The sequence below is a fragment of the Musca vetustissima genome, unplaced genomic scaffold, assembly GCF_032173495.1.
Source record: "Musca vetustissima isolate MV318-11 ecotype Yass unplaced genomic scaffold, APGP_CSIRO_Mvet_v1 utg10317, whole genome shotgun sequence".
NCBI classification, from domain to species: Eukaryota; Metazoa; Arthropoda; class Insecta; order Diptera; family Muscidae; genus Musca; species Musca vetustissima.
Genome location: NW_026874708.1, coordinates 68,550 through 140,638, shown reverse-complemented (window position 1 = coordinate 140,638; position 72,089 = coordinate 68,550). Strand labels below are relative to the sequence as shown.

The 72,089-nt window shown below is 35.5% G+C and overlaps 5 protein-coding genes across 5 annotated transcripts; 2 read left to right on the top strand and 3 right to left on the bottom strand.

Annotated features, from left to right (window-relative positions):
• Nucleotides 1-18,586: 18,586 nt before the first annotated feature.
• On the top strand, nucleotides 18,587-26,716 carry LOC133336032 (inositol polyphosphate-4-phosphatase type I A). The gene is made up of 12 exons (XM_061544331.1): nucleotides 18,587-18,724; nucleotides 18,795-18,953; nucleotides 19,029-19,292; nucleotides 21,154-21,473; nucleotides 21,540-21,779; nucleotides 22,566-22,666; nucleotides 22,734-22,903; nucleotides 22,966-23,152; nucleotides 23,226-23,526; nucleotides 23,589-24,651; nucleotides 24,712-25,105; nucleotides 26,013-26,716. The coding sequence occupies exons 1-12, from the start codon at nucleotides 18,607-18,609 to the stop codon at nucleotides 26,707-26,709; spliced, it is 4,014 nt and encodes a 1,337-aa protein (XP_061400315.1). The 5' UTR covers nucleotides 18,587-18,606; the 3' UTR covers nucleotides 26,710-26,716.
• A 5,032-nt stretch (nucleotides 26,717-31,748) lies between these two features.
• On the bottom strand, nucleotides 31,749-34,719 carry LOC133336072 (pyrimidine-specific ribonucleoside hydrolase RihA-like). The gene is made up of 5 exons (XM_061544372.1): nucleotides 34,468-34,719; nucleotides 34,231-34,401; nucleotides 34,040-34,166; nucleotides 32,170-32,312; nucleotides 31,749-32,105 (listed from the first exon to the last, which is right to left on the bottom strand). Exons 1-5 carry the CDS (start codon nucleotides 34,717-34,719, stop codon nucleotides 31,749-31,751), a joined length of 1,050 nt encoding a protein of 349 aa, XP_061400356.1.
• A 6,154-nt stretch (nucleotides 34,720-40,873) lies between these two features.
• On the bottom strand, nucleotides 40,874-41,625 carry LOC133336062 (nucleoside hydrolase-like). Its single transcript, XM_061544361.1, has 3 exons — nucleotides 41,503-41,625; nucleotides 41,295-41,437; nucleotides 40,874-41,230 (listed from the first exon to the last, which is right to left on the bottom strand). The coding sequence occupies exons 1-3, from the start codon at nucleotides 41,564-41,566 to the stop codon at nucleotides 40,874-40,876; spliced, it is 564 nt and encodes a 187-aa protein (XP_061400345.1). The 5' UTR covers nucleotides 41,567-41,625.
• A 26-nt stretch (nucleotides 41,626-41,651) lies between these two features.
• Nucleotides 41,652-42,308, bottom strand: LOC133336051 (uncharacterized). The gene is made up of 3 exons (XM_061544349.1): nucleotides 42,072-42,308; nucleotides 41,851-42,018; nucleotides 41,652-41,711 (listed from the first exon to the last, which is right to left on the bottom strand). The coding sequence occupies exons 1-3, from the start codon at nucleotides 42,306-42,308 to the stop codon at nucleotides 41,652-41,654; spliced, it is 465 nt and encodes a 154-aa protein (XP_061400333.1).
• A 2,938-nt stretch (nucleotides 42,309-45,246) lies between these two features.
• LOC133336023 (nucleoside hydrolase-like) lies at nucleotides 45,247-56,061 on the top strand. The gene is made up of 6 exons (XM_061544319.1): nucleotides 45,247-45,251; nucleotides 49,250-49,450; nucleotides 49,703-49,882; nucleotides 51,563-51,689; nucleotides 51,757-52,380; nucleotides 55,613-56,061. The coding sequence occupies exons 2-6, from the start codon at nucleotides 49,256-49,258 to the stop codon at nucleotides 56,059-56,061; spliced, it is 1,575 nt and encodes a 524-aa protein (XP_061400303.1). The 5' UTR covers nucleotides 45,247-45,251; nucleotides 49,250-49,255.
• Nucleotides 56,062-72,089: the final 16,028 nt, after the last annotated feature.

Below are 72,089 nucleotides of genomic sequence, written 5' to 3'. Positions count from 1 at the left end.
ACGCTCTTGAAATCTTTTTTAAGCTCGGCTTATGGCTCGGCTTAACTGGACACTGAACGAGTGAAGCGACTTGTTGTGAATGAGAAAGATTGAAGGACTTCTCGACGCAGACAGGATTCCTAGATGTTTTTGAAGACAAAATCTTACAATGAGCTCTTCTGACTGCCTTCGATTTCTAGAGCATACGGCAAGCCTCTTAACTGGACAAAACGTATACTTTTTTTTCTAACATTTCCTCCACATTATAGAATCCTGAATTTGTCACTCCTGAACCCACATATAATCTTCCAGCAAGTGTATGGAAAAAAAATCATCTGGCAACATTGCAAGTTGATGATAACCGCTCACTATTGTGAGAGCTAATAAGCGGAGGACCGGTTTGCCGGTATTTGACAGTGACACAACGAATTTCTTTCAAGCATAAAACGAAGGAACGAACAACAACACCACACACACAAAAAAATCTGTGGATGCTTTTTTGACTTGGTCGAAGTGAAGATGTTGTAAGTACTTCGTAAAAGAACACAAACGCTATTGCACATTACGTACAGACGTTACGTTTTCAAATCACTGAGACTGAGAGACAAACACACCGCACAAAAAGTAAACACCATAATAAAAGAATGTCATTTTATTTCATCAATTCTGAAACTGAGCAAAAGAATGACAACAAAAAACAACAACAACAAGGAGAATGAGTGGAAGATAAATGAATATTTGATGTGGATGTTGTTGTTATTGTTATGATTTCTTTTTACGAGTTGAAAAATACAGGTAGATAATGATAAGACAAAAATTTATTATTCCATTCTTCAGATTTTTAAAAAAAATTCTGAAAGAATATTTCGAAAAAAAAGAGATTTGAACTATTATGAATAAATTTTATTGTTAGTTGAGGGGAAATGGAGTAGGGGAATGAGGGTGTATTGTCTTACCAGTTTTGATATTTGATGTCGTTTTGGATTCGAAATTTAAATCAATTAATAAACTGACACACTTGATCGATCCACTGACTGGCCGTTGGTAGAGGTTCTTGAACTCGCCGCACTTAAATTTTACACCAACAACAAAACAGAACACTATTTCTTATTCTTTGTTGTAATTTAATTCACTTATTTTTTGTTGTTTTCCTTCATTCATTTATGAAATGACACTTCAACTTGTTGTAATTCTAGATTTTGATTTAGTAAAGAGATTTTGTGTTTAGAAGAGGGTGAGAGAGAGAAATAATTCACAATAACAAAAAAAAAATCACTGCCCAATTAATTATCTTTAATGACTTTTATTGTTGTTGTTGTTGCACTAACAATTCTTCATTTATTCCCATTAATTAGCACATCTTTTTTCAAAGCATTACCATTAATTCACACACACAAATTAAAGCAACAACGATAGCAAAACTATGCACGGCGACGCTCTTTAGCTCCACAATAAATCATGTACCGATTTGAAACGACGACCACGAAAGATGATTAAATTGTTGTTGTTGCTGCTGCTGTTATTATTATTTTTTACTGGCCATTAAGATGTTAACACTTGTTTTTATTTTTTGTTAAAACAGCGCTACGTTTACTTTTTCAATCAACCAAACCGCCTCTCCACCTACTTGAAGCACTTTAAAAAAAACCACGCACAGACAAGGTAACATCAACACACATTCACACACTGCTAAAACAAAAACCTTCTTGCTTGTTTCTTGCCTCGTTTTTTGCAAAATCACAATACTTCTGAATTTCTTTCTTTGCTGTTGTCTGGAGGGGAACGAGACTAGTATTGTTTGTTGTTGTTGCTTCGCACGTTTGACATTCGTTTTTGTTTTCTACCTTTCTCCCGTGTATACGTCACTCACGTCATTATAGCTTGACCGACCATTATAAACTGTTTTGTAAAAAGGTTCTACTTAATGTTTGCTCACACTATTAGTAATGGAGGGAGAGAGAGAGAGTGGACGCGTATGAGAGATAGTCTTTGTACTAACCTGTCAACATCTTTCACCAGACAGCAGCAACAACAACAATATTCAATTACCTTCTCCAGTTAATAAACAAGTATGATAGAGCAGAGAGCCACCACAACTCCTCATTATGTCTGTGGGAGAGAGAATAGCCGTGAGAGCCGTCTGTACTATGTTTTGTTGTTGGCTAGAACAAGTGATCTCCATTAAATGGGAAGCTAAAGTGCATCACTTAATAAGTCATTACATTGGTTGTGTGTGCTCTCTCTGTTGTTTGCAGCTAATGTAATGCAATGCAAGTCAGAATATCATTTGAAAGACCCAGTAGGAAAATCATTAAAAATAAATGTGTAATTAAATATTTATAATTCTATGAACATATATAATATAGAAATCAGCTGAAGGAAATATTAAGATGACCTGAGGCGCAGTTTGTAAATACAACAAGAAAAAGCATCATTAAGTTCGGTTGGGCCGAACTTTTTGGTAGGAAAATGTGACACCCAATGAGAACTAAATTCGAGGAAATACATTTGAAAAACGCGCCCATAATGCAGTTTAAATGTAGTAGAGATCTGGCCCATGCAGACGAGGAGAAAATTAATACATTCGAATTGTATATATCGACGACCTCTGAAGATACTTCCCACATTACAACATTACAGCATAGCATATTTCCAAACTAATATGATAACCCCCGATATGGGGATTTATGACACATTTTTCAATCAAATTGACTGCAATTTGGTTTTTTTTTCAACACATCTACGCACTAAAAATTATTAATATTGGCCCAAGTCTGTATTTTGTGAATTTTGGATACGGGTTTCCACCGGAATTTACAGCAATTTGGTATTCCGTATTCTCATTGGCTGCCAAATCTCACTACCGAAAAATATCAATATTAATCTCCGTGGTATTAGAGCCCCATATATTTTGAGAATTTCAATCATATTTTTCTCATAATTTGTCGGTATATTCATGGTCCTATCATAACATGAGTTTTCTCCTAGGAGCCTACATTATTTTACATATTTTGATTGTCATCCTCAAGGTGGAGGATATAAAAAGTAGTGTGTCGAATTGAGTCGTGTCAAACTTTAACACCACACTCTTCGAGCTGCCACTCAAGCGTTTTTGTAGAAATTTGAATGTTTTGCATTATTTTTTTCTAATAATTATGCTCAGTACGCTTATTCATTTTGTTTTTTATTGTTCTTTTATTTTTTACTACATTTTAATTGGTTGACGCAAACTGTATTAAATGCAGCAAATAATTACGATAAATATCAAAAATAATTAAAATGAGTGTAATTATATGCTTCTACAGTTGAAAATGTTAAATAATTATCTCCGTGTAAAGTCATTCTTGACATACTGTGTTTTGGTTGTGTTTTTTTAATTTTGTAGCATATTTATAGGATTTTATTCAATCCAGAGTTGTTACAGCCACCACGCGAGTGAATTTTTCTCATTGTTCTGTAGTGACACCTATATTTAACAAATGGCACGAATCGCACCATTACATTGTTTAATATTCACATAGACGTATAGATGGCGGCTAATATGCCATAGCTTAGGCAAGAACAAACACATACCAAAGCTGACGACTTTTGAAACATTTAAAACAAATACCTACTATAAATAAGAGTTTTACTTAAATTTTGAAAATAAGAACTTGGATGTTCGCAATAATTGTAATTCCTCATATATAAACAGAAATATTTATTCAAAACATTGGTTTATTTTGGTTTTAAATACTGTAGATCATTTAAGCAGGTCTCCTCTTTCCTTCAAGACACATATGGCATAGCATTTTAGGGCTACATAGATCGATTTTCACAGCTATAGCCAGGGCTGCCAGATTTGACGATTTTTTGGTCAGAAATTGAAAAATGACGATTTGACGATTTTTGCCCAAAAAATGACGATTTTTGGTCATTTTAGTAATATTGCAATATTTGGGTTCTTTTTGTTATGGCAACATCAAAAATGTATAAAGCGAAAGAAAAAGTAGAAAGAATTTTAATATTTGGCATATGTGTGTGAGGTATACTTTGTACTGTTACAAATCCAACAACAGTTTACGTTTACCCAGATAGATGAAAAACTACCAATCAGCTGTGCCGTCCTCTGGGTAGACAGCAACAAAACAGATAAAAGTTAACGGTTGTTGTTTTTTGACACGGGCAAATTGAAGAAAATTGGTGAACGGAAACGTTGTTATATTAAATTTAAGTTTCCATTTATACAAAGTTATTACAATTTTAAAAAGATTCGATGTGAAAGCATTTTTAAAATTGTATCTATGATAAGTCGCACGTATATTAGTAATGATATCCTTAAAGAATTTCCACATTTTGTGAACGAAGATGAAAAGATGTTTGATTTTGATAACATTTGTGAAAATGATGAAACCGATTTATTTCGTTTTTGGAATGCAATATTTGATTTGAAACGTGGTGATGGTTCATATGTTTTTCCTATAATAACTAAATTTGTACGGAAGGTAATGGTATTACCCCATTCCTCAGGAAATGTTGAGCGTGTTTTCAGCCAAGTAAATCTTAATAAAACGAAAAGTCGAAATTCCCCCAATAAGGATTCAATGGAGAAATTTATACCAAAGATTATTTAAAAGTTAACAAAACAAATTGTTATGATACGTTAATTAAAACCGACATGTTGAAAATGATTAACACAAATATTTCTTTTCAAAATGAATGACTTTATTAAAGTCTAAATATTTATTTATAAAATAAATGAATTTCTTGATTAGCTTTAAAAAACTTGTTTAATAAATTGAATACCTCTTTTATGTTCATTTTAATAAAAAATATATTTAAATATATCTAAATGTGCGTATTTAAATTTTTGACGATTTTTGATAAAAAAAATCGTCATTTTGACGATTTTTCCAAAAAAAAAAAAATCTGGCAGCCCTGGCTATAGCCCCAAACGTCAATGCGACAATAATCGACCTCTATATCCCTCATATCCCCAAATGGAGAGAGAAAAACTGTCAGTCGTCAACGAATTTCATTGTTATACAGGTCGGGTATATCGGGTGTGTGCTGCGTTTTGCCAAAAAGAACAAAGTATTGCAAAAAAGACATTCAATAATTAGCAAACAAGAAATATTACAACAATAAGATAAACAAAAAGAAATTAAATAGAATGTGTAGTTGATATTCCCAAAAAGTATAAAAATATTGAATAAAAAAACGTCTCGAAAGTGAATTTTTGACAAGACAGAGGAAAAAAAGAAAAACAACAACGTAGACAAAAAATTTCATGAAAAGTGAGTGAGTTGGTGAAATGAATGAGTGATTACTTCTTTAATACAAAAGAGAAAAAATGAGCAAGTGTAATAAGAATAAACCAAAAACAACAACATCAGCAGCAACAACAACGATAACAGCAGTAATAACATAAAAAGACAAATCTGATAAGAAGAAAAAAATGTATAAAATTCTCTGTTGGCAGAGATGTCTAAGAAATAGGAGGCAATGTAATGTTGGTGTGTGTGTGTTAATATGTAATGGAATGTTGTAATAAAATTGGTTTGGTTTTTTTGGGAAAATTGAATTAATATGTGATTTGTTAAAGATGTCGAAGGGTGTGCTTTGATAAAATCTGTCGGGTGTATAGGAAAGTTTATTGTAAATCAAGCAATTATAGTCATTGCCTTAAAGATAACAATGTCATTAGCCATTTTGGTACCTGAAATAGTCGATCTGAAATATTTAGAAACAAATTTTCGGACCAACGTTGCCGGGGAACAACTCTATTAAAAACGAACGGCTTAACTCTAGTTTAGTATAAACGATCAGATTTTTCTAAATTTTTTTTTACCTAATTGCGGGGATATTTTTTTTCTTGGGGTACGTACACGGTTATTTGACCCGAAAGTTCGGGTACGTTTACCCGGTTATATCCGATATTACGGATCCGGTAAATATAATATGGGTATCATTTTAAAGGTTATAAAAATACTTTGTGAGTGGTGATAAGACTTAAGAATTTCTCCTGTGGACAGATACCAACACCGGCTACGCGACAGAATATCCTTGTTTTTGTAGAGTTCTATGGCACATATTTTTTACCCACAACAGATACAGCCACATGTCGCACCATTTTGGAAAGGGAAAATTGTGGTCTATAGTGGTCTCAGTATCGGTGAGGGACTATAATGGACCCAAGCTCGACTTTTATGGGGTTTTTCAATAAAATCGGGGTCCAAATCCCAGATTTTTGACTGTATCTCCAAAACATTCCACTCAATGGAAACGTATTTTTATAACCTTTAAAATGATACCCATTTTATGTTAACCGGGTCAGTAGAACCGGATATAACCGGATACCCGTACCCGAACTTCCGGGTCAAATAACCGGGTAACCGAGTATGTCCCCCAGGAAAAAAAGATATCCCCATAATTAGGGTAAAAAAACCTACCTCTAGAAAAAATTTCAGAAAAATCTTATCGTTTTTACTAAACTACGATTAAGCAGACGATTACTGCAGATAGTCCTGTGCTGATCACAACCACATACATTTTTTTTCAGGAGAACTTCATACCGGGGGTTTAACACTCACATATGGACAGGTGGAAAATTGGGCTACGTGTTGTTTGGTGTACAGAGTGCCATTTCTGTTCACCTTTGCGTCTCGTATGACCTTTTTCAGCAGGATTTTAAAAAGGACACACGACAAACTGTCACCTTGTCTGAATCCTCGTTCGGTATTGAAGGGCTCCGATAGGTCATTTTCGACTTTAACTGCTGACCTTGTGTCACTTAAAGTTATCCTGCATAGCCGTATTAATTTTGCAGGAATGCCGAACGAAGACATGGTTTTAAACACCTCTGAACGGATAGGGCTGTCGAATGTGGCTTTATAGTCGACGAATAGGTGGTATGTGTCGATGTGTTTTTCGAGGGTCTTTTCCAGGATTTTGCGCAGAATAAAAATCTGGTCAATGGTGGATTTGCCAGGGCTGAAGCCGCATTGGTATGGTTCAATAATGTCATTGACCATTGGCTTTAGCCGTTCGCACATCACGCTGTGATATCCAGCGTGCTGTGCGAACGGGGATGGGAAGGATACTTATTCCTATATAGTTGGCACATATTGTCTTGCATGCTCCTGACCAACATCTGACCACCAGTCTTGAATAGTTCGGCTGGTAACCCATCGGCTCCTGCTGCTTTATTGTTCTTGAGCCGATTAATTGCCTCTCTATACCGTCATATCCTATTGGTTCGGGGGCATATTCTTCACCGCCACTATTTGATACCAGAAGCTTTTCAAAATGCTCCTTCCAGATCCTCAACACGCTGCCTGTATCTGTCACCAGTTTTCCGTCCTGAAAACACGTTTCTCCTCTCTCCTTTTCTCCCGATAATTCTCCATCACATTACGTGTTGCTACTGTCTACAGGGTTGCCCTATACGCTGCGTTTTCACATCAAAAGCATTACGACACTCCTGGTCGTACCATGGGTTTCTTGGTGGTGGTTTTAGGTAACCAAGTGTTGCTTTTGCTGCAGTATGTAGGGAGTGGGCAATTCTTTGCCATTGTGCTTCTATACTATTAACGGGACAAGAAGTGCTTTTCGACGTCGAGTTTCCGTGTTGTGTTAGATCGCACCGACGAGTGCGAACCTTGGCTGCTACAATGTAGGTATCCGAATCGATATACGCTCCTCGAATAGATCGAACTTCGATGCCTTTCGTCTATGATCAATTTGATTTCTCGTTGCTTGATCAGGAGAATTCACTCTAGTAGATGAGCAATTCGCTCATCTACTGGAGTGAATCTGTAGATGAGGTCTTTTATTCTCCTGTTAACCATAAATCCGCAGCCAAAATCATGTTTCATGGCAACTGTAATACAGAGATGCTTAGAGTACGTGGGTACCTACCTTGCGGTCTTACCCCACGGTGCTGTAAACACCAGTTAATACAAAGCGTTATCCAACGCCCCCACATCGAAATGCAGCTATAATACAGTGCGTAGTCTGATTTAACTACGCCTGTCCCTTTCCATCGCATTTCCTGTAAGGCAATAATATCGACTTCTTGAGTACGTCCGCCAATTCGAAAACTGCGCCTGTCCTGTACAAGGTGCGCACATTCCAAGTGCAGATTCGCAGATCCTGACCCTTTATACGTTTGCGGGGGTCGTCAACATTAGGGGGGTTTGGTGTTCTTTTTCCAAGTGTGAACAACCAACCCGACGCCTCAACCCATTTTTATATAGTTCTTATGGGTGAACTTGCGGCACATATTAGCTCACTATTTCAACGGGTGATGAGAAATAGCTACCCCAGGTGACAACGCGGGGAGGTCAGTGTCCACAATTGAGATTAAAGTGGGACCAAGATAAGCCTGAACTTTGCCATGTTAAAGCCAATCAGATCCGTTGCTTGGTATCTATCATCCCCTACGCCATCAATAGGCGTGGACTCTAAAAATTATTTTTAAGTTTTAAGGTTCTATTAAAGTTAAAGTGGAACGACTTGAACACACTTTGAGCTACGATGCTCTAATTAAAATATTGAAATGTTGCTATATGCGGAGGTTGTTTTTGATGTTATGAGCGCACATATGAAGCAATAAAGTAATTAACACATTTTATTATTTACATACAAAAAAGTGCATTCGAATGACAGTCGAACATATAGCTCGGCACAACTCCCAATCAGAAAAAAAAGACATTAAATATTACATCTGAATGTAAATGGAATATGACATCCCCCACAGCCCATTTCATTTGGCAACAAGACCGACAGAACCATGAGACCTCTTCTGCTTCTTCATCTCCGTTCGATGTTGCAGTAAGTATTGCGCCATCAATTGGAGAATCTGTTGTATCTACTGCATCTCTATGCATTTGTGTCGGTCGTCATGTTTACGACGACGATGTTCTTTTTTCCAATTTTTGTTTTTTTTTCTGTTCTGCCTGCCGCCAACCACCCTATGACCTCCATCCATAGATAATGTGTACACAAACAAACAACTGAACGAACTAGCAATTCCATCTTGCATTTGGGTTATCTCCTTTTGTGGTTTCAATTTGGCCACTCTGCCTACCTCCCCCTCCCACTTTTTAGCGGCTTTCTTTTTTTGTTTTATTATATGCTGTGGTCCAATAAATTGGAATATTTTGGACGTCACCTGCTGGGAGAGAAGAAGACTTGCTACTTTGGTGCCTCTATTTTCTTGACAGATATGCCTATGTAAATTAAAACAAATTGTGAAACAAACAGATGTTTTGTTTGGAATTTGATGAAGATGGATTCGGAAATATTTATATAAGTGGAATTGAATGTATACAGTTGAGTCTCAAGGTATACATTTATAAATGAAATAGAGGTTTAGTTCAGTTTTTTTCTTCAATTTTTTATAACGGGGTAGCATATCTCCCAAAATTCTTATCGGTTTTATTATAGCTTATATAAAAGGGTTGCCTACATTTACATCTTTCCAGTGCTCCTTATACATCCCTCTTCTCTTAAGAGACCTTCAGTAATATTTACATTTTATGTTTGTTGAATCCTTTATAATTTTGTTGTCGGTCTCATATAATTTTTGTATAGCCACTAGTCTCTAATGGCGATATTTTCCGCCCCTTGTGGCCAATCTATTTACCTTTTTCATATCCTACCAGACATTGCTTTTACCATAACCAACAAATATTTATTTGCGTTTGTTGTTTCCACTCTTTTGGCAATTGTAGGCACGTACGTACCTCAGAGACGACATATATTCCTCTTGCCCATCCATTCATCCGTTTTACTAATTGCTTGATGAGTTTATGTGTCGGTGTCCCGTGTCTATGCCTAAGAGCAATACAAAACAGTGGAACGATATGGAACTTTTTAAAATTAAAGATTTTGGATTGGATTTTTTAAAAATAATTTTTAAGGGACCAACAAAAAGCGTAAAATTGTGTTGCAAGCGGACGTAGCGGACAACATGTTTGTATTCAATGGCAAGGCATGTGAGAAATTGTTCATTATGGAGAACAACAATTTGGTGTGGCACAATAGATATGGTCATCTTAAAATCAAGAGCCTCAATGATTTGTCCAGAAACGGTATGGTAAATGGCATGAGAATAAATGACAAAGTCATGACACCACCTGTATGGTATGTAAAGTTCATGTATTGCCATTCCCTATAACCATTCTCAGACGATTTCCAAGGATTTATTGGAATTTGTCCACACAAATGTGTGCAGTCCTTTTAGAACACCCTTAGTTGGAGGATCTAAATACTTTGTAACATTTATCGACGACAAGTCCAGAAGGTTATTTGTTTATTTTATACGGTCGAAATCGGATGTATTTGAAAAGTTTAAGGTGTTCAAAGCCCAAGTGGAGAAGCAGGCCGGCCGTAAGATAAAATCACTACGTTCGGACACTGCCAGTGAATATATTAATACGAGTTTTGATTTGTATCTTGAGAAGGAAGGCATCACACGCAGTATACTGTTCCTCATACACCACAACAAAACGGGGTAGTCGAGAGGGAAAATCGTACCCTTATGGAAATAGCCAGATCCATGATGGTGTATGCGAATTTGAAACCAGCTCTATGGGCAGAGGCTATTAACACCGCCGTATATATTAGAAATCGGTGTCCTACAAAGCAGCTGGAAAATAAAACGCCGTATAAAGAATGGTGTGGAAAAAAAGCCTAGCGTTCAACATTTCAGGATATTTGGAGCGTGTGCTGTGGCCTTAGATAAGTCTGGGAATAAATCCAAATTCGATGCTAAAGACAGGTGATATATAATGGTTGGATATTCATCGACAGCTAAGGCGTACCGTCTGTATGATGCGGATAAAAATAAAGTCATCGAATGCCGGGATGTACTTTTTGATGAGAATGAGTGAGTCGTCTGATGATGAACGATTTTCCACGAGTGATAAACTTTTCGATTATATTCTGCAAGACCAAATTGAATCCGATGCTAATGAAAGAGTCACAGACAATAATTTACAAACATCGGTTGGTGGATCTGAAATTCAAAGTGCAGAGCATTTCGAGGATGATATGTGTGATTTCAAAGGGTTTGAAACATGAAAATGAAAGTGAGTCCAGAGATGAGGAAATTGATGATGCACAGATATGCCGAAGAAAGTCGGTGCAGGTAGGCCTAAAATTATTCGCAAGGGAAAGCCTGGTCGTCCTCGAAAGCAACCTAATGAGGTGCTAAGTCATGCTGTTGACGAAAATATTCCAAATAAGGTGGAGTTAATTGTTAAAGGCAATGGAAGATGAATATCGTGCTCTTTGCAAGAATAAGACTTGGTCGCTGGTGTATCTTTCAAGAGGACAAAAAGCTATTCTATGTATGTGGGTCTATGTCATAAAGAGAAATGTAAAGGGTAACAATTGAGATGCATAATGCTCGCCTAGTAGCCAAAGGCTGTCACCAACGATACGGAATAGATTTCAACAAGATATATTCAGCTGTCGCTCGCTACTCAACAATTCGTATTTTCTTGGCACTGGCTGTTTCTAAATCAAATCGATGTCAGTACAGCATATTTGAACACTGAACTCCATGATGAAGTGTATATGCAGCAGCCACCGAATTTTGAGGAAATTAGTTCGCCGAACATAGACCATGTATGTGGTCTATGCCATAAAGAAAAATATAAAGGGTGAAATTGAAAGGTATAAGGCTCGTTTACTAGCCAAAGGCCGTCACCAACGATACGGAATAGATTTTAACAAGATATATTCACATGTCGCTCGCTACTCAACAATACGAATTTTATTGGCTCTGGCTGTAAAAGAAGGAATGTTTTTACATCAAATCGATATCAGTACAGCATATTTGAACAGTGAACTCCATGATAAAGTATATATGCAAGGTAAATTGTAATGATAATGACGAGCGTGTTGATCAAACCGAATATCAATCTCTCGTTAGAGCCCTGATATATTTAGCAACGTCTACGAGACCTGATATCTTGCATTCAGTGTCGAAACTGGCTCAGAAAAATGCTGACCCTCGTAAGGCAGATATTGTTGGTCTGAAACATATTCTAAGATACTTGGCTGGAACGATTAACAAGAAACAGATATATCAACCTAGTGGAAGTAACCTGGAAGGTTACGTGGATGCGGACTGGGGTTGAAACCCAGTAGACCGGAAATAATATACCAGATTTATTTTTTCAATTGGTGGATGTCCGATATCGTGGGAATTCAGAAAGCAGAAATCAGTGTAAAATTAGGGGTCTATCAAAAGGCGAAGATTAAAAAAATATATATATTTTTAGGGGTCTATCAATGGGCGAAGATTTAACAAATATTTTTAAATACACGCATATTGATAGATTAAAAATTGAGGTGTATTGATAGATTTTCAATCCAGACACTCAAAATATTCCCATTTTTTCCCACTGTGCGCATTGTGTTTTAATTGGTGCAACCACTTGTTTGGCATTTTTGTCCCCACATTTGTAGTTGCTGTTGCTTTCGTTGAACATTTTTTTTCGTTCAGATGATGTTGTTAACTTTTGGCATTTTCAAATCTTGTGGATCTCGGTGTGAGGTAGAAACACCGCATCGCATTTTATCTGCACATGTCTCAATGTACCCAACGACACACTTACGTGCACCATTCCTCCAAACATTCCCCACATATTTGAAAGGCCACACAAAAATATATATTGCTTTTTATTATTGTGGGAGGCCTAACACGTAACATGGACTGGTCTCCAGAACACGTAATAGCGACATGTACCTGTACTTCGCTATTTTGTCTTTATGAATTATTAATTTTCAAAATAGATGTGGCATACACATACATACTACGTATGTGTACATTTCTGTGTGTGTGTGTCTATGTCCACATGTCTTTCTTTTTTTGGTTTTATTTTTGTTGGCATCATCCATTCATTATTGACAATTTGAACGCTTTTGGGCATTGAAATTTACCGCAATTGCCGTTGGTTAGGCTAGCCTAGCCGGCACCCGACTAGTTGGCATGACCGACCGTTTGGCCGTTGATTAGCTAAGAGAATTGATTATTTACATAGTACCAAAGTTTACTGCCATTTATGGGACTTTCCCCTGTCATTAGTGGGCTCGGTAATTGTCATATAAGTTTGTTTACTATTTATTTTTTAAATCCATTATTTAAGACGTAGAAAAGTTGTCAATACTTTGTAAGGTGCATATTAGGAAATTGGGCGAGTAAAGTCATTGACCTTTGAAACAATGAACAGAATTGAAAAAAAGTAAATTGTCTTGAATAACTGAACCGATTTGAAAAATAATTAACTAATGATCGCATTTTCCAGGTTATTTATTTAACTTCTTCCAACGATGTCTTATAGATAATGACTTAATTGGTTGTTATTAACTATTAATGCATTTAAAAAATAGCGCTTCGAAAATATTAAAAAAAATCTAAACCCCTAAAAAATTAAAAAAAAAACACGGTTTTACATAGACCTGAACAAAAATAATTTTAAAAAATCCACGCTTTTTTGATAGACTTCAACGTTTTTAAATCCACGCATTTTTGATAGACCTCAAAAAATCTACAAATTTTGGATAGACCTCAAAGAAAAATTAAAAAATTCACGATTTTAGACACTTAAAATATTTTCAAATAATCCCCACCTTCGGATAGAACCTTAAATATTTTTTTTTTTAAATCCAAGCCTTTTGATAGACCCCTAAAAAATAGTTTCAGTAAAGTAGTAATGTCGGACTGCGATTTTTTTAAAAATATTTCTTATCTATCCAAAAGCGTGGTTTTAATAATATTTTTAGGGGTCTATGAAATGGCGTGGATTTTTAAAATATTTTTTAGGGGTCTATGAAATGGAGAAATATTTTATGTTTTTAGTGCAACTTTTACGTAAAATCGGCCGAAAATGTATATGGGAGCTATATCGAAATCTGAACTGAAACTTAGCACGCATCATTCTAGACGCAATTCAGTACGCTATGCCAAATTTCGTGCAAATCCAAGGATATAAGACGGACTTTGGAGCACTTTTTACCAAAAATCGAACAAAAATATATATGGGAGCTATATGTAAAACTGAACCGATTCTCCCGAAACTCACTACTCATCATTCTAGACTCAATTCAGTACGCTATGCCGAATTTCGTATCTAAAATCGGACTAAAATATATATGGAAGCTATATCTAAATCCGAACCGATTTTCAGGAAACTTTACACACATCATTCTAGACTTAATTCAGTACGCTGTACCAAATCTCGTGCAAATCGAAGGATATAAAGGGACTTTGGAGCACCATTTACCTTACATCGGAGGAACATATATATGGGAGCTATATCTAAATCTGAACCGCTTTTCACGAAACTTGACATACATCACTCTAGACCGATTTTTACGAAACTCACTACTCACCATTCTAGACTCAATTCAGTAAGCTATGCCAAATTTCGTACAAATCAAAGGATATAAAAGAGACTTTGGAGCACTATTTACCTAAAATCGTGCGAAAATATATATGTGAGCTATATCTAAATCTGAACCGACTTTCAGGAAATTGAACACGTATCACTCTAGACTTAATTTAGTACGCTATGCCAAATTTCGTACAAAGCAAAGGATATATAGGTCTTTGGTGCAATATTTACCTAAAATCGGACAAAAATATATATGGGAGCTATATCTAAATCTGAACCGATTTTCAGGAAACTTAACACACATCATTTTAGACCTAATTCATTACGCTGTGCCAAATTTCGTGCAAATCAAAAGATATATATAGGGAGTTTGGTGTACCATTTCTATTAAATCGGACGCAAATATATATGGAAGCTATATCGAAATCTGAACCAATTTTCCCAATTTCAATAGGGTTCGTCCTTGGGCCAAGTAAATGAGCTGTGCCAAATTTCATTCATTCGAATCGAAAATGCGACCTGTACTTTGTTTATATTTTAACATCAACAGACAGACGGACGGACATGCATAAATTCATTTAAAAAGTGATTCTGTGCATATTCTCAAAAGGAACCATGTGTCTATCTCGTTTCCTTTTGCCTGTTACAAACATATGCACAAAGACATAACACCCTGCACCACAGTATGGTGAAGGATATAAGAATCCACGCCTTTTGATAGACACCTAAAAACTATTTAAAAATATTTTTAAAACCGTTGAGCGGAACAGTATAGTAGGACAGGGCCGACCATACGATACCCTACACAACTGCCACGGAACTCTATCTTTCTGCGGATGTTTATTCCGAGCCTGGGAAATATTTCGTGATATTTGCTCCCTCTAGCCCGATTAGAGGTGATATATTTTTCGTATATTACTATTCATGTTCAGTACAGTCCTTCTAATTAATGGTCCAGATTCCCTTCACCGTGAGTTGTGTTGTGATGTTCGGCTTTCAATTGTGGCTTATAGATCGACTCGAAAAAAACACAAAAAATTAAGTATTCGGTCCACTTCATCCCATAATTATAATCTGATCATCACCGAAAGTTATAGGCCCTGTCCTTGTACATAACTGGAACCTCATGAAAATTTTAAAAGCGATCAGCGCTATATTTCCACCCTCTAGTGTGGCAATGGGTTGCTTAATAATATCTGAGTACGTATGCACCTGTAAATATTAAAGTGTAACTCCCACATACGAGTACATACGACAATATAATAGGTATTAATTTAAAGGTCAACCACTCCTCTTGAATATACTATCAACTTCTCGGGGCTATGTCCTTCAGGAGTAAACATATATGTATGTCATAGTATACAAATTTTGGCATTTTTCACACAAAAGTCAGGGTCCATCTGACCCGCTAAATATTGAACGTTCTTTAGTAAAACTGGCATGGTTATTCTTTAGTCCGATACCCTTATCTTTTCAAAAATTCGCGATGTATGGACCATAATTGCGGCCTCTGGAGCGACCAGAAAAACCGACAAAAATACAGTTTTGGTCCATTTCATGCTCTAAATATTAACCGATCTTTTCCAAAAACAATAGGGGTCTTCATTGGCCAAAACCCACCCTACATGCACAATTTCGTGAAGATTGGTCCATAACTGTGGCCTGTATCGTGTTCATGTAAAAATTCGCGATGTTTGGCCCATAATTGCGGCCTCTGGAGCGACCAGAAAAACCGACAAAAATACAGGTTTTGGTCCATTTCATGCTCTAAATATTAACCGATCTTTTCAAAAAACATTGGCCAGAACCCACCCTACATGCAAAATTACGTGAAGATTGGTCCATAACTGTGACCCGTGTCGTGTTTACAAATTATAATGGACGGACGTACAGACGGACGGACACACATGTCTCAGCTAGTCGAGATATGACGATCGGTGTACTCAAAGGTGGGTCTAGGACCAATATTTCGCGGCGTTACCAACTCTTGGAGCTGCACAAAGCTATAATACCCTGACAACATAGTTGTGTAGGGTATAAAAAATCCAGACCAATTCCAAAAAATTTACAAAACAAATCATGACCTCCATCATTGTTAATTGTCATCATATAAATCATTTCGTAATTGAGTTTTCAATGTCAAGAGGGTGTGGGTGTGTGTGTGCTGTGTATATGTTGGTACAATTGAATAATTTAGCACTATAGCATTTTATTTAGCCACAATTATGCACAGATTATACAAAATTACACTTGCAAATATTTAACATACATACAAACATATTTACACACAAATTGTTGTTGATGTTGTTGTCAACAATCCATCCTACTCATATGCCACTATGCCACACTATACTACTCTTGGAAAGAACTTCCCACGCTTTTATCTTTCGCTCACAATTATAAACATTAAAATTCCAAAAACAAAATACAATTGCAGTCACATTTGTTGGTGTTGCTTTTTGTTTTTATAAAATATAAATATTTATAAGATTTTTTATTTTTGCAAGAAAACAAGAACAACAACAACATTATCATCATAACACCAATACGCATTTGCTTGGTGTTATGATGATGACTGCTGGATGCCAGAATGCCATCCAAAACACTTTCTCAGTCATCATTATGCAGCAGACCGCACCCCCCGAGATTCTCAGAGGAGGATGAAATGTAATACCAGTTAGAAGTACAAATCTATGTATGTCGAACGACATGAGTGTACCATGAATTAGCAGAAGAAGAAGAGTCAACCTTTCTTGTCGTTCTGTGACTCTGTCATCTTAACATAAACAATTGACTTAATGTCCAAAGTTGTGTATTTGGGGTTGCTGTTTTGCTAATGGAAGTAGGGTAATATTCAGGTGTAATTTGTGTGCATATGTATGTACGTTAAGTATAATACAAGATGGGTTCTAAGAAATATACAAAAAGAGGATCCTGAATTTTTTTAAAAGGGGTCATTCAAATAGGGAATATAGGTCTATCAAAGGCGTGGATTTTTTAAAAATATTTTTAGGGGTCTATCAAAAGGTGTGGATTAAACAAATTTTTTTTTTTTGACGTCGATCAAAACAGCGTGAATTTTTATACCCTTCACCACACTGTGGTACAAGGGAATTATGTCTTTGTGCATATGTTTGTAACAGGCAAAAGGAAAAGAGATAGACCCATGGTTCCTTATGAGAATATGCATAGAATCACTTTCTAATTCGATTTATGCATGTCCGTCTGTAGATGTTAAATTGTAAACAAAGTACAGGTCGCATTTATGATGAAATTTGGCACAAGCCACTTATTTGGCGCAAGGACGAACCCTATTGATTTGCACGAAATTTGGCACAGCGTACTGAAGTAAGCCTAGAATGATGTGTGCTAAGTTTCGTGAAAATCGGTTCAGATTTAGATATAGCTCCCATATATATTTTCGCCCGATTTAAGGTAAATGGTGCACCAAAGACCCTATATATCTTTCGATTTGCACGAAATTTTGCATAGTGTACTGAATTGAGGCTAGCATGTCGTGTGTTAAGTTTCAAGAAAATCGGGTCAGATTTATATATAGCTCACATATATATTTCCGTCCGATCTAAGGTAAATGGGGCTCCAAAGTCCCTATATATCTTTCGATTTGCACGAAATTTGGCATAGGGTACTGAATTAGGTCCAGAATGATGTGTGCTAATTTTCGTGAAAATCGGTTCAGATTTAGATGTAGCTCCAATATATATTTTCGACCGATTTGATTTAAATTGTGCACTAAAGGCCCAAAGATTGGCCGACCGGCACACAATTTTGTACAATGTACTGAAGTTATTATATCCTTTCCTGTGTCAAGTTTTCTTGACCCTCGACAAAATTTCCCTTTTTACATTATTTGTAATCTCGTTGTTTTCTTTTATTACAGATAATTATATTACACTTTGAAAGCAGCAACAACACTATCAACAACTGACACAGCTTCTCATGATCTTCATTGTAGAACACTCAGAACAACCCCTCTATTAAAGACCTGATCAAGCTGTTGCGTTGTTCTTCAAATTAAAAAAAAAACAACAACAACGTGTGTGGCGTGTAATTTTTCCATCTCCAATTTGGATACCAGTGGTTTGGTTGCTATATTGAGATTACATGTTTCCACCATATGCGGTTGTTCGGCTCGTAAATTCCACACCACTAACGAGAACAGCGACGACGACAACAACAGCAACAAAAATATTATTTTCCAAACTAGCACAAAAATATGCGTTTCAATAAGGCCGAATTAGCGACATTGGCCTCAAATCCTACAACGAAATTTGAAAAAGAAGGATTATTGATTATAACCGAACGTCAAGAGGGGTTCTTTCGTAAAGCTGATGGTGGGTTTTCATAGAATTTTTAATATTTTGTCTGTAATCATCATTCAAATTGTTTTTCTTTTATTTACAGTCAACTATCCCCGTTGGTGTAAATTACGTGGCAATCTCTTGTTCTACTTAAAAGATCACGATCCAAATTCCCAGCCGGCTGGTGTTTTGGTATTGGAAAATTGTCGACCATTTATACGCAATGAAGCCCGAGAATTTGATGGTTTTGTCTTTATATTAGGTGAGTTAAAATGCATTAAATTAATTTATTTTTTATTTGATTTTAAAATTTAATTTTGTTTTCTTTGTTTCCCAGAATTTGAAGGCAGTTTACCACAACGAATTTCAACACGCACCGCCCAGGAACGTTTGGAGTGGGTGAAAAGCATACAGCTAGCTTCCTATTCCTATTTAAATCGTCAAATCCAATATCTGGAAGAACAAGTTGCCTTAGCCATGGGCAATCGTATCGAAAAAGGTTTACCCTTATATACGCCGGCCAGTGATGCAACACTGATGGCTGGTCTATTGGATTTAAATACAGCATCGAATTCGAAAGCTGTTACCAAAGTTGAAGAAGGTGATCTTATACAATTTTAAGTTGGTGTTGTGTTTTTTTTTTTAATTCCATCTTTATTTTTTTATTTATAAATATTATTGGTGTACGGTGGGGTAGGTTAATGGTTTTGGTGTTTAAATTGTATTTGTATTCAGCGAATGCTAATCATTTTCATTCTAGAAAAATATTTTTGTAATTCTATTGGGATTTAGTTAACCACAATGGTGTATTATTTTTGCAAAATAGGAAGGCGGTATTTGAACATATTTTTAAAGCACTCCCAAGAAGCGTCGGTTTAAAAAAATATATTGGAGGAATATCTTACAATAGGCGTAGATTTTTTAAACATATTTTTAAAGGATTTCCAATAGGCGTGGATTTTTTTAAAAATATTTTTAAAGGACTTCTAATAGGCACAGATTTGTATACACTTCACCACACTGTGACAGGGTATTATGTCTTTGTGCATATGTTTGTAACAGTCAAAAGGAAACGAGATAGATCCATGGTTCGTTTTGAGAATTTACATAGAATCACTTTCTGAGTCAATTTACGCATGTCCGTCCGACCGTCCATGTATTTTTGCGAACAAAGTACAGGTCGCATTTATGATCTGATTTGAATGACATTTGGCATATATCACTCATTCGGCCCAAGGACGAACCCTATTGAATTTCGAGATAATCGGTTCAGATTTAGATATAGCTCCCATATATAGTTTCCTCCAATTTTAGGTAAATGGTGCACCAAACTCCCAATATTTTTTCCATTGGGACAAAATTTTACAGAGTACTGAATTAGGTCCAGATTGCCAAATTTTGTTGGAATCGCTTCAGCTTTAGATAAACCTCCGATATATAGTTTCGACCGATTTTAGGTAAATGGAGCACCAAAGAGTCAAATTTAGGCCGATTGGCACGAAATTTTGCTCAGTGTGCTGAAGTAGGTTGAAATTTATGTATGCGAAGTTTTTTTTAAATCGGTTCAGATTTAGATATAGCTCCCATATATAGTTTCGTCCGATTTTATGTAAATGGTACACCAAACTTCCAATATTTTTTCCATTGAGACAAAATTTTGCACAGAGTACTGAATTAGGTCCAGATTGCCAAATTTTGTTGAAATCGGTTCAGATTTAGATATAGCTCCCATATATAGTTTCATCCGATTTTATGTAAATGGAGCACCAAAAAGTCAAATTTAGGCCGATTGGCACGAAATTCTGCACAGCGTACTGAAGTAAGTCCAAATTTATGTATGCGAAGTTTTGTTGAAATCTGTGCAGATTTAGATATGACTCCCATGTATCGTTTCTTCCGATTTTTTGTAAATGATGCACCATACTGTAGATGTGTATCCGATTGAGGTAAAAATTTTGCACAGAGTACTGTGGTGCTGGGTGGTGCTGTTTTTTATTATAAATTAAAAAATTTATAAAATTCTGCATCAAAACCATAACTTACCGTCCTGGTACATTGTAAATTTAATTCCCACCAGAATTTAAACTATTAAAAACTTCTTAAGTTTCTTTGTACAAATTAAATTTATGTTGTTTTCAATAATGTAATATTTACTCAAACAGGGAAATAAGTTGGTTGTATTAATTTAATTGGTTCTAGATAAAAAGAGAGAGCTTGTATACAAACTCAAGAATTTGTATATTTTGTATTTATATAATTTTGTATAATAATAATTTCCTTATTATAAGTAAACATAAAAAACTGAATTTAAAAATAAAATATTATGTTTTTATAATTTAACAAAAACAAATTCCTAACGATTTTTTAATTAACCCCACAACAAAGGTAAATTTGAAATAATATTAATTAAACAATTTCTTATTTCTTTCTTCTTCTTTTCATTCCCTGTATCTGTCTCCTAGATCTCTCCGAGATACCATTGTGTGAATCAGCCATATCCTGTGATAATTTACCCAGTGCCGATAATGGCCGTCTACCATGTCCACGGGTGGTATGTTCCATACTGCGACCCGGTGATGATATAATTTGGCAAGATTATGCACGCACAGAAATGATTGAAAACACAGCAAATCCACAATTTCTATGCACTGTGGTTTTTAGACAAAGTGATGGATTTACGGCAGATACCCCATTGAGATTTACTGTCTACGATGTACGTGAAAAGGTTTCACAGACCGCAGTGCCAATTGGTTATGCGGAAGTGGTTTTGGGAGCAATTCAGGTATACATGTCATGACTTTTATTTGAATTTTCCCCCTTATTGAAAATTACGTTTTTGTTGTAATAGGATGCCACACGTTTTCGATTGCCTTTACGTTCCATACATGGTGACTGTGGTTTCATTAATATTGCTTCATGGGCCCCTGATACCGATAAACAGCTGCAGCCACCACCACGTTCAACCACACAGGTGTTTGAGCAACAGAGCAAAGGTCACCGGCGCACACAATCGTTGCCACCCAAATTGGGTGTCAAATTGTTTGTACCATTTCAGGGTAGCATACAAAGGGTCTTTGCAAATCCAAGGGTAAGTGTCCACGCCTCTTTAATAAATCCACGCCTCAGTTGGCCCTTGAAAAATATTCTTTAATAAATCCACGCCTCTTTAATAAATCCACGCCTCTTTAATAAATCCACGCCTCAGTTGGCCCTTGAAAAATATTCTTTAATAAATCCACGCCTCTTTAATAGACCCTGAAAAAATATTATTTTAAAAATCCACGCCTCTTATAGACCCTGAAAAAATATTATTTTAAAAATCCACGCCTCTTATAGACCCTGAAAAAATATTATTTTAAAAATCCACGCCTCTTTAATAGACCCTGAAAAAATATTCTTTTAAAAAATCCACGCCTCTTTAATAGACCCTGAAAAAATATTCTTTTAAAAAATCCACGCCTCTTTAATAGACCCTGAAAAAATATTCTTTTAAAAAATCCACGCCTCTTTAATAGACACTGAAAAAATATTCTTTTAAAATATCCACGCCTCTTTAATAGACCTTGAAAAAATATTCTTTAAAAAATCCACGCCTCTTTTATAGACCCTGAAAAAATATTCTTTTAAAAAATTCTTTTAAAAAATCCACGCCTCTTTAATAGACCCTGAAAAACTATTCTTTAAAAAAATCCACGTCTTTTATTAGACCCTTAAAAAATTCACGCCTTTTATTAGACCCTGAAAAATATTCCTTAAAAAATTCACGCCTTTTATTAGACCCTCAAAAAATATTCTTTAAAAATCCACGCCTTAAATAGGCCCCGTCAAAAAATATTCCTTTAAAAATCCAATATTTTTCTCTTATATTTTTCAGATCCATACGTATCGCCTGAATTCTAGTCTCGGAGCTGATATCAGCGTCCATGAAACAATGCTGGAGTCGAAATTGTGTTTCAATATACCACAGCAATTATTGTAAGTCCAAAAAAAATCCGCATATTTTGAGAACAAAAATAATTATTCTCTTCTCTATTTCCCTCAGATCCATTTGGATATTACGCGAAAAAGAATTGCTGCAGGAAATATCCGGCATGGGAGAATTGGGTGGCGAATGGCGTCGCCGACAAATGGATTTGCTGGATAAACATTTGAAATTACTGAAAGACTATTCGCAGGCTAAACAAAATTTACAACAATTAACAAAGGATGAGGGTAGGAATTGCTATTAAAAATATTATTTTTTGAGGCTATGTTTTATTTTTTTCTCTTTGCAGGTCCATTTTTCAAACGCTCTTCAGACAAAACTGATGAATCTTTGGAATTTATACCAGTGAATTTACATTTGCAGCGTATGTGGGTCCAAAATGATTCCTTAAATCGTTCGGCAGTATTGGATATTGTCACTGTGGGAGCATTTACCCGGCATGCGGGTCTAAAGAAGAGAACTGGCGGTTTAATAAAGTAAGGAGTGAAATTTGTTGGTAGTCCCTTAAAAAATATTTTTAACAAATCCCCTTATTTGTCCCTCCTCCAGACTTTTGCAAGATACCAAAGAATCTCCTTCCAAATTTGAGGCCAGCAATAATTGTAAAGTTCTGGCTGCCAATGATGCGGTTCAGGCCATTAAACACTTACGCAAAGAAATTGTGGAAATTATGTCGCAACTCTTGACCTTGGCCAAGTCGAAAAATCCCAAAGGAATGATGCCGTTGTGTAATGAAATGGTTACCAAAACAAAAACCCTACTTAATATTTGGGAACCCAGTCTGGTGGAAGAGGCATTTTCATTTATAGAACAACACAGGATTATTGAGGAGCCGGATAATACGTTAATGGTAAGACCAAATCACTTTCATAAATAATTTTTGATTTAATATTTCCCCCCAATATTTTACAGCCCATGTCACCATTCCGCAAAATAACTCAACAACTGAACGACTTAGAATTGAAATCTCCCGAATTGGAAGATTTCTCTACCCCAGTAGTAGCCCCACCAGATCTATGGCCAAGAGCTAAAACCCCTACAGCCCATTATGGTGGAAATCGCTTAATACGTTCCAATAGTTTGACCCAGTTGAGGACATCACCATCGCTAAATCTGGATATCGATGCCATACACAATCTACAGCACACAGTTCGGGCTTACAATGAACATTTGCAGAGAAAGGCTAAACAGGAATCGTATACCAATCGCATACCAGATGCCCACAAAACCATGGAAGAATTTGATAATGGAGAGGCAACCTATCAGTCCCTACCGCTTTACATTAATTCCAATACCAAATATACTGAACCGAATTTCAATGAACTTCGTGAAGAAGAAATTGATGGTGATGATGATAATGCAGAACATGAAATAAATACTTCCATAAAATTAATAGATTTAGATGAAAATAATGCAACTAGTCAAGACCAAAAAATACCGCAAAAAACATCGACATCTTCAAGACCCATAAGGACTTCCTCCAATCGCATTTCCATGCCGCCAAATTTCAATCATGATTATGAAATCACATCTCATCATTGTTCCATATTAGCAACGCACAATGCCAGATTTTTAGATACCAAAATGATGAGTACCTCACCATCGGCCAATTATTATAGGCCCACCGAGGAACCGGAACCTTTGGATTTGACACAATTGAATATAGAGGCCAGTGTTATGTGTTTGGTTAGTAAAATAAAATTTCTGTGTGGTCGATGTGGTTCACCAGCCATACGTTTAAGGCATCCCAAGGGAGCCATGAAGCGTTCGGGTTTCAATAATAATCCAGTACCCGATGTCTTGGATAATGGTAATTCCCCGGCAATGGAATTAGCTAGACAAGATGAGACACCACAAGAAACGAACCTAGAGGGTTCATCACCCAATGGTAATAGCAATGGTTTGAATTTGGATTTAACACAAGGGGCCATGGATTCGACCCAACCCATTAAGAAGGGAAATAAATTTACCGATGGTATGCGACTCAAACTTCAATTCCTTTCCAATAAATTAATTTTATCAATTTTCCTTACAGGTCTCGATTTATCGTTGACCACCGATTGGGCTTCCGAATTGCGGCCGTCAATGCGCAAGCTACGTCATGCTATGGATGGCCTATTAAAAACGGCACGGCTCATGCATTCCGTACAACGTTTACAACAGGATATGCAAAGGATTAGTATAAATTTGGAGACAATGTATCGTCGGGATGTCTGCTTTTCACAATCGTTGACGGCATTGATCACTGCTCTGATGGCCAAATTATGGGGTAATGAAATTACCGATAATTTCATACGCATCCTATGTGATTTAGGTCCCCTGGCATACTTTGAGGGTCTACTTTCGTTGCATGGCAGTGAAATAGATATGTGGGGTGATATGTGTATTGCCATTGAAGATCTATTGGGTGTCGATTTTGAATTGGTGCGGTGCTCGAGTGGAAGGTATGTTAGAAAAAAATAGTTTAAATAATATTTTCAAAGACCACAAGAGGCGTGGATTTTTTTTAAGAATATTTTTTCAAAGACCACAAGAGGCGTGGATTTTTTTAAGAATATTTTTTTTCAAAGACCAAAGACCACAAGAAGCGTGGATTTTTTTTAAGAATATTTTTTCAAAGACCAAAGACCACAAGAGGCGTGGATTTTTTTTTAAACCCAACCCAACACCCAAGGACCACAAGAGGCAGGCGTGGATTTTTTAAAGAATATTTTCACCCAAGGACCGGGGTCTACAAGAGGTGTGGATTTTTTAAATAATATTTTTTCAAAGACCAAAGACCACAAGAGGCGTGGATTTTTTTAAGAATATTTTTTCAAAGACCAAAGACCACAAGAGGCGTGAATTTTTTAAAGAATATTTTTTCAAAGACCACAAGAGGCGTGGATTTTTTTAAGAATATTTTTTCAAAGACCACAAGAGGCGTGATTTTTTTTTTTAAGAATATTTTTTCAAAGACCACAAGAGGCGTGGATTTTTTTTTAAGAATATTTTTTCAAAGACCATCTAGGGCGTGGATTTTTTAAAAATATTTTTTTTCAAAGACCAAAGACCACAAGAGGCTTGGATTTTTTAAAGAATATTTTTTCAAAGACCAAATACCACAAGAGGCGTGGATTTTTTTAAGAATATTTTTTCAAAGACCCAAGACCACAAGAGGGATTATTTAAAGGCGTGGATTTTTTAAAGATTTTTTTGAGGGATTATTTAAAGTCGTGGATTTTTTAAAGATTTTTTTGGGGATTATTTAAAGGCATGGAGTTATTGAAACCAGTGAATTTTTTTAAGAATATTTTTTCAACGACTTTTCCGTTTCTCTTTTTGTATTTTTTCCAGTAATGATACCCAATCAACACCCACACCTCGCATAACGGGTTCACGACAATCCCTTACCGTCTACCTACCCGTCCCCGAACATGTCTACGCCCTGTTGCCCACCAAACAGACGGTAAATTTCAAAGTAACCCCGGTATTCTTTAATATCGGTATCAATGAAAAAGCCACCCTGGCTGAAGCTATGAATCGTACCCGAGAACAACATCGTTCCAATTGGGATAATTATGTACGGCTGAAACAATATTATACCCGTTTTCGTAAATTACCATTGGCCATACCGGAAACTCCCAGCAAGCATGAACCGCATATGCCAGCCCCGCAAATATTGGCGAACCTCTTAAATTTCCTCGAGGATCAACTGAAGGCGAACGTATCGAAAAATGTGAAAATTTTACATTTAGTTGAGGATGCATGTCGGCTGATGTCCGGCTTACGATTTACCTCATGTAAAAGTGCCAAAGATAGAACTGGAATGGCTGTAACACTGGAACAGTGTCGTGTCCTTGTGCAGGAATTCCAATTGCCAGCCAAAAATGTACCACAAATTTTGAATACAATGCGCAGCGAGGGCTGTCGCATGGATAATGTTTTCAAGAGTATTGATAAGCGTAAATATGCATTCAATTTACCGCAAGTGTTGAGTCTGCCGGTGATGTATAGGCCACCGGTGGGTGCTTATGGTAAAGCGGAGACATAAAGGAGGAGGAAAAGTAAAAAATATAAAATGAAATTTAAATATTTATTGTTAACAAAAAATGCGATAATTTATAGAGTTATTGTAGTGGAGTTCGGGTGGCGAGAATGGAGAGGAATGGGAATTCAAAAAAAAAAAATTAATAATGGTTTAGAATGATTCGAAAAATCTCAGTTATTTTCATAACTCTCAATTGTCTCTCCACCTGAATCTTAGTAATTACGCTTAAATCATATGAAACGATTTCAAAACCTTCACACACACATACTTACATAACTGTAATGTAATAGCAATCACAATGTACTTCAGTTTACAAAAGCGGGTGATAACTTTTTTTCTTTGAAACATGGAAATGGGTCATCTTGACAACGAAGAATTTTCAAAACGAGGTTTATAAAAATATTTCCTCGTGTTTTTTTGTAAGAGACCTATCGAAATGTTTAGTTTATTTTCTATTAGTTTGAAATTACTTTTGTAAAATAAATTTATTTATTTATTATTATTGTTAACTATTTTTTTAATTTATTCAGTTGAAAACAAAACAAATGTTTTTTTTTTTCATTTACAAAAAAATATATATTCGTTCTTTTTGTTAAAAGATCGAGCAAATGTTGTGCCAAATATATATGTATTATTTAATAACAATTAAAAAAATAAACAATGTTTTTAAACAAATGCATTAATAAAAAACCATAACCTTAAAATGAAATAAACAAAAATATGGAAATTACAACCAATGATAAAAGTAATTGTTTCACTGTTTCAATTAATTAATTGATTAATTTTAAATTTGAATATTTTGACCACGTGGATTTTTTAAAGAATATTTTCACCCAAGGACCACAGGAACTTGATTTTTTAACGAATATTTTCACCCATAGACCACAAGAAGCAGGCGGGGATTTTTAAAGACTATTTTCACCCAAGGACCCCAAGAAGCAGGCGTGGATTTTTTAAAGAATATTTTCACCCATAGACCACAAGAAGCAGGTGGGGATTTTTAAAGAATATTTTCACCCATAGACCACAAGAAGCAGGCGGGGATTTTTAAAGACTATTTTCACCCAAGGACCACAAGAAGCAGGCGTGGATTTTTTAAAGAATATTTTCACCCAAGGACCACAAGAAGCAGGCGTGGATTTTTTAAAGAATATTTTCACCCAAGGACCACAAGAAGCAGGCGTGGATTTTTTAAAGAATATTTTGACCAAAGACCAAACGGAACAGGTGTGGAATTTTTTAAATAATATTTTGACCAAAGACCAAAGGGAACAGGCGTGGATTTTTTAAAGAATATTTTCACCCAAGGACCACAAGAAGCAGGCGTGGATTTTTTAAAGAATATTTTGACCAAAGACCAAAGGGAACAGGCATGGATTTTTTTAAAGAATATTTTGACCAAAGACCAAAGGGAACAGGCGTGGAATTTTTTAAAGAATATTTTGACCAAAGACCAAAGGGAACAGGCGTGGATTTTTTAAAAAATATTTTGACCAAAGGGAACAGGCGTGGATTTTTTAAAAAATATTTTGACCAAAGGGAACAGGCGTGGATTTTTTAAAAAATATTTTGACCAAAGGGAACAGGCGTGGATTTTTTAAAAAATATTTTGAGCACACCGAGAGTGACAGGGCGAAAAGGAGTGTGTAACGTCGCATAAGAGCACTCCGAGCTGAGGAGGAACTGCCACAATTTACGAAGGAGGACGTTGCAGATGTCATCAATAACGCTAAGTCATCCAAAACGTTGAGCCCGTACGGAATATCTATGGTAATGCTTATGAAGCTGGATGAACCCGGAGGTGAGTACTTAACATCAGCCCTCAACTTGTTAACCACCCACATAGTTCCTGAGGCCTGGAAAATAGGCAGGGTGGTACCCCTACTGAAGACTGTCAAGGATGCCAGCAGGGGTGAATCGTACAGGTCGATTTCACTCCTCCCATCGTTGAGAAGCAGTTTTCTAGTTGCCCAACACCAACATGGATTCCGTATGATGCACAGCCATTTCCACACATATTAGCAGAGGACTCAACCAGAACAGGCCGTGCAACCGAACAGTTATGGTGACACTTGACCTATCGAAGACCTTCAATACCGTCAATCAAGCCAAGCTGTTCTAAGATGTAGAGAGGACAAATCTCCTACCGTGTTTGAAACGTTGGATAATCAACTATATGTGTGGACGCCAGTCGTATGTGGAATTCAGAAACAGGAAGTCTAAACCCCCTAGAGTGAAACAGGAAGTTCCCCGAGGGAGGGGTGATATCCCCGGAACTGGTCAACCTCTACCTTTCTGATATTCCACAACCACCGGACGGCATAGAGCTCGTAATGTATGCGGATGATTGTACGATCATGGCGTCGGGTCCCATTATTGATGATATATGTGGGAGGCTAAACGTCTACATAGCCGATCTTGTAAATTTCTTCCATCTGAGGAATATGAAAATATCCGCCACCAAATCAACAGCCACACTCTTCACCACATGGACGGCTGAAATAATGCTCCCACTGAGCACCAACTACCCCAAAATACTGGGAGTAACGTTCGACAGCCTTTTTCAAGTCGTCTGCGCAAGCCACTGCTTTATGAGATAAGCTGAGAAGTAGGAACAAGATCCTCAGTACAAAGAAACAAAGATTGTTGACAAAGAAAGCTTGTTGACCTCTTATAAAGCAATAGGCCGGCCAGTGTTAAGCTATGCGACGCCAGTGTGGCTCGCGAATGTTAGTGATTCGCAGTGGAAGAATATGCAGACCTCCCAGAACACAGCCCTGATAACTGCAACAGGGTGTCTCCTCATGACTTCTGTGGACCATCGTCACAATTGTATGTTATCGATGCAGTACTTGCTTGGGTGCTATCGTCGGGAATATCCCTGCCATAGTCTTATGTGGAGGACTCACCCAGGCACGCCAAGACATATCTTCATGCTCTAGAGCGTGAACCCCTAGATCAAGAAGCCTATCAAGCAGTTCTGAATGGTATTCACACGGACGCTCAGGCAGTACAGCAACATCGCGTAAATACCATAATTGGAGACCACCCCATCCATCGCAGCAGAGGAGAACCAGCTGCCAAGGCAAAAACGAGTGGTCTTAGCTCAAATAAGATCAGGATGGTCAACCGCCTCAATTCATATTGGGCAAGAATTGACGGCACGTTGCACCTTTTCAACTGCCCAGCTAAGCCGACTCATATATCGCCGGATTCGCTTTGGACGCAACCCATTCAAGTTGCAACTTTCTTGAATTTGGATTTAGAGGAAGCAGAACCAGTCGATGAATAACAAACTACATATATTCTGTTGCTGTAACAACAACAATAACATTTTCAATCTAAACATTTGTATCTGAAAACCAGTAAGGAAAGTAGTAAAGTCGGACGGGGCCGACTATATGATACCCTTCACCACTATGGATATATTAAACAGGACTATTAACATGAAATTGGATGAAATAAAATATGTGATATTTATCTAAATGTGAATTTACCTATATATCCATAAGTTATATAAATCGACTTCAATCAAATATAAATAGGTTATCTGTTGGGCTATGTCTGTACTTCTAGAAAACGCAACTACGTAATTCTATGCTCAATTTTGTACGTTGTGCAAAATTTGATGTCAACCTGACTAGCATGAAGAGATGTCCAATTTACTTAAAATCGGGCGAAAATATATATGGAAGCTCTATCCAAATATATCGAAGGATATATAGGGACTTTGGTGCACCATTTACATGAAATCGGACGAAACTATATCTGAATCTGGGCCGATTTTCTCGAAACTGGGCAGACATCATTCTAGCCTCAATTCAGTACGTTATGCCAAATTTCATGCAAATCGAAAGATATATAAGGACTTTGGTACACCATTTACCTTAAATCGGAGGAAGTTATATACGGGAGCTATATCTAAATCTGAACCGATTTTCACGAAACTTTGCACACATCATTCTAGACTTAATTCAGTGAGCTATGCCAAATTTCGCGCAAATCGAAAGATATATAGGGACTTTGGTACGCCATTTACCAAAAATCGGCCGAAACTATATATGGGAGCTATATCTAAATCTGAACCGATTTTCACGAAACTTGGCACACATCTTTCGTGGCTCAATTCAGTACGCTATGCCAAATTTCGTGCAAATCGAAAGATTTTCAGGGTCTAAAGTCCGTAAATCGGGAGAAACTATATATGGGAGCTATATATAAATCTGAACCGATTTTCACGAAACTTGGCACACATCTTTCGTGGTTCAATTCAGTACGCTATGCCAAATTTCGTGCAAATCGAAAGATTTTCAGGGTCTAAAGTCCGTAAATCGGGCAAAAATATATATGGGAGCTATATCTAAATCTGAACCGATTTTTCCCAATTTCAATAGGGTTCGTCCTTGGGCCAAACAAATGAGCTGTGCCAAATTTCATCCAAATCGGATCATAAATGCGACCTGTACTTTGTTTACAATTTAACATGGACAGACGGACGGACGGACATGCATCAATCGATTCAGAAAGTGATTCTATGCATATTCTCAAAAGGAACCATGGGTCTATCTCGATTATTTTTGCCTGTTACAAACATATGCACAAAGACATAATACCCTGTACCACAGTGTGGTGAAGGGTATAAATATGCATATGACACAATGTATCTACGGTTTATATCTGTTAGGGTTGAATGAGTATCTCGTAGATACTATTTGGTATACAGAAACTTTCTCTAGCAACATGTCCATGCGGATATATGTTGCAGTTACATGTATGTATTGATTTAATGTTGCAGATACTTTAACTGTGGATAACCGAATGTAGCCAAGAAAAACAGTGGTTTGGATACACTGGAATGTAAAAAGAGTTGATTCATCGAAGGAATACTTTTGAAGGGAACAAAAAAAAAAGAGACCATGCGTTTTATACAGATGATTTTTTAAACAAAAATTTCAGATTTTTTATAAAAAAATGCATTTTGATATTTTTATTTTATAATTATATTGCCTTACAATATATTAAGTAGCCTCTCTCCGGGTTGCTCACACCTTCATAACCTCAATAATTTCATTATCAGTATAAAGGCCACCGGCCCATGAAATAATATCCTTATAATGTTGCTTGTGAATTTCCAAGATGACACAAGTATTCTCCTTATTACGTCTCAAATGATCGAGTACCATTTGACCACGAGTATGGGTGCCATTCAGCTCCACTGTAGCATGATAGAGGCGGCTACGTGTTATTGCCAGCTGAGGGAAGCAGTAGGCGGCCACTAACACTGCATCGCAGACAATCCAACGAACGAAACCTTTGGAAACTAAAATTGCCTCTTCGACGGCGTTCATGAGGCGTATGGCTTTGGAATCGACTTTACCAAGGATGTTTAGGCGCCAGTCCTGCGGGGAAGGGGGATGGAAATAATTAATATTTTAAAATTTTAAAGGATATATATTTAGTTACCATTTCCAAATTCATATCACCATCAATACAGGTTTCCCATGGCAGTAGAGATATCGGTTTATCTACCGACTCCAAAACTATGTGGGCAGCTTCGGGGTCCATCATAAAATTGAATTCCGCACTTTTTGTGATGTTGCCTTTGCCTGAAATCAAGAAGCAAGACAGGCGTAGATTTAAAAAAATATATATTTTTTAAGGACTTAAGGCAGGAGTGGATTTTTTAAAAATCTATTTTCAAGGACTTATGACAAGCGTGGATTTGTATACCCTTCACCCCACTGTGGTACAGGATATTATGTCTTTGTGCATATGTTTGCAACAGGCAAAAGGAAACGAGATAGACACATGGTTCCTTTTGAGAATATACATAGAATCACTTTTTAAGTCGATTTATGCATGTCTGTCCGTCCACCCGTCCGTCTGTCCTTGTTAAATTAAACAAGGTACAGGTCGCATTTTTTATTAGAATTGGATGAAATTTGGCACAGCTCATTTATTTGGTCCAAGGACGAACTCTATTGAAATTGGAAAAAATCGGTTCCGATTTAGATATAGCTCCAATATATATTTTCGTCCGATTTAAGGTAAATGGTGCACCAATGTGCCTATATATCTTTCGATTTGCACGAAATTTCACATAGCGAACTGAATAAAGTCTAGAGTGATGTGTGTTAAGTTTCGGAAAAATCGGTTCAGATTTGGATATAGCTCCCATATATATTTTCGTCCGATTTTAGGTAAATTGTGCACCAAAGTCCCTATATATCCTTCGATTTGCACGAAATTTTGCATAAAGTACTGAATTAAGTCTAGAGTGATGTGTGTTAAGTTTCGTGAAAATCGGTTCAGATTTAGATATAGCTGCCATACATACTTTCGTCCGATTTTAGGTAAATTGTGCACCAAAATCCCTTTATGTCCTTCGATTTGCACGAAATTTGGCACAGCCTAATGATTTAGGTCTAGAATGATGTGTGGTAAGTTTCGAGAAAATCGGTCCAGATTTAGATATAGCTCCCATATATATTTTCGTCCGATTTTAGGTAAATTGTGCACCAAAGTACCTATATATCTTTTGATTTGCACGAAATTTTGCATAATGTACTGAATTAAGTCTAAAATGATGTGTGGTAAGTTTCGGGAAAATCGGTTCAGATTTCGATATAGCTCCCATATATATTTTCGTTCGATTTTATGTAAATTGTGCACCAAAGTCCCTTTATATCCTTCGATTTGCACGAAATTTGGCATAGCGTACTGAATTGAGTATGTGAATAATGTGTGATAAGTTTCGGGAAAATCGGTTCTGATTTATATATAGCTCCCATATATAGTTTCGTCCGATTTTAGGTAAATATTGCACCAAAGTCTCTATATATCCTTCGATTTACACGAAATTTGGCAAAGCAAACTGAATTAAGTCCAGAATGATTAGTGGTGAGTTTCGGGAAAATCGGTTCAGATTTTGATATAGCTCCCATATATATTTTCGTCCGATTTTACGTAAATTGTGCACCTAAGTCCCTATATATCATTTGATTTCCACGACAATTGACATAGCGTACTGAATTGAGTCTAGAATGATGTATGGTAAGTTTCGGGAAAATCGGTTCAGATTTCGATATAGCTCCCATATATATTTTCGTTCGATTTTATGTAAATTGTGCACCAAAGTCCCTTTATATCCTTCGATTTGCACGAAATTTGGCATAGCGTACTGAATTGAGTCTGTGAATAATGTGTGGTAAGTTTCGGGAAAATCGGTCCAGATTTAGATATAGCTCCACCATATACATCATATAGTCGACCCACTCCGACTTTACTACTTTCCTTACTGGTTTTATGTGTTTTTTCAAATACCAAAACTTACCCCTATAATTGCCACCCATTATCCAAATATTTCCAACTTTATCCAAAAAATCCGAACCATACATATTAATGCACATGGCGAAATTGGTGAGAGGTCCCACCAGCAGGAAGTCGACCATTTTGGGATGCTGGAAACGAAATTCAATTATTTTCTAATTTAGAAAAAGAAAATCCCCACATTTCCCCTCTCACCTGACACACAAACGAATACATCATATTGACGGCATGCTCCTTCTGGGCCTTGGCATTCGTGACTTCGGGCAAATCGGGTATATCACCAAAACCATCCTGACCATGAAAGAGACGTTCTCGTGTCCATGTGCGTGGTAATATGGGATTTGTACAGCCTTTGTACACGGGAATCTGGAGGGGGAGATTTTCATTCATTAATTTTCTGTATTAAATTGTTGTTTCAAAATGTTTCCTCACATCCAACCGATCAACACTTTCGAGTACCCTCAGGGCATTTTTGGCACAATTATCCACAGTGGTATTGCCTTGGACACAAGTAATACCCAATATTTTATACGGACGTCGACTGGATATCCCCTCAAATTGTTGTCCGGTTAGGGAGAGCTTGTGAAATAGTCGTTCACCCTTGATCAGCATCAAGAGGCCCCAGGCATCATCATTGCCAATGTCACAATCATAGACAACATAGCCACCAGTTGTTGCGGACATATTCAAAAGTGAATTTCAAGATTTAGGGTTCTGAAAGAAAAAAAAAAACAAATTAGGGGATTAAATTGCCAAAGTTCGAAGTTTTGTTAAAGAAAAATTCATTCGGATGGAGGCTCAAAAAATATTCTTTAAAAATCTGCTAGAAAACCATACAAAATTTCGGTTATTTTCCCATCACTCCAAAGTGCGTATGACCCTTTAATTTGACAAATGTCACATATCAAACTTCACCACAATAACAACAACAGATATAGGCCGAGAAGATACATTATTTCTCTCACCGAATATCCATTCCTTCGCACATTCCCTTCCATTATGGTCTCAATTTATTTTTCGCAATTTTATTTTTTCATTTCACTTTTTTGTATTGATAAATTTTTTTATCAGGCACTTTAGTATTAGAAGATATCTGGCACTTCTAGCACCATCACTTGTTATCAATTCAAAACAAGTTTTTTATTTATTTATTATTATTATTTACACTTATCTGAATTTAAAAACAAAACCAAAACACACACACAATATGTAAATTCTGAAAAATAATACCTTAAAAGTTGGAAATTATTTTAAGTGGTTGGTTAACTCAACCGAACCGAACTATCTATACCCCGACACTGACTAGACGATACTAACTCTTTATGTTTTGCCGGTCGGTCAGGCATTCGGTATAAGTGAGTTTATGGTAGCTGGCTGAGTGGTTTCCGATTATTTGCATTTATGCCCTTTTTTTGTTTTTGGCTATTTCGAAGAGAGGCATAAGTGGTAGTATAATTTCGCTCTGTGGCTATTAACCCTAAAGAATATCAACATATTCGGCTTTTTTAAAACATATTTTTAGGAGGACCCCATTAACTGTAGATTATTTAAAGAATAGTTTTAGGGGACCTCAGTATGTGTGGATTTCTTAAAGAATATTTTTAGGGGTGGATTTTAAAGAATATTTTTAAGAGGTCCTTAGAAACATAAGCGTGGATTTTTTAAAGATTATTTTTAGGAGGACCTTAAGAACATAAGCGTGGATTTTTTAAAGAATATTTTTAGGAGGACCTTAGGGACATAAGCGTAGATTTTTAAAGTATAATTTTAGGAGGACCTCAGGGACATAAGCGTGGATTTCTGAAAGAATATTTTTAGGAGGACCTTAGGAACATAAGCGTGGATTTTTTAAAGAATATTTTTAGGAGGACCTTATGAACAATAAGCGTGGATTTTTTAAAAGAATATTTTTAGCATGACCTTAGGAACATAAGCGTGGATTTTTTAAACAATATTTTTAGGAGGACCTTAGGAAAATATGCGTGTATTTTTTATACAATATTTTTAGGAGGACCTTAGGAACATAAGCGTGGATTTTTTTAAAGAATATTTTTAGGATGACCTTAGGAACATAAGCGTGGATTTTTTAAAGAATATTTTTAGGATGACCTTAGGAACATAAGCGTGAATTTTTTAAAGAATATTTTTAGGTGGAGGACCTCAGGAACATAAGCGTAGATTTTTAAAGTATATTTTTAGGAGGACCTCAGGGACATAAGCGTGGATTTCTGAAAGAATATTTTTAGGAGGACCTTAGGAACATAAGCGTGGATTTTTTAAAGAATATTTTTAGGAGGACCTTATGAACAATAAGCGTGGATTTTTTAAAAGAATATTTTTAGCATGACCTTAGGAACATAAGCGTGAATTTTTTAAACAATATTTTTAGGATGACCTTAGGAAAATAAGCGTGTATTTTTTATACAATATTTTTAGGAGGACCTTAGGAACATAAGTGTGGATTTTTTAAAGAATATTTTTAGGAGGACCTTATGAACAATAAGCGTGGATTTTTTAAAAGAATATTTTTAGCATGACCTTAGGAACATAAGCGTGGATTTTTTAAACAATATTTTTAGGAGGACCTTAGGAAAATAAGCGTGTATTTTTTATACAATATTTTTAGGAGGACCTTAGGAACATAAGCGTGGATTTTTTAAAGAATATTTTTAGGAGGACCTTATGAACAATAAGCGTGGATTTTTTAAAAGAATATTTTTAGCATGACCTTAGGAACATAAGCGTGGATTTTTTAAACAATATTTTTAGGAGGACCTTAGGAAAATAAGCGTGTATTTTTTATACAATATTTTTAGGAGGACCTTAGGAACATAAGCGTGGATTTTTTAAAGAATATTTTTAGGATAACCTTAGGAACATAAGCGTGAATTTTTTAAAGAATATTTTTAGGTGGAGGACCTCAGGAACATAAGCGTGGATTTTTTAAAGAATATTTTTAGGAGGACCTCAGGAACATAAGCGTGGATATTTTCAAAGAATATTTTTAGGAGGACCTCAGGAACATAAGCGTGGATTTTTTTCAAAGTATTTTTTTAGGAGGACCTTAGGAACATAAACGTGGATATTTTCAAAGAATATTTTTAGGAGGACCTTAGGAACATAAACGTGGATATTTTCAAAGAATATTTTTAGGAGGACCTCAGGAACATAAGCGTGGATTTTTTTCAAAGTATTTTTTTAGGAGGACCTTAGGAACATAGACGTGGATATTTTCAAAGAATATTTTTAGGAGGACCTTAGGAACATAAACGTGGATATTTTCAAAGAATATTTTTAGGAGGACCTCAAGAACATAAGCGTGGATTTTTTAAGGAATATTTATATGGGTTTTTAAGAACATAAGCGTGGATTTTTTAAGGAATATTTATATGGGTTTTCAAGAACATAAGCGTGGATTTTTTAAGGAATATTTATAGGGGCTTTCAAGAAAATAAGCGTGGATTTTTATACCCTTCACCACACTGTGGTACAGGGTATTATGTCTTTGTGCATATGTTTGTAACAGGCAAAAGGAAACGAGATAGACACATGGTTCCTTTTGAGAATATGGATAGAATCACTTTTTAAGTCGATTTATGCATGTCCGTCCGTCCGTCCGTCCGTCTGTCCGTCTGTCCGTCTGTCCGTCTGTCTGTCCATGTTAAATTGTAAACAAAGTACAGGTCGCATTTATGATCCGAATTGGATGAAATTTGGCATAGGTCACTTATTCGGCCTAAGGACGAACCCTATTGAAATTGGGAAAAATCGGTTCAGATTTAGATATAGCTCCCATATATATATTTAACCGATTTAATGTAAACGGTCCCTATATATCTTTTGATTTGCACGAAATTTGGTACAGCCTAATCATTTACGTCTAGAATGATGTCTGCCAAGTTTCATGAAAATCGGTCCAGATTTAGATATAGCTCCCATATATAGTTTCGTCCGATTTCATGTAAATGGTGCAGCAAAGTCCACATATATCTTTCGATTTGCACGAAATTTGGTACAGCCTAATCATTTAGGTCTAGAATGATGTCTGCCAAGTTTCATGAAAATCGGTCCAGATTTAGATATAGCTCCCATATATAGTTTCGTCCGATTTCATGTAAATGGTGCACCAAAGTCCACATATATCTTTCGATTTGCACGAAATTTAGTACAGCCTAATCATTTAGGTCTAGAATGATGTCTGCCAAGTTTCGTGAAAATCGGTCCAGATTTAGATATAGCTCCCATATATAGTTTCGTCCGATTTCATGTAAATGGTGCATCAAAAGTCCCTATATATCTTTCGATTTGCACCAATTTTGGCATAACGTACTGAATTGAGCCTAGAATTATGTCTGCCAAGTTTCGTGAAAATCGGTTCAGATTTAGATATAGCTCCCATATATAGTTTCGTCCGATTTCATGTAAATGGTGCACCAAAGTCCCTATATATCTTTCGATTTGCACGAAATTTGGCATAACGTACTGAATTGAGTCTAGAGTGATGTCTGCCAAGTTTTAAGAAAATCGGTTCAGATTTAGATATACCTCCCATATATAGTTTCGTCCGATTTCATGTAAATGGTGCCCCAAAGTCCCTATATATTTTTCGATTTGCACGAAATTTGGCATAACGTACTGAATTGTTCCTAGAGTGATGTCTGCCGAGTTTTGAGAAAATCGGTTCAGATTTATATATACCTGCCATCAGGGACGTACACAGGGGGGAGCCCTGGGGGCCCGGGCCCTGGGGGCCCGGTTCAGATTTAGATATAGCTCCCATATATAGTTTCGTCCGATTTCATGTAAATGGTGCACCAAAGTCCCTATATATCCTTCGATTTGCACGAAATTTGGCATAACGTACTGAATTGAGCCTAGAGTGATGTCTGCCAAGTTTCGAGAAAATCGGTCTATATAGCTCCCATATATATTTCATGTTAATAGTTCTGTTTAATATACCCATAGTGGTGAAGGGTATCATATAGTCGGCCCCGTCCGACTTTACTACTTTCCTTACTGGTTTAAATAATATTTTTAGGAGGACATTAGAAACATAGGCGTGGATTTTTTAACGAATATTTTTAGGAGGACATTAGGAACATAAGCGAGGATTTTTTAAAGAAGATTTTTAGGAGGACCTCAGGAACTTAAGTGTGGATTTTTTAAAGAATATTTTTAGGAGGACCTCAGGAACATAAGCGTGGATTTTTTAAAGAATATTTTTAGGAGGACCTCAGGAACATAAGCGTGGATTTTTTAAAGAATATTTTTAGGAGGACCTCAGGAACAAAAGCGTGGAGTTTTTAAAGAATATTTTTAGGAGGACCTCGGGAACATAAGCGTGGATTTTTTTCAAAGTATTTTTTTAGGAGGACCTTGGGAACACAAGCGTGGATTTTTTAAGGAATATTTATATGGGTTTTCAAGAACATAAGCGTGAATTTTTTAAGGAATGTTTATAGGGGTTTTCAAGAACATAAGCGTGGATTTTTTAAGGAATATTTATAGGGGTTTTCAAGAACATAAGCGTGGATTTTTTAAATATTTTTAGGAGGACATTAGAAACATAGGCGTGGATTTTTTAACGAATATTTTTAGGAGGACAGTAGGAACATAAGCGAGGATTTTTTAAAGAAGATTTTTAGAAGGACCTCAGGAACTTAATGTGGATTTTTTAAAGGATATTGTTAGGAGGACCTCAGGAACATAAGCGTGGTTTTTTTAAAGAATATTTTTAGGAGGACCTCAGGAACAAAGGCGTGGAGTTTTTTAAAGAATATTTTTATGAGGACCTCGGGAACATAAGCGTGGAGTTTTTTAAATAATATTTTTATGAGGACCTCGGGAACATAAGCGTGGAGTTTTTAAAGAATATTTTTAGGAGGACCTCGGGAACATAAGCGTGGAGTTTTTAAAGAATATTTTTAGGAGGACCTCGGGAACATAAGCGTGGAGTTTTTTAAAGAATATTTTTATGAGGACCTCGGGAACATAAGCGTGGAGTTTTTAAAGAATATTTTTAGGAGGACCCCGGGAACATAAGCGTGGAGTTTTCAAAGAATATTTTTAGGAGGACCTCAGGAAAATAAGCGTGGATATTTTTAAATAATATTTTTAGTAGGACCTTAGGAACATAAGCGTGGATATTTTTAAATAATATTTTTAGTAGGACCTTAGGAACATAAGCGTGGATATTTTTAAATAATATTTTTAGTAGGACCTTAGGAACATAAGCGTGGATATTTTTAAATAATATTTTTAGTAGGACCTTAGGAACATAAGCGTGGATATTTTTAAATAATATTTTTAGTAGGACCTTAGGAACATAAGCGTGGATATTTTTAAATAATATTTTTAGTAGGACCTTAGGAACATAAGCGTGGATATTTTTAAATAATATTTTTAGTAGGACCTTAGGAACATAAGCGTGGATATTTTTAAATAATATTTTTAGTAGGACCTTAGGAACATAAGCGTGGATATTTTTAAATAATATTTTTAGTAGGACCTTAGGAACATAAGCGTGGATATTTTTAAAGAATATGGATTATTTATAGAATATTTTTAGGAGGTCCTCAAAAGTGGGGATTTTTAATGAATATTTTAGGAGGACCTTAGGCGTGGATTATTTAAAGGACATTTTTAGGAGGACCTTAGGAACAGAAGCCTGTATTTTTAAAGTATATTTTTTGGAGGGCCTTAGGATCATAAGGGTGGATTTTTTAAAGAATATTTTTAGGAGAACCATCAGTAAGCTTCGATTTTTAAAGAATATTTTTAAGAGGATCTTAATGTACGTGAATTTTTTAAACAATATTTTTAGGAATATTTTTCATCTTTAATCACATAATAATTTTTCAATCTCCTCATCTCCTACTAGACCTCCAGTCCAGGCCACAATTTGTCTATAATTATCTGTATGTATCGACATAATCACATTTGCATTGCCCTCATCCTTTCGCTTGTGGTCAAGGACCATTTGACCACGGGTATGTTGTCCCGTCAACTCCACCGTGGCATGATATAGACGACTCCTAGTGATTATGAATTCCGGAAATAGGAAGGCAGCAACCAAGACAGCATCACAAATAATCCATTTCGCATAATCCAAGGGGCGTAGGAAGGAATTCTCTACAGTGTTCATTAAATGCATGACTTTTGAATCGACTTTGGATAGCACTTCAAAACGCCAATCCTAGGAATAGAGAAGAGAGGTAATTGTTTTTTTTAATTCTTGAGAAAATATCCGATTTTCTTACAGCATCATAATTCATTTCACCATCGATACAGGTCTCCCACGGCACCACCATCATTGGTTTGTTGGCACTTTCAAAGACAATGTGGGCAGCCTCTGGATCCAGGCGAAAATTAAATTCCGCACTTTTCGTTACATTTCCTTTGCCTTGGAAATAAAGTAGTAAATTTTAGTCTTTTAAATTTATATTGGAGGATTTTTTTAAGTGTTACCTCTATAATTTCCACCCATTATATAGATATTCCGTACCTTGTCCAAAAACTCTTTTCCGTACATATTAATACAGACAGCAAAATTGGTTAGGGGTCCAACCAATATGAAATCGATTTTATTTGGATGCTGAAAAAAATAAAAATTTTGATTAAGAAACATAGATTTTTCGGAATGGTCGTACTAAGCGATTATGGAATATTTTTTCTTTCTAAGACGTAGATTTTTTTAAATGTTTTTTAAGGACCTTATACCCTAGAGAATAGGTCTTGAGGGACACCCTCAATATTTTTTATGGAACAAAAAATAAGCCGGATTTTTAAAGAAGATTTCGTGTCGGAAATATTTACCTTACAAACACTGGAGTACATCATGTTTACAGCATGTTCAGTTCGAGCCTGGACCTTTGTCACATACGGTAAATTTGTAACATCTCCAAATCCATCCAGACCATGGAAATGCTTGTGTTCGAAGTTTGGGGGTATTATGGAATGATCGCAGCCTCTATAGACAGGTATCTGAAATAAGATTGACGATTATTAAGGCACCAAATTAAATCCCATCAACTTACATCCAAACGATCGACTGCATCCAAAACCCTCAACGCATTCTCCACACCATTGTCCACATCAGTATTGCCCCGCACACAAGTCACACCAAGTATCTTAAAAGGCTTCACTGCACCATTAACTCTCCTCCCCTTGAGTGCCAAATCCTTCAACAACTTCTCTGCCTTGATTAACATTATCAAGGCCCAGGCATCATCGTTACCGATATCACAATCAAATATCACATAATTTTCTTCCATTTTTTCGCTTTTCGAATTAAAATTTAGCTACGTTTCTCCAACTTCGACTAATCGACTACTGGCAACAGCGAAATCTAATTATGCCATCTAATATTTTAACAGTGAAGCTGCTGGTAGGCTCGACTGACATTGTTTACAATTTAAAAAAATAAAGATTAAAATTATATGTTTATTATCACCATATTACAATGATCATAACTATTATTATGGTGGTAGTAGAAAAAAGTCTGAAAATTATCTGTCAAAACAGTGCTGAACAAAAATATGGGGACACTGAAATTAATACCTCCTAAAAATATTCTCTAAAAAATCCACGCTTATGTTCCCAAGGTGCTCCTAAAAATATTCTCTAAAAAATCCACGCTTATGTTCCCAAGGTGCTCCTAAAAATATTCTCTAAAAAATCCACGCTTATGTTCCCAAGGTGCTCCTAAAAATATTCTCTAAAAAATCCACGCTTATGTTCCCAAGGTGCTCCTAAAAATATTCTTAAAAAATCCACGCTTAGTGTTCTCAAGGTCCTCCTAAAAATATTCTTAAAAAATCCACGCTTAGTGTTCTCAAGGTCCTCCTAAAAATATTCTTTGAAAATATCCACGCTTTAAAATATTATTTAAAAAGTCCATGCCTATGTTCCTAAGGCCTCCTAAAAATATTCTTTAAAAAATCCAGGTCTATGTTCCTAAGGTCCTCCTAAAAATAGGATTTAAAAAATCCACGCCTGTGTTCCTAAGGTCCCCCCAAAAATATTCTTTAAAAATCCCCGCTTCTTAAGGTTCTCCTAAAAATATAAATTGGAAAAATCGCGCTGATTGAGGTCCTCCTAAAAATATTCTTTAAAAAATTCACACTTTTTGTTTAACAGAAACCCCAAAAAATAATTCTTAAAATCCACACTTGTGTATCTGATGGATGGTTTTGCGACATAAGGTTTAAAAACTAAGAGAAGAAAATAACGTGGCTCTCACTCATCTCAATCTCTCACTCTCTGTTGTAATCCGACAATTCAACAGTCAAATTTCTGGTATTTCTTATGAGGGAAAATAAAACATCAACAAAAAAACCCAGACGTCGTCTCTCCAAATGCCGGCCCAAAACAAAACATTGCACAAACGCACACATGAATCTGCGATATGTACGTGTGTGTGTTCTCCCCAAGTAAAAACAACAGCAATATCTTGCTTTGCTATTTTCCGAATAATTTCGCTCTCGCTCATTTCGTTTAGTTTTGTTTAGCCATTCGCCACGTTTTGTACGTTCGTTTGTTTTGACTGTGACTTCTGCTTTGTGCGTTTGTTCTGCCAAAGCAGCTGATTTGTTGTTGCTGCTGCTGCTCGGACAGTAAACAAAAGAAGAAAAACTGAAAGAGGTGAAGAAAGAAAGAAGGATTCGCATCAGTTGTCGTTGTTCTTTCTGTCCATTTGTTTGTGTTGATTTGTCGGTGAATAAACTTCTTTGTTTTGATTAGAAAATAAAAACGAAAAAAAGAAAATTAATAATTTCATTTATTCGCATTTTACTGGACATGATCGATTAAAAATTTAACCAAAAAGAGGACGTGTAAGTAATCCGCCATATATTTTGTTGGAAAATTGTGTTCAAGTAACGTGTTGGGATTTTGTTTTGAGGTTTTTGGAAAATTTTTTGCCGAATGTCTACAAATCACGCCAAAATTGTATTTATTATTGCAATACTAAACATTCGAATAGGCAGACAGACGGTGGGTTAGTGTGGTGTATGTAGTTCCTGATATGAATAATTATTATTGAGTTCCCCCTTATCTGCTGTGTAATCATATTAGCCGGCACATGCATAATTCATCATAAACGTTTATACATGCCGGCTAGACTGTGATAGGGATTGCAGGTCAGTAATTTTTTAACTCACTAGTGGTGAGAATATCGGATTTATATTCAATCCATGCTGAAGATAGCCCTTATACAATATTTGGAACAACTCTAGTTTAGTAAAAACGATCAAATTTTTCTGAAATTTTTTCCAGAGGTAGGTATTTTTACCCTAATTATGGGGATATCTTTTTTTCTTGGGGGACGTACCGGGTTACCCGGTTATTTGACCCGGAAGTTCGGGTACGGGTACCCGGTTATATCCGGTTCTACGGATCCGGTTAATATAATATGGGTATCATTTTAAAGGTTATATTACCATTGAGTGGTAATATGATGGGGTTATCTCAAACCATTTTGGGGATATAGTCAAAAACTGGGTTTTGGTCCCCGATTTTTTTTGAAAAACTCCCTAAAAGTCGAACTTGGGTCCATTATAGTCCCTCTCCAAACAGAACCCAAATAATAGACCACAATTTGCCCTTTCCAAAATGGTGCGATATGTGGCTGTATCTGTTGTGGATCAAAAGATATGGGCCTTAGAACCCTATAAAACAAGGAAAATCTTTCTACATGACAGAATCTCCTTTTAAATAGCATGGTGTTTTTTGGGTGACCGGCCTTCGGCCGGGGATTTAAGACTTTCTCCTATGGACAGATGCCAACACCGGCTAACGCGGGAGAAACTCCTTCTAAATAGAATCTTTTTTTGTGTAGCCGGCCTTCGGCCGGGTATTTAAGACTTTCTCCTATGGACAGATACCAACACCGGCTACGCGACAGAATCTCTTGTTAAATGGAATACTTTTTTGGGTGACCGGCCTTCGGCCGGGGATTTAAGACTTTCTCCTATGGGCAGATGCCAACACCGGCTAACGCGGCAGAAAATCCTTCTAAATAGAATATTTTTTTTTGTGTAGCCGGCCTTCGGCCGGGGATTTAAGACTTTCTCCTATGGACAGCTACCAACACCGGCTACGCGACAGAATCTCTTGTTAAATGGAATATTTTTTTGGGTGACCGGCCTTCGGCCGGGGATTTAAGACTTTCTCCTATGGACAGATGCCAACACCGGCTAATGCGGCAGAAAATCCTTCTAAATAGAATATTTTTTGTGTAGCCGGCCTTCGGCCGGGGATTTAAGACTTTCTCCTATGGACAGATACCAACACCGGCTACGCGACAGAATTTTCTTGTTTTTGTAGGGTTCTAAGGCCCATATCTTTTGATCCACAACAGATACAGCCACATATCGCACCATTTTGGAAAGGGCAAATTGTGGTCTATTATTTGAGTTTGGGTTAGAGAGGTACTATAATGGGCCCAAGTTCGACTTTTAGGGAGTTTTTCAAAAAAATCGGGGACCAAAACCCAGTTTTTTTGACTATATCTCCAAAATGGTTTGAGATAACCCCATATTACCACTCAATGGAAAGGTATTTTTATAACCTTTAAAATGATACCCATATTATATTAACCGGATCCGTAGAACCGGATATAACCGGGTACCCGTACCCGAACTTCCGGGTCAAATAACCGGGTAACCGGGTACGTCCCCCAAGAAAAAAAGATATCCCCATAATTAGGGGGATGAAAAAATTTTCAGAAAAATCTGATCGTTTTTACTAAACTAGAGTTAAGCCCAATATTTTTTTTATGAAATTTAGGTTTCGGAACAACTATAGTTCAGTAAAAACGATCAGATTTTTCTGAAAATTTTTTCCAGAGGTAGGTATTTTTACCCTAATTATGGGAATATTTTTTCTTGGGGGACATACCCGGTTATTTGACCCGGGTACCGGTACCCGGTTCTACGGATCCGGTTTATATAAAATGGGTGTCATTTTAAAGCTTATAAAAATACCTTTCCATTGAGTGGTGATATGATGGTTATCTCAAACCGTTTTGGAGATACAGTTTTTGATCCCGATTATTTTGAAAAACTCCATAAAAGTCGAACTTGGGTTCCATTATGTTCCCTCTCCAATCCTAAATCAAATGATATACCACAGTTTGCCCTTTCCAAAATGGTGCTATATGTGGCTGTATCTGTTGAGAATCAAGATATGGACCTTAGAATCCTCATATCACCACTCAATGGAAAAGCATTTTTATAAGCTTTAAAATGATACCCATATTATATTAACCGGATCCGTAGAATCGGGTATAACCGGGTACCCGAACTTCCGGGTCAAATAACCGGGAACGTCCCCAAGAAAAAAATATATTCCCATAATTAGGGTAAAAATGCTTAACTCTGGAAAAAAATTTCAGAAAAATCTGATCGTTTTTATTAAACTAGAGTTAAGCCCAGGTTTCAGAAAATATCGAAGTATAATCAGTTTCCAGAAACCATGTTTTTTTAAGCTAACCCAGGAAGGACGTGCTGGGTTACTGATAGCCTAACAGACCATTAAAACGTTTAAAATAGTGGGATCTGACGTTACTTTTTGTTTTTTAAGGTAGGATATATTAAAGGTATCTGTAGTTTCTAAAAAATTCAGTCGAAGAAGGGCAAGCCTTGTAGAAAATCAACATAGTAGCTTTCTATTATTCGAAAATGTAAAGAACTATCATAGTAGATTATGCATCATCATAGAAAACTATCAGACTATCTTCTCTGATAGTCTTCTATAATAGGTTATAAGCGAACACCGGCAATTCCGCGTAACTATTCATTTTGAGAATTTGTATCTGGAGATACAACGGAAAATACTGCAAAAGAAGAATTTTTAAAGAAGGACAGGAAAGCAAGGGGGACAAATTGGTGTCATACATTCGAGAAAAGAGAACAGACAAAGAGATTTGGGAAAGCCTAAAGAATGCGTTGGCAAATAAGTCAATTAATAGTTAATTACCAGACAAATAAGTCAATTACCAGTTATCAGGAAGCAGAACATGAATCTACGTTTTGAAGGAGAATTTGTAGTAAAACATCTAATGAAATTTGAAAATTTAATTATAAATCTAAAGATGGCTGGTGGTGAAGTTGGATCAAGCGATGTAATAACACGACCTTTAATGACATTGAAGTTCCCTGAATACCAGGGAAGTTCGATCCATTAATAACAGCTTTACAAAATTTGGATGAATTTATGGAAAAAAATGAGAATGGCTCACCGTTCAGAAGGGGAACATTTTGCACCAAAAACAGCTAATGAATATAAAAAGAAATTTAAAATAAAACGTCAAGGTCATTGTCATATATGCAACAAATTTGGACATAACCATAAAGGCACAATAAAAGGATCTAGTAACAGAAATTTTGACATGGTATTGAAAGAGGTTTCATATGTACCAGAGCTAAGAGATAACTTATTGTCTTCGAAAAAGATGGAATCAGCGGACATTGATGTCAGATTCGTCCAAAATAAGAAATGTATAATGAAGGGGAATGAACATATCGGAATCGCATACTAATGTGGAGGTCTATATGAGATAAAGTTTTCCATTAATCATTATGTTGTTAATTATTCAAAAATTCACTTATTGTCCGCGAAAATATGGCATCAGCGGACATTGAAGTCAGATTTGTCCAAAATAAGGCATTTATAATGAAGTGGAATGAACATATCGGAATCGCATACTTACGTGGAGGTCTATATGTGTTAAATTTTGCCATTAATCATTATGTTGGGAATCTATTATATCACAAAAGATAACTATCGAAATGTGTAACCGATTTCAACTAAACTTTGTACATTGTAATATTTATTCCAAACTTAGATCAAACTCAAAGTACCTCCCCCCAAAAAATGATTCAAATACTCTGTTGTTGCCTTAAAAAAAATCCATGTATTCTATCCCTATAGCTCATTATTTTTATTTCTGCTAATCAAGTGATATTGAATAGCAAAAAAGAAACACCAACAATAAAAAATAAACATTCGCTAGGGTGTTAAAATTTATTGTCACAATTAAGTCGACATATAAATTAATATCAATTAACCTGTGTTGACAATATAAAATTTTGTTATCTCTACTAGATTTCATTCTAAATATTATTGACACATTTTAAAAGGTGTGATTGAATTGAATGAATTTCCATAATTTTAAAAATATGAATTAGTTTATCTAGTTTTCTTGTTACGGGAATAACTTCGCATACAATTTTTTTAAATATTTTTTTAATAAAATTACATTTTCCTAAGGTAGCCAACAAAGTATCTTATTTCATCCATTGACTCACATCCTGAGAGGAAATTGGAAAACAGTAATTGTTAGAGTATTTTGGCTCTCATTCCACTTTTTGAGAGGAAGTAAATTTCCGATTATTCTCATTACGTGATGTTTTTGTTTGGACTTCAAGGTTGTATCATTTGTCAAGTGTCACACACCGCCACGAGTATATACACCAGTCCATGCATACAGCAATATCTAAGTGCAACACACAACGTTATCCATTAATTTATTTATTATCCGGCTGACTAGATTTGTTTATTATAAATAAACTGCCAGCAAAGTGTAACGGCATGAGAAGCCAATAGTCGGTTGAAGAGGAGTGACTCAAGACTCAAAATATCAAAATTTTGTAAAAGTAAATAAATAATAAAATGTTTTAAATATTGTTCTAATAAAGTTCCAGGATTCATCTAGAAGTAAAAGCTCTGGCGAAAATAAATACAGTAGTGTTAGTTCACTCCTCATCCACAAACGGCCTAAATTTGAAAAATATTATATTATTATAAATATATAAAATAATCCAACGCCAACATTTAATATCGTAATATTTTTACTCAATCTGGAACAAGTCTGAAGTCTCCGCAGACGAATGGTATACCATATCGACTCAGTTTCCTTGTTTTTTTTTAAGATCGCAAAACTTTGTTGATATTGTGTCCTACCGTATAACGCCTCAAGTCTCAGAATTTTTTTTTTTTTCAGATCTCAAAACATTCTTGACATTGCACCCCACCGAATAACCACCACTAATCCCATATTTTTTCCTATTTACAGGTTTACAAATAAATCCATGACAAGAACTACTCACCTGTAAAATATATTGAAAATTTCATAAGAATTACTTCTATACCACCGAGTTCCAAATTTGGGAATTAAATCGTACAAAACGAAGCCATCTGAAACTAGGAAAACAAAATAATGACAACAAATTATGTGATATTTGACTGTGATGGTGGCAGTGATGATGCCTGGGCATTATTGTTGCTACTGAAAGCGGAAGCCGAGAAACAATTGGTCTTACTTGGCATTACAATATGTGGTAGTGGTAATACCACATTACACAATGCCGCCTATAATATGCTGAGGATACTGAAGGCATGCGGACGTGATGAGGTAAGTACATGAAACAAATGCGTATACAAATGGCGACTTTTGGAGTTCGATGGAAAGATCTCAAGTTATCTTATGAGAAAAAAAGAATGGTCTTCTTTTTGATTACCTATTGGGCTTCTATGCTAAAGACCTAGGTAGGCCTATTCTGTACCATTTTAACAAAAAAAAAAAAAAAAAATCCTATATATCTAAACTAAAGGTTTTTTTATTGGAATTTTAAATCTATTTGTAATTGGTTTTATTTTCTTTTAGATCCCCATCTTTTTGGGTGCATCGGATTCGTTGTTGCCACCTTTCGATAAGGAAGAGAGACCGGTTTTTCATGGTAAAGATGGATTTGGTGATGTCTTGCCACAGGATGAAGATATAGATGTCCATGAAATGGTCGAAGGAGAACATGCTGTGGCGGCGATACATCAATTTTGTATAGAGGTAGGTGCAGGATCCAACTATAGCGCAAGCAAAATCGGGTCTACGATCAGAAACGACCCAAGTTACTATGTCATAAACGGCATACACATTATAACTTTTTTACTGGGTTAACCTACTCTATGAAGATTTATTTGACATATATGCAACGAAATCCAGTACAATGTACTTACTTAGCTGGCTTATGACAGAAGGTTGTTCCATAAGCCGAGCTTAAACGAGATTTTAAGGCGCGTCGGCCTTGTGTGCATCTCATCCAATTTGAAAGACCATTTTCCGAGACGTTGTATTCTACTTGATCTTTCCATCGGATCCGTGAACTTCCCCTTCCTGCGCGAACCACCATTTGGCTCGCTTTTATATGCCTTTTGAGCTGGGGCATCTTCATTCATTCTCACAAGATGGCCTGCCAACGTAGTCGCTGCAGCTCGATCCGTCTGACTATATCGATGTCCGAGAATAGATGGTATAGCTCATGGTTCATTAGACGACGATGTTCACCATCGAGGCAGATCGGCCCATAGATCTTTCAGAAATTTTTTCTTTCAAACACTCTAAGAGCTGCCTCATCTGCTTGTGCAAGTATCCATGCTTCAGATCCATACAACAGCACGGGTAATATCAGCGTCTTATAGAGAGTGAGATTGGTCTGGCGAGAAGTGGCCTTGCTTTTGAGTTGCTTACTCAAACCATAGTAGCATCTGTTAGCCAACACTATTCTCTTCGGGATTTCAAAGCTGATTCACATTAGTAGGAATTTCCAAAACTTCCTAAATAGCTCAACTCTACCTCTAACAATGATCCTAACTCCAAATGTCAAGGTATCAGCTCTATCGACTCACTCAAATCCAAATAGTACCAATTATAGTACGATTTAGTACTTTTCGTACACAAAGGTAATAAAATTTCAGGATTCCAGCTCCATTTGTACATTCAATAAAAAATTGTACCAAATTTAGTACAGTTAAGTACTTTTCGTATACATGAGTTCACGCTTTCAAAACCATCTCCTTATACTACGACCCTACTTCTCAACCTTAAATCGTATTCCAATTTTATTTTTTTTTAGCTCTATCCATTCACAAGGTACGAAATTGTACAGAATTTAGTACATTTTTGTACTAAATTTTGTACAACCAACCAGTGATCCTCATTTCAAATTTAAGAATTCTAGCTCTATCGTTTCGCCAAATACAAAGAGTACAGCATTTAGTACTTTTCGTATCGTTCTAGTACGGATTTCTAAAAACTCAGCCTTATCGGTCACCTTTGGACAAAGAATGGCCTAACTAACCTCCAAAATAGTCCTTTATATGAAAGGCATAAACAAAAAGGGCCTATTTTCAATTTTTTTCACTCACCGAGTATCTTGACTTCGCCGAAAATGGGACGTTGAATACTTCGATCACTGTATTGATTTCTACATGCAAATGGACGGACGGACCTAACTAAATCGACATATCATTTTATTATGTAGTGGTCTCCAAGAAATATTTCAATCTGTTCCAAAAAAAATAATAAAATTTCTACCTTATGGTGGAGGTTATAAAAAAACTGCAATATTTAAGAAAGAAACCGATGTTGGTCTTGGTTGTGTGTTATTCCAATTAAAAAATTAAGTTAATATAGAAATACCTCCTCAATTTTTTCAATTTATAATATTTTTTTTTTTTTTATTTTCAGAATCCCAAACAGGTTACCGTAATAGCTGTGGGACCACTTACCAATATTGCCTTGTGCTATTCCATGTATGGCAGAGATTTTTCGGAAAATATTAAAGAGCTGTACATTATGGGTGGAAATCATCAAGGTGAATAAAAAAAGGTTTCATATAAACCCAATTAAATATTAAAAAATATATATTCCCAAAATTTCAGGTGTTGGAAATTACACCCGAGCTGCCGAATTTAATTTCTATTCCGATCCAGAGGCTGCCCACATTGTGCTAAGCAAAAGCAAATGTCCCATAACCATTTTGCCATGGGAACCATGTATGGATGATAAATTCTTTATATGTATTGTGAGTATAAATAAAATACATTTGAAAGAAAACTCAAAATGTATATTTATCCTCGAAATCCCTCTTTTTAAGAAATGGCGTTTGGAACATTTCGGCCCTATGGCTGCACGAGAAAACCATGCCGTTGAATTGCTAAATTGCGTTGAGGCATCACAGTATTTGAAACCCGGTTTTAAAGGCTGGAATCCATGTGATGCCATATTGGTTGCCGCCTTCCTGTTCAAGTCTCGTTTGGTGCGTAAACAAAGTTTATGGCACTGTATTGTGGATTTGAGTGGTCACACTCGTGGTCAAATGGTACTCGACCATTTGCAGGAGGTGGATAAGAATCCGAAAAATGTACGCATTATAGAATTGGTCGAAGCGGAATTCTTTAAAAGTGCCGCTGAATGGGGTGCCGGTTTGAGAGAATTCAAATTAAGTATCTTTACGGAGGAGCCGGTCATAGAGGATGTCAAAGCAGAAATCAAAACTGAAAATGGTAATTGTAGTTGATTTGATGTGACTTGATCATTCAGGATTGTTAATATGGATAACCATTTCCCGGCTTATTTTTTAATTCATGACAACGATATAACAACATTTACTACTACATATTATTATACATACTTTCTATTATAATTATTTTTAAGTTATATTGTGTACATACTTTCTATGTTTTTATGTATTGCATTTAAGATATATTGTATTTATAGCTTAAGACCTCATCTTTAACCGATTTGACTAATTGTGTTTACCAAAGAAAAATTAGATCATTCTATTTTTCAAATTTTACGTGAATAACAAATAATTACGGAATACACAGAATCTTATTCACCTCCATAAGTATTAAAAAAATTCTTTAAATCTACAATATTAAGACACATAAAATGAGGTCTTAGCCCTATATATACTACTATATTATAAAGTATTATTTGAAAAATAAAACGAACATGACGACACATGACAAAAACAATTTGACGATGTGTTTTAAACAGTACCATATTTAGTACCAGTTTGTACAATTTTGTAAAAATTTCCAAAACTTCTTACATACCCCCCAATCCTACACCTAAACAGTAAACCTAACTCAAAATTTCAGGATTCCAGATCAATGGGTTCAACCAAAATTCAAACTGCACCAAATTTAGTACACATAAGTACGAATTCAAATTGTACCAAATTTAGTACACATAAGTACGAATTTCCCAAACTGTCAGCATATCTAAATTATACAAGGCAGTAGTAATCTTATTTCCAAATGTCAGTGTTTCAGCTCTATCGGTTCACCTTAATCCTAATTGTACCAAATTTAGTACACATTTGTTAATAATTCCAAAACTTCCTAATTCCAAAATACCCTAATCCTACACCCCTACAGTGAACCTAACTCCAAATTTCAGGATTCCAACTCTATTGGTTCATCCAAAATTCAAATTGTACCAAATTTAGTACAAATTGTACCAAATCCAAATTGTACGAAATATAGTACATTTTAGTACCTTTCGTATAAATAGGTACAAATTTCCAAAACTACCTACATACCGCTATTCTACATTCCGACGGTATTTCTGGACTCCAGCTTCCTCCGTTTCTCCAAATTTAAATTGTACAACTTTAGTACGTGAGTACACGATTTCAAAACCTCCTCCTCCATATACCGACCTACTGCTCAACCTAAATTCACATTCCAAATTTCACATGCTAGAAAATTGTACCAAATTTATTACATTTTAGTACTTTTCGGATACTTATAGTTCGAATTTCAAAAAATCCAAATTTTAGTGTTCCAGCTCTTTCGGTTCGCCCAAATCCAAATTGTACCAATTATAGTACCACTTAGTACATTTCCAAAACTACCTACATATCGCTATCCTACACTCATCCGTGTCTCAAAATTCAAATTGTGCAATATTTAATACAGTTTACTACTTTTCGTATACGTGAGTACACACTTTTTAAACCTCCTCCTTATATCGACCCTATTGCTCAACCTAAAATAGCATTCCAAATGTCAAGTTTTTAGCTCTATCCATTCACATGCTACGAAATTGTACCAAATTTAGTACATTTTAGTACTTTTCGGATACTTGTATTCCGAATGTCCAAAAACCCCTTTGTAATTTTAGTACTTTTCGTGCTGTTCTAGTACGAATTTCCAAAAAGTGACCCTCACCCCAATTATCAATATTCTAGTTTTAGCCATTTCGTCTGGGCGTTGATGAATCGACAGTGCGACACTAAATCATTGCTTTCAAAGTTGTTGCTTCCTCCGAGGTTCCGAGGCCTCCATGTTCATTCCCTTTGAAAGCCGTTACCGCTGTTTGGAACTTTTCTCCCCTTTCTTCAATGCATTTCTTTGTTTTTTTGCTTTCTAAAAAGTAGATTTTTTAAACAATTTCCACTGTTTTCTTTCAGAATTATTATTGCCAGAAGGTAAGGCTATTTTTTTTTCTTTCATTAGTTATTTTTTTTAACGAATCCTGCTGATACAACTTCCAGGAAATAAGATTTAATATCGATTTTATTCTTCTAACCTTTGCAATACATTTCTTTTGCTGTTACGTTTCCCTAACTCACCTTCAAATTAACGGCTGCTCATGCATGCACATGTTACCATATGATTGAGAGAGCGCTCTTCAATAATATGGCATTTCTCTTTAAGAAAAAGAAAAAAACAACAAAACACATCAGCTGTTCAGTGTGTAAATGGCTACAAAAAATAAAATAAACAATAAATGTCAATGTGAAGTACACAATACAATAAAATAACAAAGCAAAACAAAAAGAAAACGACGGAAGCAATAATAACAACAATATACACTCACACACGCACTTACACTAAACAAATACATTGCCAAACGACTATCAAAATCTAATAAGAAATCGAAGCAAACAGACACACAATCACTCTGTGTGTAGAGTGCTGCTGTAGGGACTGACGTTAACGTCTCTGCCGGCAGCAGATGTTATTGCTGCCCGTTGTCTCTGTTGTTTGCAGTGTGTTGTCCAATCAGATGGTTTTAGAACGTTACGAACTGTCGTCTGGAGTAGTGGCCGTTAAAATTCGCATGTGTTAGCAACGCTGTGAAATTTCGTTGGCGTAAAGAAACGGAAACGCTGTAGTAGTGAATGTTTATGGACTATAGCAACATTGTTTTGGAAAAAATCATCGTTTTGTGTGTTTTGTTTTTATTCAAATTGGAATTTGTTTTAATCAATTTTCGGCAGTTCGTTTAAACAACACGAATATATTTTATTATTAGTTTACGTTAATATGCCCTCCTTACTGTTGTTGCTATTGGTGACGATGATGGTTTGAGGAAACCCTGTCTGGAGTTAAACGAAGAAATAAAAGTTTGTTGTTGTTATTGTTTGAACATAGACGCTGTTGTGTTCGGTGGTCGGTTGGGGCAGACATAAGGCTCCCCGCTTTTCACTTATAAACAAAACGAAGTGTAGAAAAAAGAAGAAGAAACACAACAACAAAACACCCAATCTAACGGTTACTAGAGTAAAACGGAGTGTGTGTAGGAGAAGGCTCGCGCGGTAGTTAGTGTTGCCTTCAACACGAAGAGTGCAGCAGGAAAGCCAAACACATTACATTTACAACATTGCTGATTGTCGGTCGGTCGGTTGGTTCGTTGGTCGTTTTTTCGTTGTTGCATCAGTGGCAGGCAGTTGACTTTTCGTGTGTCGTATGCCAGTTGTGCTGCTGCTTCTCTTCCAAGTAGTTGCGGGCATAGCACTCTTCATATTTCTGCTGCATTATTTGTGTTACATTTTAAATGCCATTATACGCGACTTTTGCGAAACCCTAATAACAACGCGTGAATATTTGCAACATCACGATAGCGGACAGTCCCCCCTAAGCAACGCCTCTTCCACACGGTTGTGGTCGTCATCGACAACCAACCCCTTTGCTGCCTTCGATACGACTACCACCACCCCCGGAACATCTTTGCCTTCGTCATCCTCATCGTCGTTGTCGGGCAACTTCAACAGTACGCGCCGCCGTTCGTCATCGTCAGTTTCGTTGTCGTCGTCGCCCTTGTCATTTGCAAGTGAAAAATTTCTTGGTCGCCAGCAGGAAAGGAATTCAACGAAAATTCCCCAAAAAATTCAAACGCAGCAAGAAAAAATCATGCAAAATTCAGATGATGCAAAATTTATTAAAAAGTGAGTTCAAAAAATTAAAAAAAAAACAAAATAAAATAAATAAAAATGAAAGAATATAAAACAAAATAATATTTCAAAATATCCCCCAAGTAAAATCAGTGCAAAAAAAAACAACAACAACAAAAATTCTCAACCGGTCAAAGTTTTACCAAAAGTGTATTGTGAAGAAAAAACAAGTGTCTTTATAATGAAAATTATTTCCAAACGCCTTCAATATCAAGATCAATATTCAATATCAAATGAAAACAAAAGTTAAAAAAATTAAAAGCCCAGTGAAAATTATAAAAATTTTTGAAGAAAAATCAAAAAATTTTCATTTGTTAGTCATTTTCTTCGACTCATCTAATATTCAGTTTATATCGATTTTCCCCAAAAATTTTCTTCAATGTTGGTGTTTATTGTGTTTTTTGGTATACGTATATACGAGAAGAAGAAGAACAAACAGTAGAAGAGAAGGAAAAGTTCTTTCTTCTTTGCCATTGTGTTGTATTTTATTTTTCTTAACATTTTCCGCGCACGCAGCCCAAAAGCCACCCAACGAATGACTGTGTGCAGACCTATATAAACAAACACACACACATACACTCAGATGTGTGTATCCACCTTAAAAATGAAAAGCAAAACAAAAAGGGGATGCAGTGTTGCCACAAGCAAGTGTATTTTTTGGGAAAAAGTCGCCAATTTCGAAATAAAAGTGAAAATTAAAAAAAAAATTAAAAGATTTTTTTGCCGGGATAACCTCCTCCACCAGGATTTTTTGGCATACCAACACTAATAAAAGAGAAAAGTGATTGACTGACTGACTTAACGAATCATCCATGCCCAGACGAAACAGCTGAAGGTAGAATCTTGAAATTTAAAATTTTAGAGGGTCACTCTAGGTCCAAAGGTGACAGATAAGGCTGGAGTTTTGGGAATTAGTACTTTTTATGCTGTTCTAGTACGAATTCCCAAAACTGATAGAGTTGGAACACTCAAATTTTGATTATTGGAAATTCTAACTATAAGTATTCGAAAAGTACTAAAATGTACTAAATTTGGTACAATTTCGTAGCATGCGAAATAAGGTTGAGAAGTAGGATCGATATTTGGAGATGGTTTTGAAAGTGTGTACTCATGTATACGAAAAGTACTAAACTGTACTAAATTTGGTACAATTTGAATTTGGAGAAACATTACCGTCGGAGTGTAGGGTAGCGATATGTATGTAGTTTTGGAAATTTTCTACTTATGTGCAGGCAAAATACTAAATCGTACTATAATTGGTACAATTTTGATTTGGGTAAACCGAAGAATTGGAACACTGAAATTTGAAAATAAAGAGTGTAGGATTGGGGTATGTATGTAGTTTGTGGAAATTCATACTTATGGGCACTAAATTTCGTACCATTGGAATTTTAGAAGAACCGATAAAGCAGAAATCCTGAAATTAGGAGTTAGGATCAATGTTGGCATGTAGGAAGTTTTGGAAATTCTTACTAATGTGTACTATATGGTACTAAATTTGGTCCATTTTTGATTTGGGTAAATCGAAGAGTATAGGATTAGGGTATGAATGTAGTTTTGGAAATTCGTACTTATGGACACTAAATTTCATACCATTTGAATTTTGGATGAACCGATAGAGCAGGAATCTTGAAATTTTGAGTAAGGATCGATGTTGTGATGTAGGATTTGAAATGTATACTATATGGTACTAAATTTGGTACAATTTTATTTGGGTAAACCGATAGAAAACTGAAATTTGGAAAAAGGAGTGTAGGATTAGGGTATGAATGCAGTTTTGGAAATTCGTACTTATGGGTACTAAATTTGGTACAATTTGAATTTTAGAAGAACCGAAACGAGAGCGGGAATCCTGAAATTTGAAGTTAGGATCACTGTAGGAAGTTATGGAAATTCTTACTAATGTGTACTATTTAGTACAATTTGGATGTAGGATCATTGTCGGGTAGGTAGGATTGGGGGAAGTTTTGAAAATTCGTACTAAATGGTACCAAATTTAGGTTTGGGTGAACCAATAGAGCTCGAATTTTGAAATTACGATTACTGTTGGAGTTTATTATTGGGTTATGTTGTTTTGGAAATTCATATCAATTTTTCCAAATTTTCTAGATATTCTTAGAACTGCTATTTAGATGATAATCGATCAATATTCCGAGGGCGAAATCAACCAAAAACCTAAAGTGAAAAAATGGAGTAAATATTCGTAATGGGGTAAATCCTCGGGAAAACAAGATTTGGAAAATATGCCAGGATTAGAAAGTAGAGCTATTGACCTATAATTGATCAATAGGGTGCAAATATCCCGAAATATTGCCCAGGCTTAGAATAAAGAACCGCAGAAAGTTAGATTCCCATAGTAGCTGTGTAGGGTGTCGTATTTATATTCCCGTCGGACTACACTGCTGAGCTTATGGTTTAAAAATGTTTGGTTTTCGAAAATAGAAAAATTTCACTGGAGACGATTTTACAAAGCAGCGTTGATGAAGATCCGCAGATAGGATGCTTTCATCATTCCACTGGAAAATATTTTTCACTGAGTTAATATCAAGGAGTAGTATTCTATACCAAAATTTCATTTCATTGAAAATACTGATTTTGTTCCGGCGAACACGATGCTTTGGGATTACCTGTTTCCCCACTTTTCTTGTGGGACGAAAGACAATTGATTTAATGCCATAGTAATAGACGGTCGCTGTCGTCAATTTGCTATCGATGAGATGGCCAGATGGATTTTATGGCCAAGTCATATTGTTTAATTCTTCATTTTCTAAATACTATGTAATTTGGAAACCCTTCTCCTTTTCCAGGGTGAATGAGTCAGTAATAAATTACAAATAGTTTCCTAGACTTCTATGAGAATTTTTCAGATTGGGCGCCAAAGTTTTTAATCTCAAATTTTTGCTTAAGGCACAACCGCATAGATTTTTTAAATAATATTTTTTCTATGACCAATAAGGCGTATAATTTTTAAAGAATATTTAATGCCTGCCTCCTTCATCACAAAAAGCTTAATACAAAGTCCAGTTGCGTGGCAACACTGTCCCTTTAGCCATACGCCACCGTGAGTATGAGTGTTGATGTATACAAAACAAGTGCTACCTTGCCGCTTTTTACCAAATAAATAAACCAAAAATTTAATGTTCTTCTTCTTCTTGGGGCAAACATATTTAAATTAACATAAAAAAAATCCAACAAATAACGGTATAAGTTGTATAAAAAGAAATTTAAAAAGTGATTTATTATAAAAATTAAAAATACAAACAAAGAAAAGTGCTATCACTCTCCCTCTCTTTCTCTCTCGCTCAGTTGTACAAAAATGTGACGTAAATATTTCGAGAAAGAATTTGTGTTTTTGCAAATGCAAGAAAATTCAAGAGAGGACAAAAAATTGCCAATCATATTTAATGTGTTTTGTTTTTGTGTGTTTTACCACCATTATAATAATATAAAAATGTCTCTCTCTTTCTTTTCTCCCTGTTTTTTTTCTTGCTCTCTCTATCTCTCTGTATTATCCTTAATCTCTTGTGCTCACTCACCACATCGAATGTGGCTAAAACAAAATCGTGTGCCGTTTTTCTTTTTTGGTTGAACAAAAAAATCTATTGTCACTTTGCCCCCATCATACCATCGTGTGTGTGTTTATCGTCGTGCATTTTCGTTTATGTTGTCATGTGTTACGACGACAACAACAACAAAATCGTGGTTTTTGTTTATTTTTCATAAATTACTTCCTACTCCTGTTTTTTCCGATTATTGTTGCCTGTAACGAAAAAATCAACAACAACAACAACCTCTACGACTGCTGCTCCTACAACAACAATAATAATGGCCACAAACACCAACAAATGCCGTCTCAATGGGCCTTTTCTAACCAAACAACATAATATTCCACAACAACAACAATCCAGACGTTGGAAAGGTGGCAGCATTGAACCCCATCCAACGGACAAAGCTTTGATTGTTAATTATCAGCTGGAGGCCACAGTCTTTGGTGATCCCAATAATCCAATGCTGGAAGAGAAAAAGGTAAGTTCCGAATGAAGTCTTTATATTTTTTTCTACATCCACATATTTTCCTTTAATGTCATACAAAAACAAAGTTTGGGGGAAAAAAAGCAAAACCAATCTCATTCTCAATTATCCTTTGGCCCGTGGCAGGTCTGTATGTTCGCTTTTGATATGGGGGTTGTTTTATATATTCCATTTATTTTTATAGTCCTTTTTCTTGGCCAGCCAGGAGCCTGTCATACACATTCCACCCTCAATTTACTCACCCTCCTCTATGGGCTTTCGGTTTTTTTGTTTTTGCTCCACAAATGCCTTTGGTTGTTATTTTGTACTGACGCACTGTCGGAATGACTAATGGCCACTGCTTGAAATTTTAATGTTGTTTTTTGTTTTTATTATTAATGCGGACCTCCCTTTTCAGTCAACATTTCTTCTCGTTCTTTGTTGAAAAAAATAATTCTTTATTTTTGAAAATGATTCGTCATTTTAATGATATTGGCAGACGAGACCACTCAAACCAATTTTTTTTTTCAAATTTGCCTCATTGAAATTTACATTTTTCCCTTTCATTTTCTGTTTCCACACTTCTCTTGTGGGGGCATTTAACGCCATAGTAGCAGACGGGCTTTGTCGTCAATTTGCTATCGATGAGATGGCCAGATGGATTTTATGGCCAGTCATATTGTTTAATTCTTCAACTTCTGAATCCTGTGTAATTTGGAAACCTTCTCCATCTCATGCAGTGTGATTACAGATTACAAACAGTTTCCTAGACCTCTATGAGAATTTTCAGACACGTGGCGACCTTTTCAAAGTTATTCGTTTAGATGGGCGCCAACGATTTCAATCTTGCCACAGGCACATTGATATTGAAAAATAACTTATTCCCGGTGCTGAATGTACCGAATCCGGATTATGACGTGGCAACCTTTTCAAGGTTATTGGTCTAGTTGGGCGCCATTCAGAATATACCGAAACGGGATTATCATTCCGGACCTCTGTTTGGACAAAATGTCATATTTTTTAAGTTACCATAGGCCGTGGATTTTTTAAAGAATATTTTTTTTCAAGCTGCCTACGTGTGGACATCCGACATTATTTGTTGTCGTGGGTGCCAATATGTTATTAACCTACTTACAAAGTGGTCAAGCGACTTAATTCCCATCAGAGTTCTACGGTTTGCAGTCAGGGTCCCGATTGTATTAGAACGGAGCCTTGATGATACCTGGGCACCACAACATGTTCTTCAGCCTTACTAAATCCTTATTTTATGGAGCCGAATTTTACTTATGTGATTATAAACGAATTTTTGGACTGATGATGGTGTGGCTGCCTTGGCAATCTCAGTCTCGAACTTTACAAGATCAGAACTAACTCAACCAATACACATGATAACGACCCATGCTATTCCACCGGACCATTCTTAAGCCCCAAACACATCCTCCTGAACTTTATAGACGAAATCGGCTACTTCCGCCTTAGCCAGAAGAGAATCCCGAATCAACTCTGGGACGACTCACCCTTGACAGACGAGGAATGCGTCATGGATATCACGGCCTTTAGGACTACGGTGAATCCTACAAATCAAGATGAGTCCTCGGTGACTCCTCCAAAACAAGGTGAGTACTCTCAGATGCAAAGTAGGAACGCAACCATGGCGAGGAAGAGTATCTAAACTTCATCTCCACGGCCTGTAGTGAAGTCTCGAGAATAATCGGACCCGGGAACCACTAATCTATCCAGCCCAAATGAGATCTCTAATAAGAAGATTTACCGGAGAGCGGTTAATTACTGCAACCGGTTTATCGGACGGGACAGACGTTCCGGAAGTTCTCCAGGAACTATCCGAACGATATTGCGAGGGACTTCCTAATTGATAGAATTCCAGCTTCGTGTTCGAAGTCTACCACGGGCCACCACGTCCTTTTAGACAAAATTGGCTCCTTCCGCCTTAGCCAGGAGAGAATCCCGAATCAACTCTAGGACGACTCACCCTTGACATTCATTTGCCCCAAACACATCCTCCTCAACCTTATAGACGAAATCGCCTCCTTCCGCCTTAGCCAGGAGAGAATCCCGAATCAACTCTCGGACGACTCACCTTTGACAGACGAGGATGGCGTCATGGATACTATGGCCTTTAGCACTACGGTGACTCCTTCAAATCATGGTGAGTCCACTCAGATGCTAAGTAGGAACTACTGCAACCGGTTTATTGGACGGGACAGAATTTCCGCAAGTTCACCACGGCCCGAGCACAACTAGGACGACGGTGACCAGACTTCTGAGCTGTCAGCTCCCCCCAAGGAGAACTTGAGAGCTGAGGAATCCCCGACATCATCATCCAAAGCAAGGGACGGTCGAAATCAGCCCGACGGAGAGCCCGTAAATATGCCTCCATGAAAGCTGAGCAGAAATGTCGATACCGAAATCCAAGGTTAAGACAATTGTTGGTGGATAAACCAAAGGTGGTGAACACGAAGCAGGTGCTCGCGACAGCTGGTTCAACTCTGTGGATGCTTCAACTCCGGGAGCCAAAACTTGAACACAGTTCACGGCTGTAAAGAGAATGAGGTCCTCGAAAGAGCAACAACCTGCAGCTAAGAGACTCACGCAATTGTTGAATGCACGAAGCTCTACTTCGTACATGTCGGGAGTGTCGATGAGAATATGAGAATATGAAAAATTATATACTCTCAGTGTAGAATATACCAACATACGATCCTGTTTTAAGGCGATAAAAAAACTGTCCCCTTGTTGGGCGCCAATTTATTCTCAGTGTACATGACATACTACAAATTGAGTTTTTCTTATCTTATTTTTTTAATTTTGTTATTTATTTTTTATTTTCCATAATGCCATTATATAATGACAAATAAGACAATAGGAACGGCAAATATATGGATATAAATGTGCGCAAAAATAGAAGTGCTAAATAAACATTGACTTGTGTTAGCATAAGTTAGCACCTTCAGGCAATTTGTATTGCTGCTGCCCCTCTATTGAAACAAATGCGAGTATATGGAGTGTATAGCTGACCAACCGACCGACGATCGTTCGTTAATTGGTTGTGGGCTATTGACTTTTAGAGGTCCATGTCCGTCAGCCCTGATACTCAGACTAACAGCAGTGTATTGTGTAAAGTAAATAACTGAGCTTCATGGAAATACTCATCACGTTTTTTTTTTTCATCGAGACATATGCGATTTTTTTCTCGCTTATTCTATGTAATGACAATGATGTTCGAAATTATGTAGTGTGTTATTTTTTTTTTTTAATTTTGGCATTAACTTTCCTTGATTATTGTAGCAGTAAAGCAAACAATTTGCATTTGTTTGTTAATTAATTGTACAAATATGATGATGATGGCAAACAATATATTTATGAAATTCGCTAATTAATAATTTTTATGTAGGGAGATGTAAACGACAGTATTTTTACAGGGCTAATAGAGATTAGAGGGTTTTCACAAGGAAAAAATAGGAATATTTTTGAGGCTTCCATCAACCCCTCCAGATGAAATCCATGCGAAATCTTCCGACATTCTAATAAGCAACCTCGACATATATAGGAATAAAATAGGAATAGGAATAATTATGCAAGGGTCCCAACCATTGTAAATATTTAAATAGAATTCCTTTTAGGCACTCCAAATGAAATACATTCGAAGCCTCCTGTCATCAACCTCGGCATCAACACCATATACGAATAGGAATGACGGGAGATATCACCACGCAGAGGACTAGTTGAGTCGATCTAGACATGTGTGTCCGTCCGTCTGTCCATTATAATTTGTAAACCCGATACAGGCCACAGTTATGGACCAATCTTCACGAAATTTTGCATGTAGGATGGGTTCTGGCCAATGAAGACCCCTATTGTTTTTGGTAAAGATCGGTTAATATCTAGGGGGTGAAATGGACCAAATACTTAATTTTTATCGGTTTTTCTGGTGGCTCCAGAGGCCGCAATTATGGCCGAACATCGTGTAATTTTACATGGAGAAGGGAATCGGGCCAAGGAATAAGCATGCCTGTTTTGATAAAGATCGGTCAATATTATTATCAAATGGACCCTGACTTTTGTGTGAAAAATTAAAAAATTTGGATTCTATGGCGTATATATTTACTCCTAAAGAACATAGACCCGAGAAGTTGATGGTATATCCAAGAGGAGTGGCTGGCCTTTAAATTCATACCAATTTTATTGTCGTATGTTCTCAGATGTGGGCGTGACACTTAAATATTTACAGGTGCTTACGTATTCAGATATTATTTAGTAACCCATTACCATACTAGAGGGCGGAAATATAACGATATGGCCAAGGACAGCGCTTATAATTTTCGGTGATGATCAGATCATAATTTTGGGATGAAGTGGACCGAAAACTTAATTTTTGCAATTTTTCGAATCGATCTATAGGCCACAGTTATAAGCTGATCATTACCATACAACCCAGCTGAAGTCAACCTGGACAAGTTATAAGAAGGGCTGTACTGAATATTAGTAATATTCGGAAAATATGTCAGTGTATGGAAGATGTGCCGTTGACCTCTAATCGGTCAAGAGGGTTCAAATGTCACGAAATATTTCCCAGGCTCGGAATAAACTTCCTTAGAAAGTTAGAACTCCGTCCTAGGTGTGTAGGGTATCGTATGGTCGACCCCGTCCGACTGTACTACTCCGATCACCGGTTTAAAGAACATTTTTTGAAGCTGCCATAAGGCGTATATTTTTTAAAGAATATTTTTTTTTTTCAAGCTGTCATAAGAATATTTTTTCAAGCTTTCATTTTTAAATACACCATGTATAATGTTTTCATACATGTATTTGACGTTTACAACATTAGTTGACTAACAATTTTCCACATGGAGTCTCCCTTAAATAAATATCCCGTCCTCTTTTTTAATTATATTTTCACCAAATTACCCCCCTAAAAAAAAGAGCAAATCAGAAATGTCTGTTTTAATTGTTCATTCCACTTCATGGTTATCAAAGGAACAAATCTCCGAACATTTTTGATAAACAACTGACTCATACATAAAATGACCGGGAACAAAATAAATTGTCCTACCCCCCTTAGCTTCGTCATGCAATTCGAGGAAAATCGCTGAATCCTTTTTCAACCACTATCAAAAATACTAATCAAAACAAACAGCCACCCCCACAATAATCACAGACCCAAAAGAACCACTACTTACACCCCGCCACCCTACAATTACCACAACAATAATAACAACAAAATCGAACAACAATACTCACTTGTCCGTTCACTTTTTTGTTCGATATTTTGAAACAAAAGTGTAGCCAACAAATTGCGCGTGATGAATGAGTGAGCAATGTGCGTTGTTTAGTTCAATATTCGTTGCACTTGATTTGTGGCATAGAAAATTTCCGATGAATTGTGAAAATCCGCTTAAAATTGAAATCGACCGCATCAATGCATTTTGAATACAAATAGTTGTTGGACGGGCCGAGGGATATTGTTTATGTTAACCCCGGCTATATTGGGTGATTATTGTTTTCTCATATGTCCGGTTTGATTTTGTTCGTAAAAACCGCACCAAATTTGGTAAATTTTGAAAAAAAAAAAACATAATAGAAAAACAACAATAATTGGGCGGTAGGGGCCATGGATCAGTTGAGTGTGCTAATAATTCAATACAAGTTTTATTGTATGTAATATTAAATAGATACAAACAGAACACGGGAAATGTTTTAGTAAACATCAGGGGTGGGAGCTTTTAGGTTTACAGGGAAAAATATATAAAATATTTTTTGAAGTAGCTTCTATAAGGTGTGAATTTTTTTTTTCAAGTAGCTCCCATAAGGTGTGGATTTTTTAAAGAATTGTTAGTCACCACACTCAGGACAATAGGCGGGAATTTTTTATAGAATTTTTAGTCACCACAATCAGGACAATAGGCGTGGATTCTTTAAATAATTTTTAGTCACCACACTCAGGACAACAGGCGGGGATTTTTTAATCAATTTTTAGTCACCACAATCAGGACAACAGGCGGGGATTTTTTAATGAATTTTTAGTTACCACAATCAGGACAATAGGCGTGGATTTTTTAAAGAATTCTTAGTCACCACAATCAGGACAATAGGTGTGGATTTTTTAAAGAATTTTTAGGCCCCACAATCAGGACATTAGCCGTGGATTTTTTTAAAGAATTTTTAGTCACCACAATCCGGACAATAGCCGTGGATTTTTTTAATAATTTTTAGTCACCACAATCAGGACAACAGGCGGGGATTTTTTAAAGAATTCTTAGTCACCACAATCAGGACAATAGGTGTGGATTTTTTTAATAATTTTTAGTGGCCACAATCTGGACAATAGGCGTGGATTTTTTTAAGAATTTTTAGTGGCCACAATCTGGACAATAGGCGTGGATTTTTTTTAGGAATTTTTAGTGGCCACAATCTGGACAATAGGCGTGGATTTTTTAAGAATTTTTAGTGGCCACAATCTGGACAATAGGCGTGGATTTTTTTTAGGAATTTTTAGTGGCCACAATCTGGACAATAGGCGTGGATTTTTTAAGAATTTTTAGTGGCCACAATTTGGACAATAGGCGTGGATTTTTTTAAGAATTTTTAGTGGCCACAATCTGGACAATAGGCGTGGATTTTTTAAGCATTTTTAGTGGCCACAATTTGGACAATAGGCGTGAATTTTTTAAGAATTTTTAGTGGCCACAATTTGGACAATAGGCGTGGATTTTTTTAAGAATTTTTAGTGGCCACAATTTGGACAATAGGCGTGGATTTTTTTAAGAATTTTTAAGAATTAATTTTTTTAAAGACAATTTTTTCAAAGTAGCTTCTATAAGGCGTGGATTTTTTAAATACTATTTTTTCAAAGCAGCTTCCATAAGGCGTGGATTTTTTATAGACTATTTTTTCAAAGTAGCTTCCATAAGGCGTGGATTTTTTAAAGACTATTTTTTCAAAGTAGCTTCCATAAGGCGTTGATTTTTTAAATACTATTTTTTCAAAGTAGCTTCCATAAGGCGTGGATTTTTTAACGACAATTTTTTCAAAGTAGCTTCCATAAGGCGTGGATTTTTTAACGACAATTTTTTCAAAGTAGCTTCCATAAGGCGTGGATTTTTTTAAGACTATTTTTTCATTAAAAAATCTACGCCTTATAAAAGTTTGGAAAAAATATTCTTTAAAAAATCTACGCCTTATAAAAGTTTGGAAAAAATATTCTTTAAAAAATCTACGCCTTATAAAAGTTTGGATTTTTTAAGAATTTTTAGTGGCCACAATTTGGACAATAGGCGTGGATTTTTTTAAGAATTTTTAGTGGCCACAATCTGGACAATAGGCGTGGATTTTTTAAGCATTTTTAGTGGCCACAATTTGGACAATAGGCGTGGATTTTTTAAGAATTTTTAGTGGCCACAATTTGGACAATAGGCGTGGATTTTTTTAAGAATTTTTAGTGGCCACAATTTGAACAATAGGCGTGGATTTTTTTAAGAATTTTTAAGAATTAATTTTTTTTAAAGACAATTTTTTCAAAGTAGCTTCCATAAGGCGTGGATTTTTTAACGACAATTTTTTCAAAGTAGCTTCCATAAGGCGTGGATTTTTTAAAGACTATTTTTTCAAAGTAGCTTCCATAAGGCGTGGATTTTTTAAAGACTATTTTTTCAAAGTAGCTTCCATAAGGCGTGGATTTTTTAAAGACTATTTTTTCAAAGTAGCTTCCATAAGGCGTGGATTTTTTAAAGACTATTTTTTCAAAGTAGCTTCCATAAGGCGTGGATTTTTTAAAGACTATTTTTTCAAAGTAGCTTCCATAAGGCGTGGATTTTTTAAAGACTATTTTTACACTCCCAAGCCCCATCACTGATTTCAATTTTCCACTTAGAAAATTAGCGAACATCCTACAGTATATGTTTAACTAATTTCCGCTTTTCTATGCAAACCGTTTATAGCCACTGGCCAAGGTTTACTATATATTTTTTTTTTTTGAAAGTGCGAACAACTGGTTGTTGAGAACATTTTGTTTTTCAGTTGGCGTTGTTGTATTGTTGTTGTAACACATAAATGTCATAATAACTGAGGTCAATTTTCTTCTTGACATATCATGTTATGGAGAAATAAAACTACATATTCCAACATTTCATGTCAACTGGCCATTTGAAAATTGTATTTTTAGCCATTTCTAACGAAGCAACCAGCCAGCCTGCCAACCAACGAAGTAACCTAGCCCAATTTCCGTAACATTTAAGTGTTAGTTATAGTTAGGAGGATAGAGTAGGGTAGGGGGTGGTAATTCAAAGTTTCAAACTACTGGCAGTCACTTCCGTAAATGTCACGTGTGCCCGAGTGTGTGTGTGTGTGAGATGTGTGTTAAGCCACAAATAATCCTTCCTTACCTTAAGTCAGAAGTTCTCTTCCTTTCCTTTGGTTTTTTAATTAAATTTTGTTCATTTTTTTCTGTTGTCGAAGGTCGGTCGGTCTTTTTCACTCTCTGCGTCCTCTTAAAGTCGGAATAATGAAAATGTTGTTTAATAGTTTGTTGTTGTTTTTTATAGTTGTTTACATGAAACATTATCATATTTAAAGCCATTTATATTTACAGATAATTTGCATAACACACACATACACTTATATATACATACAATATTGAACATACATATCTACCTACATGTATGTTCAATATTGCAAATATGACAATAGCTCCATATAGACCAAGGTAAATGGATGGGAAAACAGGGTGATAAATTTTTAAATTTAAGTTTTAATTGCGAATTTTGAAAGATTGGAAAATAATATTCTTTAAAAAATCTACGCCTTATAAAAGTTTTGAAAAAATATTCTTTAAAAAATCTACGCCTTATAAAAGTTTTGAAAAAATATTCTTTAAAAAATCTACGCCTTATAAAAGTTTTGAAAAAATATTCTTTAAAAAATCTACGCCTTATAAAAGTTTTGAAAAAATATTCTTTAAAAAATCTACGCCTTATAAAAGTTTGGAAAAAAATATTCTTTAAAAAATCTACGCCTTATAAAAGTTTTGAAAAAATATTCTTTAAAAAATCTACGCCTTATAAAAGTTTTGAAAAAATATTCTTTAAAAAATCTACGCTTTATCAAGGTCTTGAAAAAATATTCTTTAAATAATCTACGCTTTATCAAGGTCTTGAAAAAATATTCTTTAAAAAATCTACGCCTTATAAAAGTTTTGAAAAAATATTCTTTAAAAAATCTACGCCTTATAAAAGTTTTGAAAAAATATTCTTTAAAAAATCTACGCCTTATAAAAGTTTTGAAAAAATATTCTTTAAAAAATCTACGCCTTATAAAAGTTTGGAAAAAAATATTCTTTAAAAAATCTACGCCTTATAAAAGTTTGGAAAAAAATATTCTTTAAAAAATCTACGCCTTATAAAAGTTTGGAAAAAATATTCTTTAAAAAATCTACGCCTTATAAAAGTTTGGAAAAAATATTCTTTAAAAAATCTACGCCTTATAAAAGTTTGGAAAAAATATTCTTTAAAAAATCTACGCCTTATAAAAGTTTGGAAAAAATATTCTTTAAAAAATCTACGCCTTATAAAAGTTTGGAAAAAATATTCTTTAAAAAATCTACGCCTTATAAAAGTTTGGAAAAAATATTCTTTAAAAAATCTACGCCTTATAAAAGTTTGGAAAAAATATTCTTTAAAAAATCTACGCCTTATAAAAGTTTGGAAAAAATATTCTTTAAAAAATCTACGCCTTATAAAAGTTTGGAAAAAATATTCTTTAAAAAATCTACGCCTTATAAAAGTTTGGAAAAAATATTCTTTAAAAAATCTACGCCTTATAAAAGTTTGGAAAAAATATTCTTTAAAAAATCTACGCCTTATAAAAGTTTGGAAAAAATATTCTTTAAAAAATCTACGCCTTATAAAAGTTTGGAAAAAATATTCTTTAAAAAATCTACGCCTTATAAAAGTTTGGAAAAAATATTCTTTAAAAAATCTACGCCTTATAAAAGTTTGGAAAAAATATTCTTTAAAAAATCTACGCCTTATAAAAGTTTGGAAAAAATATTCTTTAAAAAATCTACGCCTTATAAAAGTTTGGAAAAAATATTCTTTAAAAAATCTACGCCTTATAAAAGTTTGGAAAAAATATTCTTTAAAAAATCTACGCCTTATAAAAGTTTGGAAAAAATATTCTTTAAAAAATCTACGCCTTATAAAAGTTTGGAAAAAATATTCTTTAAAAAATCTACGCCTTATAAAAGTTTGGAAAAAATATTCTTTAAAAAATCTACGCCTTATAAAAGTTTGGAAAAAATATTCTTTAAAAAATCTACGCCTTATAAAAGTTTGGAAAAAATATTCTTTAAAAAATCTACGCCTTATAAAAGTTTGGAAAAAATATTCTTTAAAAAATCTACGCCTTATAAAAGTTTGGAAAAAATATTCTTTAAAAAATCTACGCCTTATAAAAGTTTGGAAAAAATATTCTTTAAAAAATCTACGCCTTATAAAAGTTTGGAAAAAATATTCTTTAAAAAATCTACGCCTTATAAAAGTTTGGAAAAAATATTCTTTAAAAAATCTACGCCTTATAAAAGTTTGGAAAAAATATTCTTTAAAAAATCTACGCCTTATAAAAGTTTGGAAAAAATATTCTTTAAAAAATCTACGCCTTATAAAAGTTTGGAAAAAATATTCTTTAAAAAATCTACGCCTTATAAAAGTTTGGAAAAAATATTCTTTAAAAAATCTACGCCTTATAAAAGTTTGGAAAAAATATTCTTTAAAAAATCTACGCCTTATAAAAGTTTGGAAAAAATATTCTTTAAAAAATCTACGCCTTATAAAAGTTTGGAAAAAATATTCTTTAAAAAATCTACGCCTTATAAAAGTTTGGAAAAAATATTCTTTAAAAAATCTACGACTTATAAAAGTTTTGAAAAAATATTCTTTAAAAAATCTACGCCTTATAAAAGTTTGGAAAAAATATTCTTTAAAAAATCTACGCCTTATAAAAGTTTGGAAAAAATATTCTTTAAAAAATCTACGCCTTATAAAAGTTTGGAAAAAATATTCTTTAAAAAATCTACGCCTTATAAAAGTTTGGAAAAAATATTCTTTAAAAAATCTACGCCTTATACAAGTTTGGAAAAAATATTCTTTAAAAAATCTACGCCTTATAAAAGTTTGGAAAAAATATTCTTTAAAAAATCTACGCCTTTTAAAATGTTGAAGGTGTAGATTTTTTAAAGCATATTTTTCCAAACTTTTATAAGGCGTAGATTGGTTTTGAATCGGCTCAGATTTAGATATAGCTCCCATATAGTTTCGGCCGATTTTATGTGAATGATGCTCCATACTCCCAAAATTTGTCCGATTGGGAAAAAATTTTGGACAGCGTACTGAATTAGGTGCACACTGATATCTGTGAAGTTTTGTTAAAATCGGTTTAAATTTAGATATAGCTCCCATACATAGTTTCGTCCGATTTTTTGTGAATGATGCTCCATACACCCAAAATTTGTCCGATTGGGAAACAATTTTGCAAAAAGTACTGAATTAGGTGCAGACTGATATCTGCGAAGTTTTGTTAAAATCGGTTTAAATTTAGATATAGTTCCCATATATAGTTTTGCCCGATTTTTTGTGAATGATACTCCCAAAATTTTTCCGATTGGGAAAAAATTTTGCACAAAGTACTGATTTAGGTCCAGACTGATATCTGCGAAGTTGTGTTAAAATCGGTTCAGATTTAGATATAGCTTCTATATATAGTGTCGTCCAACTTTTTGTGAATGATACACCAAACTCCCAATATTTGTCCGGTTGGCATAAAATTTTGCACAGAGTACTGAATTAGGTCCAGACTGATATCTGTGAAATTTTGTTAAAATCGGTTCAGATTTAGATATAGCTTCCATATATAGTTTCGTCCAATTTTTGTTGAATTGTGCACCAAACTCCCAATATTGATTCGGTTGAGACAAAATTTTGGACAGAGTACTGAACTAGGACCAGA

What these genes read in the sequence shown, in the direction of transcription:
- LOC133336032 (XM_061544331.1), top strand. Translation starts at nt 18,607, where the DNA reads ATGCGTTTCAATAAGGCCGAATTAGCGACATTGGCCTCAAATCCTACA. An exon ending in TGTTACCAAAGTTGAAGAAG is followed by an intron (nt 19,293 to 21,153) that starts GTGATCTTATAC and finishes TCTGTCTCCTAG; the next exon opens with ATCTCTCCGAGATACCATTG. An exon ending in GTCGATTTTGAATTGGTGCG is followed by an intron (nt 25,106 to 26,012) that starts GTGCTCGAGTGG and finishes TATTTTTTCCAG; the next exon opens with TAATGATACCCAATCAACAC.
- LOC133336072 (XM_061544372.1), bottom strand. Translation starts at nt 34,719, where the DNA reads ATGTCCGCAACAACTGGTGGCTATGTTGTCTATGATTGTGACATTGGC. An exon ending in AAAGTGTTGATCGGTTGGAT is followed by an intron (nt 34,402 to 34,467) that starts GTGAGGAAACAT and finishes CTCCCCCTCCAG; the next exon opens with ATTCCCGTGTACAAAGGCTG. An exon ending in AATGGGTGGCAATTATAGGG is followed by an intron (nt 32,313 to 34,039) that starts GTAAGTTTTGGT and finishes TCTTGATTTCAG; the next exon opens with GCAAAGGCAACATCACAAAA.
- LOC133336062 (XM_061544361.1), bottom strand. Translation starts at nt 41,566, where the DNA reads ATGTACGGAAAAGAGTTTTTGGACAAGGTACGGAATATCTATATAATG. An exon ending in AATGGGTGGAAATTATAGAG is followed by an intron (nt 41,438 to 41,502) that starts GTAACACTTAAA and finishes TTTATTTCCAAG; the next exon opens with GCAAAGGAAATGTAACGAAA. An exon ending in GTGAAATGAATTATGATGCT is followed by an intron (nt 41,231 to 41,294) that starts GTAAGAAAATCG and finishes CTCTATTCCTAG; the next exon opens with GATTGGCGTTTTGAAGTGCT.
- LOC133336051 (XM_061544349.1), bottom strand. Translation starts at nt 42,308, where the DNA reads ATGGAAGAAAATTATGTGATATTTGATTGTGATATCGGTAACGATGAT. An exon ending in ATGCAGTCGATCGTTTGGAT is followed by an intron (nt 42,019 to 42,071) that starts GTAAGTTGATGG and finishes ATCTTATTTCAG; the next exon opens with ATACCTGTCTATAGAGGCTG. An exon ending in TGTACTCCAGTGTTTGTAAG is followed by an intron (nt 41,712 to 41,850) that starts GTAAATATTTCC and finishes TCTACGTCTTAG; the next exon opens with AAAGAAAAAATATTCCATAA.
- LOC133336023 (XM_061544319.1), top strand. Translation starts at nt 49,256, where the DNA reads ATGACAACAAATTATGTGATATTTGACTGTGATGGTGGCAGTGATGAT. An exon ending in TATGGGTGGAAATCATCAAG is followed by an intron (nt 51,690 to 51,756) that starts GTGAATAAAAAA and finishes CCAAAATTTCAG; the next exon opens with GTGTTGGAAATTACACCCGA. An exon ending in AGAAATCAAAACTGAAAATG is followed by an intron (nt 52,381 to 55,612) that starts GTAATTGTAGTT and finishes TCTTCCAAGTAG; the next exon opens with TTGCGGGCATAGCACTCTTC.